The sequence below is a fragment of the Gymnogyps californianus genome, chromosome Z, assembly GCF_018139145.2.
Source record: "Gymnogyps californianus isolate 813 chromosome Z, ASM1813914v2, whole genome shotgun sequence".
Taxonomy (NCBI): Eukaryota; Metazoa; Chordata; class Aves; order Accipitriformes; family Cathartidae; genus Gymnogyps; species Gymnogyps californianus.
The window spans coordinates 78,220,273-78,292,361 of NC_059500.1; positions in this window are offsets into that span (position 1 = coordinate 78,220,273).

Below are 72,089 nucleotides of genomic sequence, written 5' to 3' on the forward strand. Positions count from 1 at the left end.
GCCTCGCCTCTCCGAATTAGGGTCAAAATATTTCACTTAGAGGATATTTCAGAACATCAGAGAACATTAACAATTACTCATAAATTATGTGGGAAGTTACGTCTCTGGCATACAGGACTGCGCACCTAACACAATCAAAACCCATCAAATCAGCCTCATACATCAACCCATCGGTTTAAAAAATAAGGTGTTTCTGCTGTTTCTGTATTTATATAAAAATAAAACTTGCAATAACACACTTTATATTTTGAATTTGTCTCGGTTTTTATCACATTTGAAAGAACTCTAGTTGCAGATTAATTTCTTTTATTTTTCTGTACAATCATAGGTGATCAGCTTATTTTTTAAAATGAAAATGGATATTGCCATACAGACAAATTCAAATGTTGGTTTTGAAGAAAAGAATGTTACATTAAATACAATAAGATCTGCCATACTAGATTTTTAATTTCTAGGTCCATACATTGATAAAAATATTAGGAAATATAGGAAAAAATATATTGACGTTGCCATGTTCCACTGTTAAAAACCAGCATGTTGGAACAGGAGAGAATCCAGTTTCACGAAGTGCTCTGATGATTTCCTCAGGCAGATATGCTACTGATCTTTTCTTGTGGAGACACTAAAAGTTTAAAAACATGACTGCACAAACAATTCTTTTTTAATATAACTGCAGAGGGATAACAGAAGAGGCTGAGCACAGGCAATAAATATGCTGTTTGGGTTATTCATACATTTCTGATTCCCATTCTACGATTATCTGCAGAGTCTCTCAAGTTGAACCTAGTATGTGCTTATGCTTTTTCCCTTGGAATAATTTGTCAGATGAGAGCCTTCCAGCTCTTGTCCTCCTCCTTGGTACCCTGCCTCAGTAGCCAGCCAGTGATCGGCAGCTGCTAGCGAAACCCTAGGCCACACAACCATCACGCTGCATTGCAAACACAGAGTCAGAGACTGCATGCCAGAGCGCAAGAACAGCCAAGTGGCAAGGTAACAAATAATGTTGCCCCCACTGAAAAGGATAAATTAGCAGAGTCTTATTCTTCTGTTTCCATCAGTTTCCAAGGGTGAAGCCAAGTGACAGCAAACTTGGCATGTATCTATCAACAGGAACATGTCTGCAGCAGTGCCAAGCTTTAGAGCCATCATGCCTGCCATTTCCTAGATGTTAAGAGTGGTGCAGAAATAAAGGCCAGGACTTGAGTCATAGTCTAGTACTGCACAAGTGCAGGGAGGAATCTAAAACATTGGAAAAATCTGTATTAAAATAAACATAACTGATAAAACCAATATATACTTTTAGTATAAGGCTGCTGAGCACCCTCAAGTAAAATAGAGGAAACTCAGGTCTGGATTTCATCCACCTAATTTTAGAACTAATTAAAGGAATTAAGAGACACCTGAAGATCTCTCTGCAATTAGGACAGAGAAACACATCAGAAAGGTGTCTCGGACCACCTGAATCATACTGCTCCCCTGTTCCTTTGCCCAAGTAACGTAGGGTACCGCTTCCAGTTGCTTTCCTGTCAGAAAACAACATGCTAACATTACTCTGTTGACTACATACCCAGTTGTAACAGGCAGTTTGCTGCAGTTCACTTGACATATTTAACTTTGGTCTTTAACTCTCAATAGTATTTGTATAGTTAATTCCATTGACTTCAAGAGACTTGTCCAAAGTTACCTAAAGACCCCATGGCATATCCACTAAAGTGCTGAGTTTGTACCTCTCCTGTTTGTCTGATCCCCAAATATGTGCTTCTAGTATGCTCCTTTTTAAGTTTCCAGAGATATTTTCAAGTATCATCACATTTGGTCAGAACACAGAACCAGCCTCCAACAGGACTTTGTATCACTGATCATTGGCAGTTCAGCCAGTTCTCAATCCACCTCTCTGTCCTCTTATCTAGCCCATACTTCATCAGTTTGTCTATGAGGAAGTTACATAAGACAGTGTCAAAAGCCTTGCTAAAGTCAAGATAAAGAATATCCACTGGACTTGTGTGTGTCCAGTTTGTTTATATGTTCCTTGATCTCATCCTCCTCCATGGAGGGTAAGTTTTCCTTGCTCCAGACTTTTTCTCTGGTTTCAGGGGTCTGGGACTCCTGAGAGCAAATTTTAATAGTAAAAAATAAAGTGAAGAGGGCATTAAGTTTCTCAGCCTTTACCATGTCCTTCTTTACTTCTTCCCCTGCCCCATTCAGCAGTGGGCCCCTGTTTTGCCTAGTCTTCCCTTTGTGACTGATGTACCTGTAGTAGCCTTCGTGGTTGTTGTTCATGTCCTTTACCAGATTCTACTCCAGATGGGCTTTGGCTTTTCTAACCCTATCCCTGCACACTTGGACAGTGTCTCAGTATTTCTCTTGTGTGACTTGACCTTGCTTCCAACTTCTACGCTTTTTACTTTTGAGGTTTGTCAGGAACTCCTTGTTCATCCGCATGGGTCTCTTGTCACCTTTCCTTGATTTCATGCTAGATGGGATGGAGCATTCTTAAGCTTGGAGGGGGTGATCTTTGAAAACCAGGTAGCTCTCCTGGGCCCCTCTTCTCTCTAGGGCCATATCCCATGGGTTTCTTCCAAGCATATCCCTAAAAAGACTGAAGTCTGCCATCCTGAAGTCCAGGGCTGTTACGTTACTATTTGGCTTGTTAGCTCTTCTCAGGATGCTGAAAGCCACCATCTTATGGTCACTGCAGTTAAGGTTGTCCCTGACTTTCACATCCCCTGTAAGCTTTTCCTTGTTTATATGCATGAGGTCCAGCAGATCATCTCACATCATCAGCTCCTCAGTCACCTGTGTTTGAAAGTTGTCATCGAAGCAGTCCAGAAAGCTTGTAGATTGCTTGTGTCCTTCTGTTGTGCCATCCCTCCAGCAGGTATTGGGGTAGTTGAAATTCTTCATGAGGATCATGTCCTGCAAACATGAACATTCTTCTACTTATCTGAAGAAGGCCTCATCTAGTTCTTCCTGACCAGGCAGTCTGTAGCAGGCACCCACAATGTCGCGCATGTTGGTCTGCTTGCTAATCATAACTTACACGCCCTCAGATGTCTTGTTATCTGCTCCTAGGCAATGCTCCAGGCATTTCCACTGCTCTTTCACATCAAGGGCAACTCCCCCTCTTCGTCATCCCAGCCTGTCCTTCCTAAAGAGCCTGTGTCCATCCCTGGCAGCACTCCAGGCACGTGAGCTCTCCCACCACATCTCTATGATCCTAATGAGACTGTAGCCCTGCAAGAGCATGCAGCCCTCTAATTCCTCCTGTTTGTTCCCCATGCTGTGTGCTTTAGTGTACAGACATTTCAGAGAGGCACCCAGACATGCTGATTTCCCAGAAAAAATATGAGGAGCTTTCCCCATAATGTTGTCCTGCTGGCACTTCCTTACTTGTGTGCATATGATTGAGGTACACCATGTACAGCCTTGTTTTGTTCATTAGGAGGTGTGCTGTCCGAATCACCCTGCACGCTCTCCTTGCCAAGCCAGCCCACCACTGCCTCACTTTGATTGTGGGTCATTATCCTCCCTTGTCAAGTCTCCTTAATATGTCCCTCATGTACATCTCCCTCCAAGCTCCATGGAGATCAGAGCGTATGCATGAAAACCTCTAAGAGGTTATAGGAAATAAAAGAGCCGGGTTGTTTAGCAATCATAATTATTCAGAAGTTGGGTTAATTGGGTTAATATTCTCAATGAAAGCAAGTGCTCTTTCTTGAAGATGTGACATCTTCCTATTTCTGTCAGCCGCTACTCCCTCACTACACTCTCTATGGACTGGCATAGAAATTCAGCTGCCCTTCCATTTACCTGTTAAATGTCTGGCATTTTCCTCTGCTGAACTCCCTACCTGCTGTGTGCCTGGTGTTGTTTCCTGCTGTCTACTCCACCTGTCCACTTTACTCTTTTATTTCCTCCTTAAATGTTAACATGGCACAGATGGACTCTTACTGCCTGTGACTTTCTAATGGAGTTGTTGAATGTTAATGATACTTTGGAATTTAAAAAGAAAAAGAGATGGACAGCCACTAAAACACCAAAGAAAATAAAGATATGCATCCAATGTATCCATCTGTCTGTATGCAACACAATGAAATAGCTCACTAGAATGTTTATTGTTGCAATATAGAAGCGTTGAGAGTCCTCAGCCAACACAAAGAGTTCCCTGTGGACAATGAAAAAAATTGCAAATTATTACTTTCTCATATCTGAGAGTGAGTATAAATTTGCCACGCACACAAATCCATAGCATAAAAATGAGGGTGAAAAGTAAAGATTCTTCAGGGGTAAAAGAAGTCTGTTCTTTTGCTTTGAAGTCCCTAACCCATCTTAGAAGGAAGATAGCCAAGGCATTAACAATCAGACATTCCCAAATTTTCGCTCCTTTGGAGGGCCCTGTCATTTTCATGTTATCATCTATTCAGAGAGCAGATGCAGCTGCTGGCATACTCGCAGCTGCCTCATTTCTCTTGATGTGTCCCTGTTCTTGCTTAATAAAAAACTTCTGTCTGGTTCGGCACCACCTCCTGTTCTCCTTTTCTTTCCTCATCTGAAACTGCCGTATGCCAAAGGGGGCCAAGAGACATCCACCAGGATATTTTTAGGCAGCTGAATGGCTGTAGTTGGTCTAGTTCACAACTGTAAGATCCCTGTGAGACAATGCAGCTGCTACCCTGAATAAGCTGCTACTGGAAGGTCAGTTCTACCCTCCAACCTTAAACAATCCAGAAAATTAAAGGTCTGAAAAAAAATCACTTGTCTCATTATGCTGAAGTGGTTGAGGAGTCTCACCTCATGGTTTTATACCAAGACATAACTGAGTGTGTGAAAGCAGACTATCATTCCAGATTTGTTCATAGTACCATATATTTATCTTCATTCTGTTGAACAGAATCCTGAGCACCTTGGCATGGCCAATATACCTGCACCTTCATCTCACCCGACACTTTGATGATCTAGATGCAGGAAACTGGAACATGGCTGCCTCTACTTTTGTGTTTGGGAGTCAGAAAAGAAGAGAAAGAAGAATGCAGTATTGCCAATACAAAGCATTCGATCAGACAGAATTAAAAATCATGTTATTTGAAAATAAAATCAATACATTCTGGGCCCTTTTGTTTGCTAGCTCATGTTTGAGATGTGACAATTGGCTTTTCACATCTATTTCCTGCTTCTGTAACAGCTAAAAGCAACCCTCTCTTCCTCCTTCTCCTCCCCCTCCCTCCCTTCCTCCATTCCTTCCTGCCTCCTTTCCCGCTTCCTTTTCTCTCTGAAAATTTAAGAATGAGGACAGCCCAGCAGTATGCTGCTAATCTGCAGCTTTCAGGAGTTCATGAGTGCCCTGCTTTGCTCTAGTATTTCTACACAACTTTGGGTAAATTGTTTCAGTTCTTATTTGGTCATCTACAAAATGTGAACAATGTACAGACAGCCTTTATAGAAGTGTTGTGGAAATTCATAAATTCAATAAATAAAGGTAGCTCAACTGTAAAAACAGAGGACTGAAAATATCTGAAATTAACGGTCAAGCTCCCTTTAATACAGCCATTTCATGCAGCCCTGCTTGTAAATACACCATTTCACATCTTAAAACTATTTTTTACCCACTGTGTTTCTACCAAGAGGTTATTCTGCAACTTCAAAACTCAGAAAACTTGCATCTGTGTTTTAATTTTAAGCTGATTGAATTCTATTAAATCCATTTTAATGTTATCTATTAGTTTATTTTCTTTAAATTCCATTCTCATATTTACCACTATTTATCACTGGATTTATAAACCAAAATCATATTCCCCTCTCAGCCTTCATACGGTTAAGCCAAATTCTTTTAGTGTAAAACTGCCTTTTTCTTTTTTTTTGTCAACCATTTTCTTGTGATGTTTCTGAACTTTTCTTGAAAAAGGGTGACCAGCATGGGATGCCAACATCCAAATAAAACTACTCAAGCACATAGTACTTAAAATCTTTTGCCTGACAAATAGGAGCCTAAGATTACATTAATCTCTTTCACAGATGCATCATGCTGGTTATTCATAGATATTTTATGATCTGTTAATATATTAAGTCTTCCCCTTTTTCTGTCATTTCTAATTGATAGCCTCCCAGCTTATAGAATAATTATCAGTTCTAATCCCCAAGTACATTTTGTAGACCTAAATTTCACAGTACTTTTCATTTAGTTCTCAATATCATTGACTTGTTTTTATCACAGTCCTTCCTTCATGTTTATGGTGCCTCAAATTTTGCTTCATCAGGAATGCCAAGAGACATTCATCCCATTTAACTTGAGTCATCCAAAAATCAAGCATGTGTTCTTAGCCACTCTTCCTATCCAACATGGGCTTTAAATTATATTAAAGGACATATGTGTGATATACACAAGTAGTCTAAAGCTTGGGAGTGAAGATGACCAACATGAATGTAAATAACTCTGCTCCTCAACTCTTCATTGACTGTAAGGGGGAAGACTAGGTAATTACACTAAATTTGCAGATGACTTCTGAATGTTTAAAGTGAGATGAACTGAACTTTAACCTCCGTTATCAAACTCACACTTCTGAGGTAAAAATCACAAATATAACTATTGTTAGTATTAGGCAACAGACTGGTCCTTGAGGAACTGATAAAATACGAGTTCCCTTACAAAACAATTTCTTGTTGCCTTCCTTTATTGTGGTTACCTTTCCAGTGAAGACTGTGCTCTTTTGAATATCTGTTCAAATTCTTCAGCGTCATTTAGCTGAAAACTCAACTACTTAAATTAGCTTTACCTGAAGAAATCTATAATAAGCATGCAACACGGACAATGATTTTCACTTCGTTGTTTCTACAGACAAGAGGGTTTTTATGTTTTATTTGTTCAGTACTTAGCTCATTGACTTCTATGCCCAAGTCCTCTAAACATTTGTGCAATCCTAATCCTAATTTGATGCTTTTACTGACTTATAGTTCACTACTCATACAGAGGAGATGCAAGACGTAGTCAGCATCTAGAATTATGGAAGTTCACTTTATATAGAGAGTTGCAAATCATCCTGGTTGCACTAAGGGATTTGGTTCAAAACATATTGTTTGTTGCAAAGAGCAATTCCACTGAATAATTTATTCAAGTGCCTTGTAGGTGAATTCATCTCACTTGACTTAAGGCACTTACCTGATGTGTCTGAGAAGTGAATATTACTCCATACTCATGAAGAGAAAGATAGGCAACTCATAAAATAATTCAGACCACTTTAGACTTTAATTACTTACTTGAGTACTTACAGGCCTTTTCTTGCATCATTAACTTTAGGGATAGCTTAGAGTGATTTGACTTCTAACTTAGGTGCTGCTATTAAGTTTCTAAAGTTTTCTAAGGTGAATTGAAGCTTGTAGAGAGAGGAAAATCACACTTTTATACAATTAGTAGTGCAATCAGGGTAATTTGGGGACAGATATGCTCTTCCTATCTGGAGTATATCCTTCATGCTTCAAAATGCATATCCCATGCCCCAATTCATTAAATATAGAGGGTTGGGACAAGATTTTCACAGGGGAAAGTCTGACTATGTCTATGGAAGGGTTATTGTACCTTTCTCTGAAACATCTGGCGCTGGCCAATATTAGCAACAGAAGACTGGACTAGATGGACTGCAGGTCTGATCTGGTGTGGCAGTTCCTATGTTCCTGTGTTCTTCCTCCACCTGGTGCAAGGGCAAAACTGTCAGGTGTAATGAGGAAATCTTTATTCAGGTCCCCGGGTAAGACTGTAGAGTTGGCAATTAAAAAATCGTCTTCTGAAAAACTCAGAGAATTTTGCCTCTTTTACTGAGAAAATGTACATTATCTATACTGAAATTTTCCCAATTCTTTCCCCATTTGTCATTGAGTAATATTGCTACAGATAAATGAAGAGGACATTTCCAGAGAACTTATGGCTACTATTATTCTATATTATTTTTGTTATTGTCATGTAGTCATGAAATAGACTTCATCGTCTCCGTGCTATATTGGTATAGGAAAAAGATGTTTTTGTCTCTAAAAGCTTACACCCAGATTAACTTCCTCTAGTCTTGGATCCCTAACTGTAATTCCTAAATGAAGTGCCCAGTTGTCTTGGGAGCACTGTTGCTGATGCAGAGAAATAAGGTCTTCCAGACGAAGGTTCAGGTTTGAACACTGCTCCTCCCCACCCCCGATGGTATATTTTTCTCTTCATTGACAACAAATGTACCCATGTATCACTACAAACCAAAGTTAAGTGCCTTTTTTAAGTGAATGCTATTAAAAAGGATGAATTCAGGTTTCATAATGTAAGTATAACGGAAGACACAAAACCTTGAAACCAATAGACAAAGTAATACAAAGAGTCAACAAGGAAATATTGCCCGTCATTTGGCAGGTAGTGATCTCAGTACACCAGCAGCATAACTATTCTGCAGTTTTTAGTTTTCAAAAAGTGCAGCATAGTTTTAAGAATACTGTGAAGGTTTTCCCCCTGCCCCTTTGGATTGTACTTGTAATTACTTGTAATTTGGTGAAGAATGGCACAGGAAAATGTGACATTTTGTGTGTAAAAAAAATTCTGTTGCCTAATTATAGGTATTTATTACTGTTTGAGAAGTCCTAGAGTATCCGTTGATGTTCCAAAAGGTGCAATGCTCCTGCAGTTGCTTTATCATATCCACCGTGCCCATGGAGATGTCTCAGAAACCCTGGATCATGACTTTGCCAACTCTGCCTGAAGTTCTTGTAGTTCCAATTTTCACTGTTTGCAATCTCTTATCATAGCTATGTCTGCTGCAATTTTAGTGAACTGGTTACCGATTAAAGGCTAGATGAAGGTATTCTGACTTTGTCACTTAACGGAGTTATCTAATTGAGGCATACAGTCATCCTAGCTTCCCATTACATTCAGTGGAGAGAAAAAAGGCACTTGCAGATGCTGTGTCAGATCTAAAATAAGCTGAATTGTCTTTTAGAGGTGCTTATTTCTTCCTTCCATTGACAGGAGAAAGAACACAGCTGAACAGGAGCCTAAATTTAGTGCTCCCAGGAAGCGAATGGGATATTAGGAAGGATTAATCTGGCTATAACAGTTGGATTGTAAGGTCAAGTGCTAAAACTCATCACCCTGCTGGAAACAGTGAAATGGAATTACACTTCTTCAGTACATTGTTCCCTTTTCCTCTCACCTTCCTCTGCACGAATCTGTGGCTGACCTTACTTGGTTTCCTTTCTTAGCTATTTGCATCCCTAACAGATACGCCTGAAAAGAAGTAAATTTTAGTGGTGACAGTCCAGTATCTCTCATTTGATCTTAAATACCAAAGCTGGAGTGCAATACAGGCTAGGCAAGGGTCTGTGGTATGCAGGAAAAGAAAAAGCCTTAGTGATAGTAGTGAAACGGATTATTCATACAAAAATCTAAACTTAGGTTTTGAAATAGACAATGAAACAACCAAAATACTCCAGACCAAACTCAACTGAATTTCAAGTAATAACAGTGTAGTCATATTGCCTTGGGTTCTGTCCAGACAGAAGGAAAAGGAAGCTCAGAATGACATAGTGTTTAGTCGATATCACTGTTTCAAAAGTAGACACAATACAGGGAATAGAAATATAAGGTCATTAGCAAACGGAGGACTATAATAACTGAATTGTGATTCTTGATCAAAACTGAAGTCTTTTTATTATCACTGCTGTTGTTTCTTTGATTCACAATGGGAATGAGACTGTGTTTTCTGTGTATCAAATTAAAAAAAAAGATAAAGAGCTAATAAAATAAGAGGTAACATATGGAGTGTGGCACTGGCTGCATAAAGATTATGGATTTTATTATTTGTTGAAATGGAAATGTCAATGTAATCTCATGGGCTGATGCCATGGAAATTCCATTGGATTTTCCATATTCGTGATGTATTTATACAAGTCCTTTGGATTATAAATGTGAGATACAGCATTAACCCATTAGATTGTCTGCCTGATATCTACTAGCTTTCAATATTATGCCAACATTAAAGCACAGTGTTTGTATACACACCTGGATTATTGAGAGAAAAAAGCAGTCTCAGTCAGTCATTCCTTTTATAATTATTTAGTGTTTTCTAAAAATGCAGAGACTTCTCTGAGAGGAGAACATAGCCCCTGACCCACTAAAGTCGAAAATGCACTTTTCCTCTTCTCAGTCCCATTATCAGGGAGTCTCAGGTACACTGCAACTTCCAGTAAAACACTTTTTCTTTCTTTTTTTTTGAGGGAGGGTGCCTTTCTGCTTACAGTTATTTACATATTTATTGATCAAATCATACCGCATACAAGGTTTATGAAAGAAACCTGCTTACAGATGCACGTGAATACAGATGGGGGCATATGTTTCCAGGTTGCCTTTAGAGAGAAGAAATGTTGCAGATGTTGAAGCAGCACGGTGTTCTCACATAACAGTTCAATACTGCAGAATAAATCCCTTTAGTTTCCCATTCAGGAGTTGCACTCATCTCTCATAACTTTTATAATCTTATTCAAATTTGGTGTGCATTCTCCCTTGATAGTCAATAGAAAAAGTTAGAAACCACCATAAAGAGATTCAACTCATAAGGTTAGATCCCTGTTTTAAACTGACAGAAGTCTTCCTGCAGACATTCCTTTCTTCTGTCATTGACTATAAAGGGACTATTGATCACTACTTCAGTCTTGGCAACTGATATTTAGATAGGTAATCCTAAAAATTAAGGGATGAACTCCAAATCAATTTATGCCTTTAATGTAAAATATACTAAAAACCCCAACCAAACCATCTAAAAGAAACACAGATTGTTTGGTAAAACCTCACTAAAATGTTCCATGTCACTAATGGAATGGTTGACTTTGGTGAGATACACAGTAGACACAAGTCATATTATTTATGCCAGACTGAAGTGTGTTCAGATGTATTATTTGATTATCATATTATAAGAACAGGATAGAATTGGAAAGAGAAGAGGTGAAGTGAGGAGAGGAGAGGAGTAAAAGTAATCTAGTAAAAGAAAGTGCACATTGAAGTTAAAAGATTGGAGCCAAATAAGTATGTCAAACCTTAAGAGAATGTGAGGAACAGGAGAAGAAACAGAAGAACAAGAGAACTGAATTGCTAAGATGGACTTCTATACTGTCTTGAAGACAGGACCTGAGAGTGTCAATATAAATAAAGAAGATACACCTAGTTTTGTAAGAACAGAGCATTGATGAGATGGAAATGGCATAAGCTGGGCTGTAAAGCAAGAGAACAAGTTTAGCCTCAGCCTTTCATGTGACTCATGGAAGTAGGCAAGCAGGTCACAAAAAAACCTAAGGCACCAGAGGGGAGGGAGTTTCACTAGCAAGTATCTGGGATGACCACACACTCTGGTAAGAGGTTTGCAAAGGAAAGGGTGTTTTTCAAGGTGTTGTAACCCACAGCAGAAACAGAAAGGGTGGGCTGTAAATATTTATGAAGATTAAAGGGAACCGAAGAGAAGTTACTGAATCATAAGTAACAGCATTAAGGTTTCTGGTTTCACTGCTGAAGAAAATAATGGAACTCCCCTCCTCTCTCCTCCCCATTTGGACAGTTTTAAAGCAAAAAGATGAAAGGCTGAAGAATTCTTACAGCCCTGCTTCATAAGGGGTATGCCAGTTTTCCCTAGGAACTGTCAAAGAGAGACAGCTTTTACCATACCAGGGCTTTTCTAGTCCACAGAATGCCTGATATGGCAATATTCACTCTACCCACCCCCTCAGATGCACTAATAACATCTACCTTTTCAAATTATTGTCTAACCACCTCGACAGAGCCAAAATGTCTTCCAAGATTGCCCAACTTTGGTGCTTAGCTTACAATTAAATTTTAGGCAACAAAAAAGGAACCTTTTAAAATAAATGCCTAAGTAAACTGTTCAAGGGAAAATGGAAGGGGGTTTTGAAGACATCCAGACAGAAATGTCTTCCATCTGTGTTTAGGCATGTGAGTCAGTTCTTAATGATATACATTCATGAACAACTTATACACCAGTGTTAGGTAAATGAGACCCATTTTAATTTTTTTAACTGGCTCATCTGAGGGACAAGTACTACATTTCAACACTTTTGTGGACTTTACAGTCAACTATACTGTCTAAAAAGCATTACTAGCATTATTTAGGTAATTAAATTGCTGCTGTAACTATTGATATTATTGGTTATGTCTGAAAATGCCATTTAGACAGATACCTCTGGAAATACAGAAGCAGCTACAGAGAGGCAAGGTGATCTTTTTAATTCCGCAAAGTACTGTAGTGTTACCATCGGAATACACACGAGCCTTGGGCTCTAATCACTTAACAGCATTCCCTGACTTAGATCATTTGCACCTTAAAATTGGTAGATTTTGTTTCATCCAATACCGTTGCAAAAGATTTCACTCTAATTATATTTGAAACTTCTTTTTGTTTTTCCATTCCAAGCCTGTTTCTGACTGTGTGATAGACTAGAACATTGGATGGAAAATTCAGCATTTGCAATTCAAATTCCAAGTGAAGGTTTTAATGCTGAATACTTGTGGATATCATTTAAAAGGCCTGTAGATTTAAACAATGTAGATTTTTTCCCATACGTGGTGAACCGACTTTACAGATATTATTCAGTTAAGATCTGGAGATGATATTAATGTGGTGCTTATGCATAAAACTCACAACAGCCAAATATTTTGTAAATTCAGCATTTAGTTATCTCTTATCCATTAACAAGAAGCAAAGCAAACGTCTCCCCCTTATATTCATGCCCCGAGCTAAGCAAGGGGAATGGAAAAGGTTTTTAGAATTACAAATAGAACCTTTAAATTGTAGAAACTTGCTAATTTCGTTTATGAAAAGCATTGCAGAACTTCTGCTTTCTCTCCCAGTTGTTATTCAAATCACAGTCCCAAGCTAAAAAAAAAAAAAAAAAAAAAAAAAGACAGACAGAAAGAAAGAAAAAAAGAAGGGGAAAAAAAACCCAACAGGGAAAGAGAAAGGAAATAATCCTGCCAGGAATTTAGTGAGTTTTTCTTTTCAGAGATCAGGCAGAAATACTGCATATTTAAATATGCAAATTGAAGCAAAACTTAGGTTGCTAAAAAAGAGGAAAAGAAAAGGGGGGCGGGAAGAATTGGAGAAAATATAGAAAGAGTTATGAACTAAGTTTTCAAAAATAGATACATGGAAAATATGTGAATTCACCCATATAATTTTGAAAGTAGAATATGCATTTCAGTGTGCAAATTGTGAATGTACATTTTCAAATATCGAGGATTTACCTTTCTTATAGGACTTTACAGTTTTTGAAACCCTAAATATAAATTAAGAATAAAATTCTTTCTTGTGTAAGAATCCAGAACAAGGGGTTTGCACCTCCTAAATCCCACTAAAGCCCTCAAACTAGGATTTAAGAGGGACTCATAGGCAATATGTAGCTAGGAGAATTTCACCCAAAGAGTTAAAGCATATTAACATTACTTCTGCAACTAGTTTCACTACAGTCTCTTGGACTAATTACCTAAGATGAGAGTCCTTGCTTCATATAGTCTTTTAGTCTGGCAAGACAGATCATTTAGAAATACTAAATATTATAACAAGGCAAGGGATTGGATATGCCATTATGGATTTGTACAGTCAGATCTACAAGTAAAGCTGGATACAAGAATACTTCTTGCAAAATTTGGGACTAATGAGTTAAGCAATCTTCTGAACACCTCTAAGAGATAAGCAAGTATTCCTCCCCCCATTTATAGACAGGAATACTGAAACAGAGAAGTCATAAATTGTTCAATACCAAATTCTGAGTGTGTCTAGACTATTGACTGAGTCTGAGTGAGGTGCTTCCCCACAGATGAATACTTTTGAATTAAAGGAAGAAATAAGAACAGTGCTCACATTTTGTTTTCACTTAGCATGATAAATCAGTTGAAAATATTACTGCAAAGAAAGATGATAAGAAGTTTGAAGCTTCAACTGGACAACCTCCAAATTAGTGGACTGGCCTGGAACTTGAAAGAAAAATAAATTGTATTATTTATTCCCCGATTTCAGTAAAAAAATTTTCCGACTTTCCATGTCCTAAGTTGCAGGGCTGGAAATGAAACTATTGCTGATGTTTCAGGAGGAAAACAAGATGTAGCCCCGATTTCTGCATCAAAAACCAGGGATCATAGTGTGAATGCTTAAAGGATTTTTAACGTTGCCCCAAGCCTTTTTGTCAGGTTATACAGCATTAGGCAAGGAGCAGAACACTTCTCACAGGACCCACAATATTAATGTACATAAAAAGTATATATTTAATTGCAAGAAGCCATATTGTTCTGCGCTGCCTCTGGGGAGCTCACGCAAAATTCAGAAACACAGGGAAACATGTAAGTCTGAAAGAGTATGTGAATTCTCAATAGTGCACTTAGTGGTTCAGGGTCTTCAAGTCAGAAAGGTTTTATTTTATATTTCCCCGTTCCAGATCTGTTCAAAGACTAATATCTGTGTAAGGAAAGTGAGATAATGATTCCTGCTCAGGACAGGTGACATCTGAAACTTCTGTTGTACCACTGGCTTACGGTGAAGCTAATCTCAGATCAGAATTTGCAGTTTTTCCAATTTCACAGGAAGCTACGTCTTTCACATCCTCACTTCATTCTCCTTTTCATCTGTGGTAATCTTCAAAACTTCATCAATCTAATTCATGTTATCCCTAGATTAAGTTCCAGGTAAGTTCTTTGCCATGAGGCAGGTATTTGTCATTTCTTCCCTTCTAATCTTCCCTGACCAGAGATTTTGGTGGACCTTCAACAGCATCTGGGTAACAACGCACCCATGGAACTGCAGCGTATGATGTACTGCAAGAGCCTGTAGGCATCTTCACGTACAGTATACCAAATTAATAAACTAATGCCCTAAACCCACCAGTTTTCTCTGTAGATCATCTATACTCTGAGTTCTTTAATCACAACTCTTTTACTTTTGCTTCCTGAAACAATCCCCAGCTACTGAGACTTGTGTTTCATCCTACTTGCTCAGCTCCATATGTATTATTTTCTGAATGCTGTAGGCAACATCCTAGCATTTTACAGTTTGGTAGTGTTCAACTAATGGAAGGTGTAGTTTTATCACACAGATGTTTTAAAGTCCTGAAGGAAATAGCTTTCACAAGGGCATCAAGACCGGAGTGTAGAGACTAGTTCAAAAGTAAAGAAGATTTGGGTTTGTTAATTTTTTGTAAGAAAGCAAGCCCATTAAGTATTTGACAGGGATGAGAAATTGAACACTGGTTGCTCTTTTGGACATAGAGTAATTACACCGGCAGATTGTCAATATCCATGCTCAGCATACGTAGCTCTTCTATACAGCACTCTGTATAACAGAAAATAACGCGGCTCCTGGCAAGGAAAGAAGTTGAACCACTCTGGAGAAAAAACTGAAGATTTTTTAGGGAAATGTAAATAGCTAAGAAATTGGGTTCAGTTAAACCTGTGTGTCTGTTTGCTGTGAAGAGTGCAACTAGTTTCTTTGAAATGCAGTGCATGTTCCTGCACTGCTGTGAAAGGGGAGATGAGGTACCTGGTTTGATATGCTAGTAAAAAGCAATTTGAGCATGTGAAGCCAGAACCTGGTCATCTTCTGAAAACAGTAACTTCATGAATTTGCAGCAATTTTTCTCTGAAATCCTAAATTTGCTACATTTGTGTTTAACTATTAGCATGTAAATAGTGTTAAAAGAGTTAGTGAACCTTGTCATGAATTTATAGTTAGGGAGCACATGTAGGTACATCAGTGAATTGAGTCCCTGTGGCCAAATCCAATGTCCAGTGAAGCTAAATAGACAACTACCTCAAGCATGAGATCAAGCCCTAATCTAAGATGTAAACATAATTAAGACCAGACTGTATTATGTCTAGAGCTATTGTGCCTGGCTGCACCTAAGAAAAACAAATTACATGCAAAGAAATGGGAACAGAAGGAAATTCAGAAAACCTATGTTTTCAAGTTCATTATTAGATTAGGAATTGGTATAAAGTCCAGTTTTATATGTCTCAGCTCGTCTGAATCTTTCAAACATTAGTAGCCATTTTTCCAGCTCCTACAAGACTTTTTACAACTTCACCTTCACAAGCAGATAACATTGCTGTGAATTCTTAGTGTACGGTACATTATGCACACAGTGGTAATTGTAATTAATTCCAAAGGCATTTATAAAGAATCGAATGATGTGTCCTGCATTCTCAGAGCAATATGCCCTGTTTCCATTCTAAACACCACTTTGGGTTATGTTCTTTTTTTCCAAGCTGCTTTTGAAAAAGTCAAGGGCAATTTTCCAGGCACAAGAAAAAATGTTTTGCCTCATCATTCTTGTCTCTATTACAGAATGAACTAGCACCAGAGCCCATAGCGGTGAAACAAAAACTGATCTAAGGGATCCTTCTAATAAAGCAGCATGTCTCCACCCAAACATTGCTGTAAGTCAGCATGTAAAGGTAAGCACATAAAGGACAAGGATTTTAATAGTCTAGATGGAATTGTCTGACACTAAGTATTCTGATTTTAAAATGTTGACCTGTAATTTTCTTTTTCTCCTTCACCTGCTGGAACCAGTGCTCTTTCCTAGTTTGAACTTCAAGTCACCTACAGAAACAGAAGACTCAATCAAGTATTACATAAATTGATTTTATAAACTGAAATACTTACTAAATGTGGAAATAGAAGGCTTTCTCATATAATGGTCCATGAATATTTAACAGAGGCCCTTAGCTGTTATGCATTTATGGATATTTCCATATACTACTTCTCCAGCTATGTTGCTGGGGTATTGAAGAGAAAAAAGACCTAATTAAAAGTAATCTAAATTGGTTAAGAAATGCAAGAGAAAATCTAAATAAATCCCAGGATTGCCTGTACTAGCTAGTGAATAAAAATAGTTATTTTTCATAGACACATAAGAGGTTAATAGAAATGTCTCAAGTGGTTTTTGGGTTTGCAGTCATGGAGGCTAGTGATGATGTAGTCTAACAGCTTGTCTCAGGAGCTAATGCCCATGTGAGCTCAGTATACATACATTAATTTGCATGTCTGTGTTAATGTGTATCATCCCACACAAAATCCTCCACTTTAAGAAAAAAATGTAGAAGAGAAAGCAAGGAAGCACTATTCATTTTCATCCAGTCAACAAACAGACATGGCGGAGCATGAATTCGCAGAATAACTACAGCGACATGGTAGCTGGATGTCAAGTAACAAGTACTTCCCAAGGACAGATCACAGTTGGTCCACGATGGATAGATACATTTTATACACCCTTGCCCATATCAAAGTTAGACACTTGATCTAAACTAGTTATCCAAGTCTGAGGTAGGCTCTCCTACAAAGAGCTAGAACTTAAGACGGTGACTTGTGCTAGACACTGAACTTTCTGGCGCCTGAAACTCAATGAGCTGGATACCACCCAAAATGACTAAAAAAGGTTGTTGATTAAATGTGTATTGTGAGTAAAAGTATTAAAATTGATGTAGGTATTCCACGAGAAAAAGAAGCACACCAAAATTTATTAGTCATATAATTTATTAGTTTTTAATTACTTGCTTCTCTTTATTAACATATTACACCTCAGAGAATAACTCTGAGGTAGGTAAATTGAACTAGACTTCCTTTGTTGACGTGTAATTTGCAACACAAAGAATGTAAATAATGAGCGGAGATGGGAATGGAAGTTAGTGCCCTGACAATGATAATTTTATCCAAGTATTGCTTTTGGGGCTTAAATATGTGCAACAGAAATCACAGCAGGAAAGCAGAAGCTGGAGGGAATAGAAACGAGAAGGCACAAATGAGCTCCAGGTCTAAACAGAGCAAGATACGGTCATAAAGAAATAGGAAGGCTTCCCTATGTCTTTGAAGAAGGAAGGGGAAATGATCTGGCAAACCCTCTTTAGGAATGTCCCACAGCTATCAACAAGAACATGAGAGAAAGATGCACACTAGTAGCCTGGCACTGTGGCAGAAGCATATTCCCACTTACATTACATGCCTAAATTAGAAGGCAACTTTTTCTGGTCAACAGAGAGAGAAACAATCTCTCTCAAAGAATGATTCTGAGTGCTAGGGAAGTAAAGTCTGGTTTCGTCTCACCTCTTTTCAGATGTTTCACTGCAGTACCTGGATTGAAGGCTACCATAGCTGCTGTCCTTCATAAAAGGAGAATGGGAGCTGTAGAGGCTACTGTGAAGCCCAGAGGAAACTGAAAGTTCTGTGTGATGATGTACCCAGTCTGCCTGTCGGAGAGCAGGTGAAAAGATGGCTACAGGTTTAAGACAGAGCCCATCAGACCTTATTTACCAGATACCTGGGCTCTGGTTCTCCTCTCATGTCAACAAGTAGAAATAAGAAATAACTGATCTCTTCTCCCTGGGATCCAGTGATAGGACGCATGGGAATGGTTCAAAGCTGCACCAGGGGAGGTTTAAACTGGACATTAGGAAGCATTTCTTTACCGAGAGGGTGGTCAAGCACTGGAAGAGCCTTCCTAGAGAGGTGGTTGATGCCCCAAGCCTGTCAGTGTTGAAGAGGCATTTGGACAATGCCCTTAACAACATGCTTTAACTTTTGGTCAGCCCTGAATTGCTCAGGCAGTTGGACTAGATGATCGCTGTAGGTCCCTTCCAACTGAAATAGTCTATTCTATTCTATTCTATTCTATTCTATTCTAATTACTGTCACTAGAGCTGCACCAATGTAAAAATCAATATGAGAGGAAACATAGGTCCTGGGTATCTCCATAAGAAAAAAAACAGTTTTATAGAAGTATATACTTGATACTTATTCCTGTTAACACCGGTGCTTCTGCAGAGTGTGGGTCATGGTGTGCCCAGTGTCATCCTGACACTGCCCTCAACGTGAAGGAGAGCATTCATGGATTAAGATGACCATAGTAATAATGAAGAGTTTGCCAGAGATTTGATATTTGACAGAAATGTAGTAAAATTGACACGTTATCATGATTCAGGATGGAACCAATCCAGGCCCATTCAATCTATGAAAAGTATTCTATTGACTTCAGTGAGCATTGAAGTGAGTCCTGTGACCTCAAATACTTGTCTACCTTATGCGTCAAGGCACAAATGTTAGAAGCTTTATTCTGCAGTTCTTGAATTTTATACTAGGGGAGTAGTCAGTGAGAAAGGAGTAACTTAGATAATGTAGGTGCAACCTCGACATGGCTGAAGTGGTGAAAGTTATTAATATTGTTCCAGTTTTGCATTATTTTAAATAAGAGCATAGGTCTTTGTGTCAAGAAAGACTTTTTTTCTTCAGATTTTTGCCTATAAATAAGAATAAAAGGGGAAAAAAAAAGATATTTAAATAGCAAATAAATGCATAGCCAAACTCATTGCCCAGATTCCCAGAAAAAAAAGACAAAAAAATACAGATTTTCTGTTGCCCAAATGCTTGTTATTTACTTAATGAGCTGAAATAAAATGTTTGTGGACCTTTTACTTGAATAGGTGAGGCATAGGCTAAGATCACTGATTAAAAAATGGAGTAATGGTGGAAAACCATCTCACAAAACTAATTTGCTTGGCACTGAGTAATGTATGACTGTCGAGAAAATCTCAAACTTAAATTACAAAAGTGGTATGTGTTTGTGTGTTTCCTGGATAATAACGAGGATGCTCAAATATGAAGGAAGAATCTTTGCCAGCTATAATTAACATAAGACAGAGTGATAAAGGCACAAAGAAAGATATAACAGCCATACCTGAATGAACAGAATACAGCATGATGCACATGATACCTCACTTTTAAACTTTTATAACGTAGTCACTTAATAAATAGATGCACATGGTGCTCTTTTGAAGAGAAGACATTTGTACTTTGGGGGAAGTACACACACTAATTTGGGATTAAGATTCTTTCCAAGTTATCAGGATTGTCTATAGTGTTTGGCATTGACAGAAAGAGTCCACTGAGTCCACTGATTTACTCCAGCACAATATAATTTAGTTTTGTAGAAACTCTTGTGTACAACATAGCTACAGAAGTTAAATAATGAATAACAGTAGAGAGAGAAAGGAGAACACGGAGAGTAATATATAAGAAAAATATAACTCAATTTTATTTGAAATCTGAGAAGCAAAATACTTGATAAGAAAGAAAAATGTAAAAAAGCTGATTCAAAAATCCAAGACCTGTCCATGTACTTGCTAATGAATCATTTAGACATTTATCTAGTAAATTTCATGGTTTAACTAGAGGAATAGTTCAGCGATGTTCAGAACACGTTTCAGTGCTTCTTTGGATTGGGACCAGAGTCTGCAAAATTGGTTTTTTTAAGGAATAGCTGAGCTTGGGACAAAAACCTTCAGAAAAACTAGTTGGGAGACCCTGTGAAGAGAAATTGTGAAAAGAAGAAGGGAGCAGGAGGGAAAAAAAAAAGGCTAAGAGAAACAATCAGGTCAGATGGAACCTCAAGAGGTCAGAGGTTAGACCTGGAGGAGTTATTTTAAACATATATTTTTGAAGATGGCAGATATCAGGATGTAATTTATACAGCTCCTGAAATACACCTGAGACACATGATGCCTGAGAACAGTGTCTACACTTAGGACACAAGTAGGCTGCTAAGAAAAGTCTTCAGCCCAACACCAGACATCTATACAGGTATAGTTGTAATTTACCAGATATAAAAGGATCACAGAGTTCACTGGCCTACAAAAGGAAGACCCCTTCACTGACAGTTCCAGACACAGGCTGTAATTTTACACATCCTCTAAAACATAGCATATAGCCCAGTGTTAAAGAAAAGAAATATTTAAAACCTGAGGAAATTACCTGTGAACTGGTCATTTTTTAAACATTCGTCCTGGTTTCGGCTGGGACAGAGTTAACTCTCTTCTTAGTAGCTGGTACAGTGCTGTGTTTTGGATTTAGTGTGAGAATAATGTTAATAACACGCTGATGTTTTAGTTGTTGCTAAGTAGCGCTTATCTTAAGCCAAGGACTTTTCATTTTCCCATGCTCTGCCAGCAAGCAGGTGTGCAAGAAGCTGGGAGGGAGCATGGCTGGGGCAGCTGACCTGAACTAGCCAAAGGGATATTCCATACCATGGAATGTCATGCCCAGTATATAAACTGGGGCGAGTTGGCCGGGAGGTGTGGATCGCGGCTCCGGCATCGGTCAGTGGGTGGTGAGCAGTCGCATTGTGCATCACTGTTTTTTTTTTCCTTCCTTCTTTTTTAGTTATATTCCTTTTTATTACTACTATTATTATTATTATGACATTTCATTATTATTATTGTTAGTATTATATTTTACTTTAGTTATTAAACCATTCTTATCTCAACCCACGAGTTTTACCTTTTTTCCCCGATTCTCCTCCCCATCCCACTGGGAGCAGGGAGGGGAGTGAGGGAGCGGCTGCATGGTGCTTAGCTCCTGGCTGGGGCTAAACCACAACAACATTCTATTTTTTTGCTTATTTCTCAACAAGTCACATGAAATACCTGCTGTACCCCAAAAGAGATATGTCAAGCTGCTTGACAGTGTTAAAAATTTAGAGAGGAACTGCTCTGGAGGAGCGGAGAAAAATGTAAATTTGAAATGCATATATTTAGACAGAATAAGAACTAAACTACCTACAAAGAACAAGGAAATCCGCCATAAAAAATGCAGGTGCGGGAGTTCAGGATGAAGACATAAAAATAATGAAGAATGGAAAACCAATGAAATAGGAACTGACATCTGTTTCAGGAAACCACCTGATTCACAAACCACAAACTAAGTCATAAGCAAGATCCTTAGTAAAGTATCCTTAGTAAATTAGTAATGGTCTCTTGTAGTCAGTAGAAGTATTGTGATGAATTCAGAAGATGACTCACAAAAGTTAACTTCTTAAAAGTTAGTGCATTAACATCAATCTGATGGAAATTCTTGGGATATTTACCATGACCCTTGATGAGAACAAAGTCCAAACTGATGCCAATAACTTCTGAAAAGCCCAGCTAGAGATCTGAGAGAAGCAAGGAAGTCTATCAATTCATCTCATCTAACTCCTCTGTATATTCTCTATTGCACTTGTACTCATTCTATCTGCATGTCTGTTTATCTGTTTCCCAGTCTGAAAAACAGGAAAATAAAACTGTAGAAAATATGCAAGTAAAACCACATTTTCTTTTCCAGAAGATATTCCTCCATTTTCTTCCCTAACTTTCCTTTTGGAAGAAAAAGAAAGACCAGTCCTTTGATCTTATATAATGTTCACCTCCACAATGAATTCTCACTATATTGTTTTCTGTAATTCATCTATCCTTGATTTGAGAAGTGTGCTATTTCCCTAAAGAAAAAGTTGCATAGCCTCATAAATCTCACTGTTTGGCAGATTCCCAGAACTGACACTAATTCTGCTTTAGCCCATTTTAACAATAATAAAAATTTAGAGGTAAAAGGGATAAAGTTTGACCGAGAGTTATTTTTTCTTTCATATTTCAATATGTTGGCACAATGGGAATCTGACATTTTCAGAGTTGAGAAAATACTGGGGAAAAGTATTTAAGAAATTGTCATGACTTATTTTGATTAATTAACCAACAAATCAAAAAAAATCAAAGTTTGACAAAAGCAGGAAAACATTAAAAAAGAAAATGTAATCACCCACTCCTTTTTTTAACCAACTGCAGAAATAAATTACTGACACAGAGCAATTAATCATAGCAACATGACTGCAAGGACTGTTCTCTGTCACTAAGTCCAGTCTTCTGCCATCAACGGCAGTGTATTAATTTCTTGATTCCTGTGGAATTGTTTTTCTTTGTTATTTTATATCTTTTGCTGTTCTGTGAATAGATACAGTCCTTGTTTCTCCATCTGTAAGTCACAACTTCCCCGTGCACATTTTCAAAAGCATCCGTAGGAAACCATTGGAAACATTTCATCTATGCAGCAAGGTGAATAATACTTTTGGAAATATGAGGTTGGTAAAGTCTTTTTAGCCTTTTTTTGGTTTTTGTTTGTTTGTTTTTGCAAATAAGAATGTCTGAGAATATAATCTCATGTGAAGCAGAGAACAGAGTCTTTTAAGATGAGATTCATTTCAATTCACTTTTCCTGCAAACGCTGACTTATCTAATGTTAGTTGGAGTCCTCTCTAGTGATGCAAAGGCTCAGTAGGCAATGGAGACATCAGGCATTTCCATATCACTGCACTAATATAGGCAGAAATCTGTAGTTGGATTTGTTAACACTCTGACCTTACCTGCACAACACAGAACAGCCAAGAAGCTGGACCATTCCTTCCTTTTTGTACTTCCAGATTATTGTACACAGCCACCTCAGTGCACTGCCCGAATGGCTGATGTGCTCCTTTCTGCAAGAAGCTGCATAGTAGAAAGAACTTTCCCTCTGTGCAGTAGAGAGGGGTTTAAACTCAGTCTCCAGAATCAAAGGCATCTGAATTCTGGTATAATGCAGATCCCTATTGAAATGTCGTGATTTACACCAGTCTGTAGTTCATTTGTTTGGTATAATCTGCAAGGTTGTCTGAGAAAATAGAGGCTATTGGATACATGTTTAGTATTTCCACTTTTTTCCCCCCATTTTTCTCTACTCTGCCTCTGTTGTCTTCCTGTATCCATTTGTACACATATGTTCATATGAATTCATACACGTTTACTTATATACTTAGGTATTTTATGTATTCTTACAAGAAGTCTGTTTTTTATTAAAAATAAATCCTAAGCCAATATTTTGTTGCTCTCAGCCTGAAAAAGGTTCAAGAACAGCTTTTACTCTGCCTGTGATGGTAGCATACCTTCTCCTGCTTGTGGCTGTTTATTCACTTAAAGGTGTCTTTGAAATATTGTCTTAATTCCTTGCTCTGTACCACAGTGTTCTTTGCTGCTTTATGGAATGAGTAACAGACTCGATAGAATAAAAAGAATTAGAATTAAAATCAATTGGCTTTATTCTTCTTTGTCTTTATGGAAAATAATGACATAGAACATGCAATATTGTATCATTATCTCTTTAACAATTCTCATAAATTATGAACATATATTTCATTTATTCCTACCTATCTGGCGCCCTTATTATACATTTGCTTGCTTCATTAATGCAATATTCTTCCTTCTTTTCCTCCTGGAAAAGAACTACTTATGCCACTAAAGAAGAAAGTTTGCTAGTCGATTAAACTTAAATTGGTGAGTAGTTGGGATCCAGACAAAAAATAAGAAAAAGTATTCCTTTAAAAAAAGAAAAGAGAAAGAAAAATGTAGAAAGTGCAAGAGGGTCAAAGAGTGAAGGGCAGAATACGTATATACATATATGTGTGTTTATATTTGAAATTAAATTTAAGGAGGAGAGAAACAGCCTGAGAGGATAACAGCAAGAGAAGTTAATGCACATTCAGCTTTTGAATTGGAGAATCTGTAAGACCAATTGATTTCAGAGCCTAAAACATATATTATTATTACGGATTTCTGGATGACGAACATGTAAGTGATATATTCACCTACCGCATTTATGATCTTTTAATGGTATCTGGGGATTCTTTCTCTCGATAAGACAGCCTGAGACTTTGGATTCAACAGAGACTGCACTACGATACAAAGACAAAGGCCCTACTGTAATAGCCTTGGAAGGGCTATGTTTGTTGCTTGTTTTTATTCTTAAAGATAAGTGAGCATCAGTTAATAAAATTTCATCAGTCATGCCCAGGCTGCCTTGTCCTTGTGTAAGATGCAGCCCTTCTTAATGAGCGAGTTGTGCAATATTTAAAGAATAAAGAACTGACCCTAAGCACACTGAGGCATTGGAAATATTCCTATTACTCTGAGGGACTTTGCACAAACCCTTAAGATCGCAAAGGACTGTGGTTCGCAAGGCAGGCAGTCTATCCTGTTGATGAATATTGCACTAAAACAGAATAGCTTGAGAAAGACAAATTAAAACATAATATAAAGTATGCAGCTCCATGTATTTTGAACTCTTCTGGTCAGAACTGCTAAAGTAGATATCCATTGCAAGTATTGCTATCTTATAAATACCTTCCTTCATCCCAGACCACACAGGCACTAAACAGTTGGTCCAGAGTCCCAGGGAATTATTGGGCAAGCCTGAAAACAGTCCTGTAACCTAAGGCAAACAGTGAGGGAGGAAATCATGCCTAGAAATGATGATTCTCCATCAGATGTAACTGTCATACTGGCAGAAAGCTCAAGTCTTTGCATTTCTAGCTATTGAAATGAGTTGACCTCCAAGTAGTCAAGGCAAAACTCACTTCAGTCCAGAGTTCTTTAAACAGTTCATGAAGGCAGCACTTAAGCACATTCAAAAAATTTATTTTGAAGACATAAATGGACTTTAACTAGTTCAATAACAGGTGAATTTTGCCCCAGCTGCAGTCCTTAGGTTTCCAGTAGACCTTACCACAGTGAAGTTATGTCTCATTTTAAATAAGCAAGTTGTATGTGGAGATGTATCACACCTCCAAGTGAGATGTAGGTGAGCAAGTATGTGGAGGCATATCACATAGTCACTGACTGTGACAGTCAGTACAGCAGAAGCCTCCTTGAAAAAGAAAGACATGGAAAAAAACCTCTGACACTGCAGACAATGAGGAGAGGAAGTCTTTTATGGAGTATGTTGACTCTCAGGATCCGCCTAACTTCAGCAGACAGCATTTCTCCATTGAGGAGCCAGTGAGTGCCGTGTACAAAAAAAAAGACAACGCATACCTTAAGAAGCAGTCGTTAGATGTATGGAGGCTGCATGCCCAATGACCTGCTCATGGCATCAATATTGCTGTGCCTGCAGTCCAGCTGTGCAGGACACAAGTAAGGATGTCTTCAATAAATCCCAGAGCTCAATGTGAGCATCATGGTTCACCTGATTTGAACTCAGCAATTGTTCATACTCATAGGTAACTACTTAAAAGGATAGTGATGAATGTTGCACCAGAACAAGTATTTAACTTTACCTACCTTTTCTGTTGCCAGCAGAAATTGTCAACATGGGAAAAAAGTGAATGAGATGATTGAAAATGAAAGGGGTTCAAGACAGGATGCTTAACAGAAAAACTTGTTGCTGAAATTATTTAGAATAGAATGTATATTGGGATAACAATCTCTCTCTGAATCTTCTGAGTAAATGGACTTTCTATTTTGATATCCAGATTTTAAAATTTTAAAAATTACTGTTCCTTTTGTCTTCTGTAGTTGACACAGATAGTGTTCAGCTGAGTTTAAGAAGACAGAAAACACGCAGAAAGATGAAATAGGAATTTAAAGTGATGACTTGTTTTAAGAACCAAGGAGTTGGTGATTGCTCCAGAAGTAACATGCGCTAACTTTGTCCCTCCAGGAGGAAACGTGCAACACCGCACCACTATGAATATTTAAGATGGAGTAGATGTAGAAACAGAGTGCTACTGCTGGCTTCTTTGCTGGAAAACAGCAACAACTGGCGAGCATTTTACATTAAATATTTTTAAGATTTTTTTTTAACTGAGCATTTTAAATACTTTTGACTGATTTTTCTCTATTTTCTAAAATCAAAAGAACATTATTTTCCCCTGTGTATCTGTATTTCTCCTTTTTTGTTTCCTTGTTTCACATTTAAGGAAGAAAATGAGGAGGCTAGGAAGGAAAACCAATATATGAGCCTTTTTTCAATGAAAAAGTTAAGATTTGTGTAAAATATCTAACACAAATGGAAATACTTATCTTAATTTGGACCGAAAACTTTTACAGAACTTTCCAGCCAGCGTGAATTGTATAGTTCATGGGCTATCCAGCATAAGAGCAGGAAAGGTTTGGGTCTGGCTTTTCAGTTCATAAATATTACCTCCCTGCAATGATAGATCTATACGCTCACACTGAACAACGGTAGTTCCAGAACCGGATACAGACAGCACTGCTTGTGCCAGTTGTACTACAAACCGTCTAAAGACATGTGTTTTCTACTTTAGAGACATATTGCACAGCCAAATAAACTTCACTGTGAAGAAACATTTCTAAGATTTCTGATTTCTGAAACTCATCAAAACTTGTCCCTTCCCCATTTATATCTCATTACTTGAGATAGTGTTCTTCCCCATCATGCTCATTCATATAGCAAAACAGTCCAATGAGAGACTATATTAATTGATCTTTACAGTTTACATTATGATACTGAAGGGGAAAAATAAAACAAAATGGATATTTTACTAGTGTATTAAAAAAGAAAAATCCTTTCCCACAGCAAATGACTGATTAACTCCTCCTCTTCTCTCAGATCTTCAAATATTTGTACAGAGCTATCATTTTGGTTTTAGATAGAAGTGAGATTATAAATATGAAAATATGCACCACAGAAAGAATTTTTTTTAAATACATTCCTCCAGAAAGCCTAGGCCACTTGATATCATGGATCTCAAAACTAGAATTTCAATAAGAAAAGTCACAATAATGACAAATAATATGATGACTTTCGTATTATTATTATTTTAAGAACTTGTCTGAATCAAACGCTTGCAGATACTTTTGAAAAACAACACAATTTACCATAGGTAAACTAAACTGGAAATGAAATATTTCATACCAGTTTTTCCAAAAGGAAAACAAAAAAGGTTCTTCTTTTTTTCCCTTACTAAGAGCTCTGGAAAAATAGCTTTTCTGCAGAGCTCAGTTACTGCATTTTCTTTGCTAATGAGTTCATCACAGTTGCTGCTAGAAATTAAAGTAGATTTAACCTTTCCTATTCTAGTTAATCCTCTTAGCTAAGATTTTCTGAAACTGGAGCCTAATGTACAGTTCCTTAACACATGTTAAGGTGGCAGTTATGTTTTTCTAGGGGATCAGCCCTTCTGAACGTCGGGCCATTTATTTAGAATCCTAAATTTTGGGTCTGTTTTGGACTTGTTACGTGTTCCACTTGAAGGTTTCACTGTCTGCCGAAGTGTTAAGGTGGGAGAGAGTGCTGATGAGCCCGTGTGGTTTTAAAGAGAGAAGAAGGAGTTTGTTCAGAATTGTCCGCATCCATCATTCAGGGAACTGAAATGAATTGATTTACTTCATCACAGAAGGACAATTAAGATAAAGGCAGGACTTTTTACTGGCTGAAATCTCCCATATCTACATTGTTATCCGTTGGCTAAGAAGCCCATGTGAGAGACCGTTGCCAAGGCCAGCTCTCAAACCAGAACCTGCTTAGTCCTTAGGAGGTTGCTGTACCTGGTATGGACATAATAGACCCTCTGCTGACGTGGGGCCTCCTGCCAGCAGAGCCAGCAGGAGACTTGCTGAACTTGTCGCAGCTGGAAGTCACCCGTTCTGTATGGTGCACTCATATTATTCATTAAGTCACTTTCTATCTCCGTATGAAACTGTATCAGCACATCTGTAACAGCACTAATTTCTGGAAGGAGAGAAAAGATTCTTTGCCTTGGAAATGTGTTGAAAACAGAAGCAGCAGTGCAAAGAGCACAGCCACACAGCAGACAACAGTTTGATTTCAGAAACTGGTACATGAGGGAGATTTGTCCTCTGTCAGTACAGTTTTATGGTCTTTTAGCAGAGCATAAAACAGAAGATGCTGCGAAAGTATCAGACCAATATTATGCTATTAATATTCAGATCTGGTTCAAACAGCAAAAAAGAATGTTTCCCTTAACATGAGATAAAAGGCACTGTTCTTGGAGGATCTGTGTTTCTAAACAAAGGCAAAGTGGGATGGAAGGTTATTAATTTCTTTTCTCAATTAAATAAAAATGTTTTCCCATGATAACAAACCTGGGAAGAAGCTGTACTACTTGGTAAACAAGTCTGTATGCTGTGTACCATTTTTTGACAATATTTATACTCTGCTCTGGACAGGGGATACTTGCCCTTTGGAGGAGCAAGATAGATAAAGACAAATATATGGGCCAGACTTTTTGTTCAGAACCTAATTTCTCTAAACTCTTTATTATGCAGCAAGACTGGCTAAAGTAATTTAGAGGAATGCCAACAGCTCTTATCACCGTTTCTTTATTTTTCCTTACCTGAACATACCACAATTAGGAAGTAAAGCTCAGTCATCCCCATGCTTATCTTTCAATACCCTTTTCTCTCTCTGCATGCTTGCGTCAACCACTGAGCCCAGCCCAGGAAAGTATCCTGCTCACCACTATCTGCTTTCCAAGTGCAAAACATTTTGTGACACTTTAAATGAACCATAATTCAGAAGAATAGATGGTGGTGAGTCATTTATCTGCCTGGTTCTTAGCTGTGATGTCTCCTGACAAGGAGATAGAAAACAACTTCCCTGATATCTGTGCCTTTTGCATCTGCATGCAAGCAGGCTTTGGCATGTCACCCAGACAGAGTTGGAAGGCGATGCAGGTTCAACGCACCAGTCTGCCAGGAAGTCCCCACATTCATATCCCAAGGTGGATATGTCCTCAAAGTCTCTGGGTAAAGATGTTGCAGGATATAAAGGAGCTTAGTCCAACATATCACATGTCATTTGGAGATAAAGTCCAGCAAAGAGCCTTACTTAGCAGCAGGGTGTTGCCCTGTAAACGAGCATGATGTCCATGACTTGTTCATTCACTTTCAATCACAGAATATGCATAAGTGAAATTGGATGCACTGAGCAGGGAGCTGGGCTGATTCTTTTATACTTCTCTAGCTTTAAAATTACCGTGATAGCCAGATAGAGACCAGAGTTAAACCAAAAAGAAACTGGTTGAGTATCTTGTCTGAGGCATAGAGTCTATTCCACTTAGATCTTCCTGAAAAAGATTAAAGCAGATGTTAAACACACACAAAAAAATCACCTTCCATAACAAACATGAGGCATCTTCCAAGCACAGCACATTAACTCCCACAGAGGTTAGGAACTGGTAAGAGGTTTTTGCATCATCAGGTTTGTAACACATAGGAAAAAACAGTCCCCTGTGTGAAACAGCTGCTTTCACACAGTTTGTTCAATGTTACTTTCCATATATGCTGAACAGCCTTGGAATCAAAAGGTCCTGTCCAGAGGGAAAGATCACAGGTGGTGAGCTAAGGTACTCTTTTGATGTTCAAGCTCACATGTTTCTGAAGTCGATAGAGTATACAGCTTTTTCAGACAGTTACTTCCAGTTGTGAAGACAAATGCTCCTCAGAACAACATCCAGTGAGCTGTGACTGGAACCCTACAAAATATTTTGCTCATAAACTGAATCTTCACACATGAAAAATAAAAATCTTTAGGGACCAGCGTTGTTTGATGGTTATTTTAAAAAGCTGAAAATTTGGAAGCCAGATTTCGTCTGCATCTTTTTCTCAATCAAGTGTTGCTCAGTACATGCGTCAGGCTTTGAAACAGGTTTATTTTTAATTTTTAGCCCAATGTCCCATGAGTAGTTACCATATGTAAAAAACAGCTTTTGCCAGCAGGATAAAAGCAGAGAAGCAACAAGGTGCTAAATATGAAACTTCTGTACAGCATCAAATATTATACAGAAACCAAAGAACAGTTTTCACAAAAGCTGACAAAACTGAAGTGAGGTTTACTTATTTATTCAGTGTGGGGTTTTTTTGTGGGTTTTTTTTTTCCTTTTTCTCTTGTGAAATTCTATACAGACTTTCAGGAAATCCTTTTCTCATTCAGTTTAGGGATTATTTTATTTCATTTTAAAAGTAATCCTTAAAAACTGCATTCACATCTAAAAAGTGGCCCTGGATTTTCCATAACTGTAGTAGTGGTTAGAATGAAATCAAATAGAGTGACTTGTCCTGCTTAAGTCCATACATCTTTCTTTCAGTATGAAAAAGCAAAAAGAAAATAAGTACTGAAGACAAAAATAATTTTACTACTTGTTTGTAAATTAAGTTCAAAGTTATTTTCAGTTCTCAATGATACCTGTGTAATATGTAGCACTTCTTTCTGCATGGTTTCCAGATTTATGTGGGAGTTCCTGATTTTGGAAGTATCCTCTCATTTCTAGTGCATTATTTCAGCTAGTTCCAGCCAGCTGATTTATTCCAGGACCACAAACTTCCTGAGGTTTTTTACCCACTCAGGTGGGTGGCATCCTTCATGTTCCATCTTGTTTTTATACAGTTCTCTGGCATCGGATTATATATTGCTCAGATCTCTGCTTCTAAAATTGAATTATCAAAACCTCAAAGTTTCAAAAGCTACCGTAGGCTTCAGGACGTTGGCAGGAAGGTACCTGCTGAGACACAGAGTCCAGACCCGCTTCGGTGCAGGCAAATCTGACATATGGACAACACTGAAAACTCAGCCATTTTAACTTTGTTTTGCTCCTGTGACTACACTAGCAAGTCAGTTCCAGAGCCTCGTTCTTCTGTTCTTGTAAAATATCTTTTTAATCTTTAGCTTATTTTCTTCCCAGCCATTACATATCTATTTTCTCTTCCACCAGCATTGCTGTTTAGCTTACGTAGCCTGTCTTACTTCCTGACGTTTACCCTCTCAAAATGTTTATTTGCTGCAGTCATATTCTGTCACCTTTCATTTTGCCAGGCTAAAAACACCCAGCTGCTTTCATCTCTGGTAGTTCGATGGATTCTCCATTTTCCGGTCTCTGTAGCAGTCCTTCTTTGTGCTTTCTCCCATTCAATTTTGTTCCCATAATCATTCCCGGTATTTCAGATCGAGTCAAAGTAGTACACTGTACAAATGACATTTGTTCTTCCTTGTATCACCCAGATCTTAGAACTATCCACATTAAACTGATAATAATAATTGGTGAAAGATTGATGCACCCTAGATTATTATCTTCATCCCTATCAGTCCTGATTCTAAAAGCAAAAATTCTTACTATCCTTCTCGGAGCAAATAGCATGGCAATTCACTCTGTTAAATTAATTTGATTTCAATTCCTCCTGTCCTCAAGATCATGCAGTTATTCCTGTATGATATTCTCATCTTGCTCTGTAATGATAGTGCCTCCTATAATAAGTTAAACTAGCACATTTCATCTCAAATATGCAGCCTTGGTTTACAAAACTTTCTGTCATTTTCCTATTTGTGGCAAATTCAGGTTTTACTGTGATATCTTTAGTAGCACTGAACTGTGGAAGCTCTTTAGCTGGTGGAAAGAAATTAGTTTTTAAAGGGAAATGGTGATTTGTACATGTTGAAAAATTTGCTTTTTGAGCATATAGAGTTGTTGTTTAGACATACGAATATGTTTAATCCAGACTTTACAGTAAATTGTCTTAAATCAAGAGATTCTTAACCTACAGTTTCTTCAAGAGAAGCTGGGAGAAAACCAATCTCATTCTCTTTTTTTCTCTTTTTTAAAAGAAACAAGTATTTTCTCTTTCACGTCCACACACACACACAACCACCCTCTTAGCTATTCATTACATCCTTAAAAGAGAACTAAAGTTAAGCTATCCTTTGAGGATAACAAAATGCAAAATTAACTCTGGACTGAATGAAGTGCATATGGCCATGGAGAATTATTTGTGAGCTATTCCCAGTGAAATGTGCATATCTAATTTGATTCCAATGGTGTTTCTTGAAGAAATAGTCTTTAGTGTCATATCCCTGTTGCACTTTTTCACTAAAACTTAAGCACCACACAGCACCAAAATTTTCACATTGAACTCTCTATTCCCCTCCCTCCTCTTCTGTTTCTCCCTCACACATGCTAATAGCACACACTAGGAATATTCAAGAAGACATTTTTCAGTTTGAGGTAGTCTTTGCATCGCAATCTCACTGGTTGTGCTATGTTTAGGGGTTCAGTATGATTATGCCTTTCCGGACACCCGTGTTAGTATTTTCAAGCCCTCTGAGACCGCAGGGCTGTCATTTATGGCATCTATTTCAGACTCACGTTTCTTTGTAAGCCTGAAATCTGGTGAATTGGGAGTGTCTATTAAGTCTTTCAAGAAGACCTGATTTTTCTGGTCTTTTAATCTGCTTAAATTACAAGATGCATCTCAGGGTCATGGATTACCCTGAACATCATCAGTGTTCCTGCACTGGAAGATACCTCTTGTCATGCTCCTTTTTCTAGCTAAATTGGCTTACTTTGCGGCTAGAATTAGCATCACCAAGTTAATGATAATTGCCCATGTTTGTTTGCAATGCTAAGGTTTTCATGAAGAGGACGCAGTTCATTGAACAGGCAACTATTTTCTCTAACATCCCAGGTGACACAGAAGTCTCTTGTGAGAAAACAAGTCAATACAAAGCCTGTGTCCTAGTATAACCTTTCTCAAGGTGACTCAGATTTGAGAAAAATAATAAAATTAACCAAGACCTTTCAATGTTGGCTTCAGAGTCTGAGCTTAGACCATACCATGAGGAATAAGTAGTTATATACATGTGGGTATGGTGACTGTGAAAGTGTCAGTGTGCAGAGGAAATACCCTTACTTAGAGTGGCAAAAGAAGAATTCTGATTTAACGGTGTTTACCACACATTTTTATATCAGCTTAAGAGGCTGTAAATTAATTTAGTCAATGAAAAGTGGGATCTTATGTGGGAACATTGATATTAACAGAGGTAGTGAATTCTTGTTTTACACTAGAGGATCATATAGGGGAAGAAAGACAGAATGATCAGGATCCATCCATGCCACAATGACTCTGAGTGACTCTGACGGTTGAGACACAATAGAGTATGTCCATCCCTGCACACCCACCTGGACGGCTGCATAATCTAAAGGTCCATAATGGGGTCTTAAAGGTGTCTTTTCATCTCTGCCCTCCTGAGAAATATTAAAGACAGTTGAGATGCAGCTTAGGAGATATAAGGCAGGTCCTTCTAATGTCAGAAGACATGTCAGAAGATCTTTTTCAATATTGGAAAACCTTTTGCAAAAACAAAAGGGACTTTTTGGTCAGTTGTCCAGAATTTGAATAAAAAGGTAGAAAATTATTACAGTCAGAAAATTATTGCAGTTAACAACAGCAGACTAGTCCCCATAATGATGGATGCTCCAGTCAGAAAAAAGCAATTGTAGAAATTTGGCCCTCTTTTTCTTATCTCTAAGACAATCTTTGCCTATTATTTTGACCTCTTCAGAAGCTTTTGTCACACCCCACAGCCAATGGTTGCAAAATCCTTTGAAGACAGAAAACTCTGCAAAAATTGTAAATATTATTAAGCATAAGTTCTGTTGGCTTTCAACCCCATGACTCAATGATAAAATAATGAAAAAGGAATAGAATCTGATTATGGTGATGCATTCCAGGGGGAAGTATCATGATTTTCTGGAACTGGATAGAAAAATACAATTTAAGAGGAAAATACATGTTTCAGAATATTGTTACTTTCTAGGAGCTGTAACATACGATCTGGGGCTGCAGCTCCTTTTCCTCCTACCAAGCAGCCAGAGTTCAGATGTGAATGGCGCAGACTTCTTTGAGTAATCGCTGAACAAAACCTAACCAGAATGAATTGAATGTCAGCATAAGTCTCATGACCACCTTATCCTAATATCAGCTGTAAGAATAAAAACTGTTTTTATTCAGGTAATGATAACCTGTCTAAAGTCACTTCCTCTGCCACTTTGTGACTTACTCATTCTTTCCAGAAATACCTTTCAGGAAAGGTATTATTGACAGGGTATATTGCTATATATGTAAATGGACAAGAAGAAACAGCCTAGCAAATGGCACTCCGTATTATGAGGAAATTGAACTTCAAGAATTTTTTCATCTTCAGAATTAACTTTACTGGAGACTGTCATGCGTTGATCATTTCTCACTTGTGGCAAACAAGGCTGTAATATATCATAAGTGAAAAAATAACCCAATAATGCAGCATAGCAGCAAGACAATCAAACTAAAAGGGTAAGATTCATTTCATCTGCATGAGCTCTGTGTACCTAAGATAGGCATCTTCCATTCTTGTATAATCAGCAGACAGAAACAAGCGGTTTTGGGACACAGTTTTAGACATCTATTTTATGATGAGATGATTCTCATACAGAAGTGCCCCTTTCTCTCCTCTAAATATAAAGGCAGCCTACAGTGACCAGTTTGGAAGCAGATGTCAGTGCTGTAATAATAGTTACATTTACTTACATGAACCCCAGCATAGATGTTTGGCAAGTGCTTGCTATCTACTCTGAGGTGTGTATGAAGCCATTGCCCTTCACCTTTCACTTACTGCCTTCAGGCGTTTATGGTTGCTCCACAGTAAAGATATAACATGGAGCCATTTGAGCACTTCTCATCCATTTCAGAGCAAAATCAAATGAGTCCTTAAATCATCTTCAGTGCCAATCACTTTCACAACTTCAGTCTCCTGGACGTGGAGTCAGATGAAGATTTTGCAAATAATTCATGTGGAAGAGTCACATGTACAGCAGGGTGTGCATGGCTGAACAATGCAAATGGGCAGAGGGAGGAGAGACCCTGAGCGCTGCAAAGGTGTGAGTATCCCACGAGCCAGAGGAGAGGAGAGGAGAGGAGAGGAGAGGAGAGGAGAGGAGAGGAGAGGAGAGGAGAGGAGAGGAGAGGAGAGGAGAGGAGAGGAGAGGAGAGGAGAGGAGAGGAGAGGAGAGGAGAGGAGGAGGGAAAGAGGGAAGGAGGGAAGGAAGGAGGGATTTCATAAATCTGTCTCTGGTTCCAAGGTTTTAGAAAACTAATCTCATTTTAATACATCTTTGTGTGATTTTAAAAGCTGCTAGATCATAAGACAACACCATCCATCATAAAAATGTACTAGTCTGTCTTTATCAGCTGAACTAGTATAACTGACCACATGCATGTAATCCTGTTGTCCCTGCTGCATGGTCAAATAAGGACAGCATTTAATAAATAATTCTAATGATTGATTAATGTTTATCTAAATATAGTGAACTTGAGATTGTTCCATACTTGCTTTTATCTGCCTAGATCCATTCAGTAATTTAGTCCGCATTTAACAGTGAATTTATTGTGGAATGACCTAAGGTCTCTGTTTGGACACTTACTCAAAATTCAAGTGGCCTTAATTCAGTGTAACTTTGGAAGTGAATCAAGCAAAATCAAAATAAGACCACTTTAATTCTCAGTCAGAGATCCACATGACAGCTTAATGAGATTGAAATAATCCACTTTAAAAATTAATTCAGGATAGTTTTGCAAGTGTCTCACCTCTGTATAGACAAACCCCTAATACTTCTGCAATACTACAGCTCAGATAAAAGCCACAGCTTCAGTCTATATGAAACAATGCGGAAATTAACTCAAGCATCGACTGTGTCTGATCACATATCTGTGCAGGACCTGCCATACTGGAGTCTTGCTCTTCCTTGACCACAAAAATAAGTGATTAATTAATATATTGGTTGCATGAATACTGAAGTCAGTTATTTAAAATATATGAAGCCATGTACTCAAAATGCATACTTTTCCATAACTAATGTTCCACATTTGCTGTCTGAGCAGTGTCTTCTTCTCATAGGTCCACAGTTTGAAGATAGGCTGCTGGCCGCATTATTTGTGGATGACTCTCCTGACATTTCTTGTGAGTCAGGATGTCTTTGTACTCTATTTCTCAAATGGTATAAATGATCTTGAAATTCTCATGTCTCTCTTTGCACTGGTTAACAGATAGGCATTCACATATCATTTGATTCTAATCATACTCTTCCTCATTTATCTTTGGTTTGTACAAGTTGTTAAGGATTTTCCACCCCCACCCCACCCCCAACTACTGTAACTCAATCTCAAGTTCTGGAACTGCATTTGTATAACTACCTGAAGAGAAAGTAAAGGGTGGATTTGTCCAGTCTATCTCAATTTAGCAATATTATTCAACAGTCTCCTAGGTCACCATAAGCCAGTGATGTTACTTGCAAGGTAAGATTGCAAGGTAAGATTGCAAGTTCTGAGCTCAAAGTTAAAATCCCTTCTGCAGCCAAAAAAAAGAACTGGATATTCTCCTTGTCTTCTTTTGTCCTTCTAGGGCTGTAATGAGAACAAATGGAAGTGACCTTACATTGCGGGACACTCCTTATAGTATTTTAATACAAATTTCATTACACTGAAAGTCTTGCAAGGTATTCATTAGAACATTCATAAAGTCTTTGTGGAGGGCTTAATAGCTAAAACAAGCTATTGAAATTAGCCAATCATTCTATAATTGAACTCCCTATGAATCTTTTACTGCAGTAAGGTGAAGTAAGTTGCCTGAGGTACTGGATGTATGTTTTAGTGCTTGGTTACATGCAAAATAAATAAATGAAACTGATAAAAGTAATGTGTAAGAGTTCACAACTGCTCTTTGGTGTACTTCTTACAGCCTTGAACCTTTGAGTTCAATCCATATTGGATTCTTGACTGGCATTTTCTCATTCTTCATGGAGATTTTCATTGAGTCTTCTACCATATGCCACACAACCAAATTAACCATCTGATACCATGGAAAATATGGAAGTTGTGCTTTTGTATTCTTATCCTTAAGCTATAGGTTTCCTTCTCCTACCAGAAAAGATTATTCACCTCTGGAATAGGTGTATTCATATTAGGGCCAGTCTTTAAGCTGCTTCTGTAATGAAGATGTCATTTGTGCTGGATGCTATGCAAACACACACATACAAAAAATACAGTCTCTTTCTCAGAGAATTTATAGCTAAATCAAATAAATAACATCAGTTCTTACAAAATTGTGTGCTTGAATGCCTAAACTTTACACCCTTGATCCCCAAAAGGAAATTCACGCTAAGATGGATTTTGTTATGTGCACTGGGATAATTAGGTATCTCAGAAAGGTGATCCAGGAAAAGCTAGATGCTTAACAGAAATCTGTCTTAAATTCACCAATGAATAGTTCTCAGACTTCATGCCTTCTCTGAAGCACATCTTCTTTACAGGAAGTTTATTTCTTTTTCAGGTAAGTATGCACAGTGAGTGGGATGCAACACCCTTGAAGGTGTCTGTCCCTGTTTGTTGACTAGAGAGGAAGCCTAGACAACCATTAAATCAGATATCTGCTACGATATGTCTGCCTTAGCAAGTAGTGAAGATCAACAGAAGTGGATCTGTAGAGGTGCTGAGGAGTTAGTGTCCATAACATGCGTGTTTTTTTCACCTCAGATCAGCTCTGTTACAGCCCAGTGGGCCGAATGTCCACTTGTGGTTGGATTACACTGGATGTAATCCAGTGTAATCCAGTGTAAAATGTATTACACCAGAAGCACATTTTACAAAGTAGTTTCATCTGTGGACAATCTAGTTTACGTATTCCACAACGTGAACCAAAGCACAGCCAGTGAGGAAGAACAGGGAATTTGTTTGAGAAATGCACTCCTGATCCAAATTCAAACAAACACACACACCCCCCCAATGTAAATACACCCTTAATTAAGGCTAGAAATAAGATAAATCTTATCCACATATTCATGGTTATTTTTGATTGCAAGGTGCTGTATGTCTTGATGTTAGTGGTCTCTTCCAGACCTTTGCTTACAAATTCAATACTTCATTGTAGAGATGTTTTGATAACTTTCAAAAATGTAAATACTGTCACATCTAGTTTTTCATATAAATTTTGGCTTGTTTTAATAACTTTGGATTTGTGTATATACATGTATGTGTTTTTGTGTTAGTGTGGGCGTACATACATACATATATACACACACATACATATGTGCATATACACACACACATAATTATATATATGTAAGGAAAAGATCCTGTAATTACAAATAAAATATATTTCTCTGTAAGTATAATGAAGATGAAAGAGGAGAAAAGGGAAGCTCCAGAGAGTGCAAAATGGTTCAGGCAGACCACGTTCTGTATATTCTTCCAGCAGAAGAATCAGAGCTGGCATTTGTCTAGCAGAGTGATTTGTACCCAGGATTGTTGATGGCCCTGCGAACAGAAAAGAGGCTCCTCTTCTGGCACGTGTCATCCTACTGTAGCATTAAGGACACTCCCAGCATTTCTTAGGGAGTCTGGAGGCCATCACAATGTCATGAGCTTGTCGTTCGCTCGGTGGAGGAAGAAGGTTGCTATGTGCCCAGCTATTCAAAAGAGGCAGATGCACTGCCTTTTCAAGGGATACAAAACAATGATACCATGCTTCTTCCTAGCACAAAGCACCTTCTACTTAATACTAGGCAAATATTTAACAGCTCATTAGAACATCACAATTGGAGAAGGACATCCTTATCCAAACATGTACTTACATGTTTGGCAGCTTTGACTGAAGTTGCTGTGAATCCAGCCAGTAGATAGCTTGGCCTAGTTAATTAGTCATGCCTTCTCTAGTGTCTTGTCAGTCCTTGGCAATCATGGAAGTCTGGACATAGGCTAAGGCACAGCACAGTGGGAAGGAGTACTGAAAAAAAAAAGGATCTTCCATCACAGGTGAAATGATAATTAGTCAGACGTGTATTTCAAGTGGCAGCAGCATCAGAGCAGATTGTGTGTGGTATCCTGTAATTTTCTATATACTTTTAATTATCTTTTAATTATTAACAGTTCTTGTCCACTCCAAATGCATTTGGCTAGCGCCAAGCTTCTTTTTGCTTTTTCCTTTTCCATTTTTTCCCCTACTTGTTCTAATCTAGACCCAGTTCCAACTGCTAACGCATCAATGTCAGAAACTGCAGTCAAGCACAGCCTGTCCCCAAATCCCAACCTCTATAAACACGATGGCTCATTAATAACTTAAAAAGGATGATGACACTGATACTATTTATAGGGTCCTGCCAGCCAGGACTGCCAAAGTTAAGGAAATTAACATGGAAAAATTGTCAACTGCAAAACATTAGTGTTTATCAACAGATCAATCAAACTTCAAATACTGCAAATTGTGCTTTTAGCTAAATAAAATGTATTCACAATGACAATTTATTGAATGCCTTATTTTGTTACTCTTGTGCCCTTGTATCGGTTTCAATGAGAGACAGAGAAACAAAAAAGAGCAAGACAGAAACTCCTACACTCCCCTTTCCCCCTTCTCTCTCCGACTCCCCTGACACCTGCCAAACCTCCCACAACTGCTGAGCTCTCAAAAGTTACAGCTACATGTTTCACGATGAGTGGCAAATCAGAACTGCTGAACAAAATTCTCATGAAGTCAATTAAGTGTTAATTAGCTTTGACTGAGGGCACACGAGTCTCCAGCAAGCTGAATAAACGTCAAGGTGACGAGGCTGTATACTAAGTACTGGGTTTACACGCATGGAGAGCTTATGATTTAAGGGGTTATTTTTTTCCCTTCTTTCATCATTGCCTTCTCTCTCTCTTTTATATCAGAAAGAGACAGAATGCTACAGCAGGAACAAAGCTTTCCTTCAGTTGTTCACAGCCTTATTTGCTACAAATTATTGGATGGGAAATTTGCTGCAAATTTTTGGGTAGTCCTGATGGGAAAGTGATTCATTGGCACAAAAGCAGGCTTTGGAGGGAAATAACAGAAAGAAAGCAGAGAGAGAGAGAAATTAGAAAAGTACGATGTCCAAAGCCAGCTCTGATCTTAATTCATTGTTTGCTGGATCTTCTATTCTGAATGGAATAATAAAATAGTTAATAATAACTAATAATAAAAAGAACCAATAAATAATAACTAATTATACAAATAAATATATAGGTAGGTGATACAAATTATAATTTGGTCAGTCTTTGCTAAGAATTTAGTCTGCTGAGGCTTGAGAAGATACACACAAAGATTAAAAACAAACAAACAAACAAACAAAAAAACTTTACTGAAAACTGTACTGTGGTCTGGAAGAGTCTCAGTAAGGAGAAGTGAAAAGTCAGACAGTATATCTGCTCCCATGACATGAATACTAGGTGTAATATTATTTTACTAGCTTAAACCTAGGTTGGGGTCTAGAGTGAAGATCAGGGCATCTGGTAGATGCTATAAAAAAGATCACAAGTCCTTCCCACCAGGATTTTACAATCTATAGCTGTGATCTTGCAATTAACTTACAGTAGGTCGTTTCCAACTCTGAGCCCATTACATGACTGAGGTTTCAAACAGACGAGCCAGAGGAAAGGTATGAGGAAGGAAACATTATTGCCACTTTTTACAGGTTCAGACGGAAAAATTAAGTGACTTGCCCAGGGTCACACAATATATGACACTGATAATGAAAAGGCTGGGAATTCAGGCTTGACTTCAAGAGTCCAGGCTGCTGTTTGCATTGCAACACTGTCCCCGCCAGGAAGATTTCTGTAGAGAGCTAACAATATCCCAGTTTGGGTGGCAGACAAGGAACTCTCTACCGTGACTAACATTTCCAAGGAGGTCTTTAAGCTGGAACAGTTAATATTAACAGACCAGAAAATAAAGTTATGGACATATTTTAGAGGATACAAGAAGTAGACTGACAGATTTCCATTTATTTCTGCTTTGTGAGAGTAAAATGAGCAGGTAAGACCTGCACCTAACTTGAACGTTCATTGGATATTCTTGCCTAAACTCATGGTTTTAACAGAAGGCTTGGTGTTTGGGAAAGACACTTTAAGTTCCTTGCCAAAACCTTTGCCTTTCCGCTGCCGTATCTAAGAAAAGGATAAACCACTTTCTGTAGGAAAAGGGAAAGTTTGATAACAACAGAGGAATCCTAGCTTCAGAACAGAGGAGAATTATTTAAGTGTCAGACTTGTGTCTTGGAGAATTTTTCTCTGGTCTTGCCCATGCACAGATGGACTCTAGTATTTCTGAAGGAGATCCTTTACTTGTCAGTTTTATAAGATAGTTTCAACTTCTCACAGGAGTTCCCAGTGTAAAGACACTGTGAAGTACCTGACTAGCTTCACAATCATCAGTCTTAGGTCTCATCAGCTTTGGAAAAAATTGAGAGAGCTTCCTACTGAAATTTTCTGAGATACAGGCTTACCAGCAATATCAGAAAATGAGAAAAGGGGACAGACCACCATTTCAGTGGCCTGTTTGATTCTGCCTTGTGATTTGGAAGAATTATGAGATATGTAAAAGAAGACAAAATAAAAATATGTCTCATTCTGGCTGGCAGAGAGAATAGGCTGCCTAGAAGAAGAAGTAGATATTCATTGAATCTGAAAGCCAGCACATTATTGACTAATCAACATGAAAAGATTATTCATAAATGATTGTGGAACTCCTTGACACAGGATATCACTGAGCCAAAAGATACCATCAATATCAAGAACGATTAAGAAAAGTCTATGGACACGAAGAGAAAATCTCAGTAAAATATCCTGAAAGAAATATTTAATTTTGTAGTCTGACTGTTGGTATAGATTTATAGGTAATTTGCTTTGTTGGTTTTTTTTTTGGTTTTTTTTTTGGTAGGTAACTAGGAAAGAATATTCAGCATCTGTTTCTATCGACCAGAGCTGGCGATAGGTTACTGGATGAGACAAACACATCTGTTACAAGATGGCAGTTATAATATTTCTCTGTAGATTTATTTCTTCTTTGTACATGTAGACACCAGAAATCTAAAAAAGTCTTCTTTATCTTTGTTTTGTAAAATATTTTTTACAGTTTGTGGTTTTCAGTTTGAAAATATCAGGCATGTGGATAAATGCTATGGTTATTGATTCTGATAGTAGAGTTGGTCAGCAAATTTGAATGGAGGGAAGTTGCCCACATAGTGCCTAATAACGAATCTGAATGACTCCAGCAGATAAGCGGAGGTAGCCTCCACCATGGTCCTTTAGATCAGCAATACGTCTTGATACAACAGCCTTCTCAGAGTGATGGCTGGGCATAGCTATACCTTGGCTGGTCCATGGTAGGCTTCCCTTTGGAACCAAGTGTACTGAAAAGTAAGATGATGCAGACTTATGACTCCAGCTCATGTCCAGTTACTGATTAGAAGTTGTCATGGCATCTTGTCATGGAGATGATTTTAATTGTTTGGGTGTATTTCTACTTCATTATCCCAGACACGAATGTTAATGAGGACGGAGTGTTTTCCAGGCATTCCAGATGTTGATTTTTATTTTTTCTCCCCTGCTCTTCCCTTGTTGTCACTGCCTTATAAACTAACATGAATGACCATTATAATTTTTTGGATTAGGAGTAGGAGACGCTTTATAGTATTGCTGTCAGGAACATCACAAAGAGAGCAGGTTGCCTACATCTTCTGGATTGTGCAGTTGAATATACAAGAAATGCTCCTACAGAAGAGATCAACATTTAGATTTCAAAGTGTATTAGAGCCTTTTTCTTCCTAGGATACATCTTTCTGGCAAGGCATAGGAGCTCTCAAGTAGGTGTAAATTACATTTATGGCCATGACTGTAAGGTTCATTGACATGGTTAGAGCAGTATAAAGTAGTCTCAGTGAAAATGACAATCAGGCCCTGAGGCTTAGACAGATGGATGGACAAAACAATATCTGTGTAGTTTTATGCTACCTTTGCAAAAAGAAGTCACTAGTTTAAAATAAAAATAAGAATAAAAGAATGCATTGCAAAATAAATTGATCTATTATGGAATAAATCCCAGAAACTGTGACACACACACAAAAAATAAAAACAAACAAGAAAAGGACTTACTGTTCTCCACCTGCATGTTGGTGAGTGAATATAAATCTGATAGAAATCAGATAGGATAGCTGTGTTCCAGCTTTGACTCAAAGAGGGCTCTCCTGTACGATACTGGCTAAATCACTTCTCATACACACATCCTCATTCCCTGAGCCTTGGTTTGCCCAGCTATAATATCGAGATGATGGCCTATATTTTTACTTTAAAACACTTTAACTCTATGCATAAAAAGTGCTATATGAAGGCTTTTGAATATTATAAGAACACTCATCTATTCATTCTCTTATAAAATATATGTCTGAACTGTTGGACTGATCTCGCTTCTATATCACAAATGTTAGAAAGGGTTCTGCATCTCACTATTTCACCTTACAAATTAATATACGTGCAATCTCTTCAGTATCTTCTGTTCCTAAATCACAACAGCTATGTCAACTACCTGCTTCTATTATGCAAGCTCTGAAATGAAGGAGCATAGCATTAATTCTTCTAACTTTGCTTCTATTTGAAAAAAGTGCACTCAGCTATATGTCCATGACTACAGTTGGAGGCATTGTAAGCTACGCATCCTGTTTTGAAGGCATATATTTATATGAATACATTAACATATACTTCAATAAGAGTTCATCTATCATTAGACTTCAGTCACAGTTTTTAACTACAGAATCTAGCAACTTAATAGCATTTAATTATCTACGTTCTAAAAATAACTTTTAAGGGTGTAAAAATGTAGTCTTTCTTTGAAAAGGATAGTGGAAATTCTAAAGCACAATGATTTTTTTCAAAAGAAGCACTGTAGTGTCACAACGATCACTGTGACTTGAAAATGAAACTCAGCACCCATTTATGAAAAGCAAAGAAGTTAAAATTACTATTTCTTTTGCTTTGTTTGGGACAATGACTTTGCTCTATGAAGCTAAAATGGCTGGACTGTCATCTAGTGACAATAAGTTCACAGCTACGTTGCTATAACACAGGGAAAGGTACAAGAGCATCTTCCTGGTGATACTTATAGTGATGCATAAATTTAATTTCAACAAGCTACATCCAGGCTCTGTATTTGAAAGTACTTAGAGCATTTCTTAAATCCTAGCATCCTTATACTCAGTCACCACTCAGCCAATTGAGATGCATCATTCTTACAGAAAACTCATCTCCTGGTGGATCCTGGTGCATTAAGTTTGTGCAGAAAGAATTCTGCTGCAGTGCACTGAGGGGAAGGAAAAAAAAAAAGAGCTCATTGGCACTAAGTGTTTGTCAGCACTCACAAAACTTTCAACTTGCTCTTTTGATAGCTGCACAGGCCTTGGTTGATTGCTTCAGCCATTAATTTGATCCCAAGAACAGTCTTTGCTTGTTATTCTACATCCTTCCTGGCTGCTATTTACTGATGTCACTTGTGCCAGTTGATGAAATTAGAATGTGATGAAGTCAGGAGTTTTTCATGGTGTAGAAAAATGTTGAACACTAGGAATTATTATGACGAACCTATTATACTTGCAACGATTTCTAAATTAGGACACTGGTGCAGGCCAAATCTTTTACCGTCCTTCAAGTTCTTGTCAACCAAATGCTTTCTGTGGTACTGAAATGAGTATGCTGAAGATACGCTGAATAACATGCTGAAAAAAGGCACTTAGCTTAAATACTTGTCACATTCTCTTTATTCAAATCTACAGACAAGTATTTCCTTGTCTTCTTGTCCTAGAAAGTTCCTGAAGGACTGGGAATGATATCAGTGTTTTTCCTCAGTGCATTACTGGAGGCTCTGCTGTGTCTTACTACTTACATTCTTCCAGCCAAAGGAAACAAGCTTTGGAGCTAGGAATTGTCATAGTCTCCTCCAGTCTGCCTCCATCCAAACTTCTTTGGCAGCCCAGTCTCTACTGCAGGTTGGCACAGACACACCTAAAATAACTCTAAGCAGCTTAGCTACCCAGGTGAAAGCTCCTGCGGTTATGCACTGCATGCAGTAGAACTTTCCAATTTCAGTGTTTTCCAACCCTAACCTACAGCAGCAGGTGATATAGGCAAGTGTCTCTTCCCTGGCACTATTACCTGGACTCTAAACCAGTATGGCAAATGGGTCCTTACTGACTGCTGTGGTGGGAGACAGGAGCTCCTCAAACGAGAGGAAGAGAATTCCCCTAGACAAGGAGAAGTAGACACCTGATGCAAGCAGACCTATGTTGCCTTAGAACAAAAATATGGCATAGTGGCATAAGTGCAGTAGGAGAAAGGCATATGTGGGTATTGCTGAGTGCTGAAGAAATACTGAGCCACTGGTGTTTCCTGAGGATGTAATTTGATGTTACATTTCTTCCAGTGGCAAAGCAAGTTAATAGACAGCCTTCCTGTTCTTTTCCATGATTACTTGTTTGCTCCTGCCTTCATACGAAAGGTCACGATGTGGCAATATAAAGAAATGTGAGGCAAACAAGAGAGAGACAGAATTAAAAAAATATGGCCTTCAAAAATTATTTTCCTTTTCACTGGTCTGGTGTACAGTAAAGCCCTAAAAGCACACATATATACATATATGTATATGGCCTCACAAATCTGAATATAGATATATTTTTATATACATACATGCATGTACATATCTATGTTTATATAGCAATCCCTTGCATGTGCACTGCAGAGAGAGTGAATGCATTAAAGCGACTTTTCTGCCAGGCGAAATGCTCAGAAACTCAAGAGGCTTCTATTGCTTTTTTAGCCATTGACCAGGGCTTGGTTCCAACCCATCCAAGAGCAACTGCACCATGCAGAAATACCTTAAAATTATTTTTGCAACAAATGGGTTACATTTGTAATGCTGTAGAGCTTATACTGTAGACCTTATACTGTGCCACGCTGTGTCCATTTTGGACCTTGTCCTTAGCAGTTCCTCCAGTCCTCAAGCATTACAGAAATTTGGTGGGACTTTAGCACACCCATAGGTCCAATAGTTTCTCTCTATTAAATAATTTTTTTAAAACCCCCAAAACCCATGAAAAATGCAGTCCCATAGTACAAAACAGGGGATGGGAAAGCTGATTCATTAAGTTTCTGCTTATGTCTCTTTTTCAGCCTATTTCCACAGTTTCAAAAGAAGTTACCACTTCTTCATTACAGTTCAGTTTTTACTTCTGTAAAAAGTGCTGGTTTAGAAAACAAGAACAACAAAAACTTACTTTAGAGGACAGACTGATACATTTTTTAAACCAGACCTCGTCACAGCACCAGATTAGAGCGTAGGAAAAAAACAGGTCAATAAGCAGAACCAGGGAACAAGTTTCTGGGGGAAGGCAGGGGCAGGAATCTTCTCAGCTGGATTTGCTGCTGTAACGTGGACCACACTGAAGGTAAGACTCAGAGCAGGTCGTCACCCCAACCTTAAACCCAAATACGTTGCCTTCCTCTTTTATATTCCTCTGTGACTGAAAATATTTTTATGTGTGTTGATTTTATAGTTGCAGATCACTTTATTATTTAGGATTACAAGATGCTATCTAAATAGAGTGAGAATGGCTATTTGGTAACAAGGACCAGTATACCAGAACAAACAAATGGCCCGTTCTACCCAGTATCTGGTCTCTGGAGTCTGCAGTGGGAGGCATAAAATCCCCATATTGTAACTAATTATGCAGTAATATACCATGGGAGATTGTCCCCAGCTGCCTGTATTACTAACTCATCTGAAACCTGGATGTACAGGAACTCTCAAGAGAAAACTTCATTCTCTCAAGGTTTCCCGTTTTAAGAAGTTTTACTAAAGTTCAGAGAAATAGAAAAAATTAGACTGCTTTTATTTTTACTCCAAAGACCATCCAAAAACATTGAGATTCTCTTCTTGCAAGCTCACACAGTTGTGATTCTCACAAGATTTCACTGGTGGGGTTTGGTTTTAAGACAGGTTTGATTTTTCCTGCAGAATGTATGAAAGTGATCAGCCACCCTTTTAGTTTTGTTCTCCGTGTGCCATTCATTGCACTGAAACTTATTGAAAAATTTGTCAACAATCAGCTTTATAAAAGCTTTGCACATTGTCTGCATAAAAGCTCTATTTTGATGAGAAAATGACTATTAATGAGAACATGTTCTTTTCTGGCATCAGACTTGAAAAGACACAGGTCATAAATCTCTTTGATCTTCTTGCAAAAAGCTAGAATCAAGGAAAAAAGCAAGTTCATTCTTCCCCCCCCCTTCTTTTTTTTTAAAGCTCCTGATTGAAACAATTCCATTTAGTAATCAGTAATTTATCATGCTTGCTTCCTCCCACCCCCTTTTCCTTCTCCCTGTGCTTTTGTTTGTTTTTGATTCTTTATTTCAACATACCAGAAAATCTTTCCGGATTGTCCTATCTATTTATTTCCCTTGGTTTCACAGGGGCAGAAGAGGAGAGTTTTTCAAGGGGGATGGTGGGGAGAGCATTGGGGTGGTTTTGGTTTGTGGCTTTGGGGTTTTTTTTAGAAAATATGTGTTGAGAGTGGGGTAAAAAACCACAAAAAAGAAACTATAAAAATGAAATGTGAAAAAGAAGAATCCTAATATTCTAGTTTAGTCAATGAACTGCTGCCTTGCATAGATGTGTCAATACTGCCATCTCTTGCCTCTTCAACAGCCTGGGCAGGAAACGGTAGTTTAATGAAAATTGGAGAATGAACATGCACTCTCACACACACACACACACATAAAACAGCTAAGTTTTCCAAGAGAGGTGAGTGAATTTTCCCTGGTACATTTTGCCGTATTTTAAGAGGAATTTTTTCTTAATGTTCTTCTTTTTGTTGCTGTCTAGCTTGATGTACACCTTGAATAGTATAGCTGCAGCACTAAGACCTCAGCTAGTGATTTAAGATTGCAATATGAGTTAACTCTAGCCATTCTGAAGAAGAGAAAGAATCTATATTATAAACAAATAATGATCAAATAAAGCTTGTATGTCTCCCCTGCTGTGATGACAACATGCAGGTATGTAAATACACGAAATATACAGTTGTATATATTTTTAATAAATGTCGACTACCATATGAGTATTTTAACAGTAAGCCTTAAGATAGGTAAATCTTCTACTGAAATAATTTCCAGAAATTGCAGGCATGCATGTATATCTATGGTTATGACTGATTTGGTTTGATAGGTCATGAAACATCATGTTGCATAAATGCAGTGGCCAATATTTTGGACCTTATGACTATGATCTATAGCAGAATTATTGTTTCATGGAGATAAACTCACAAGAACTGCATAGTCATTTGTCAGTGAGCAATGTTGTTTTCTAGGCTGGTGCAAACTACATACCAAGCTTAAATGCCCAGCTCTTCAATTTTAATACCTTCACAAAAAGGTGCTATTTTCTCTTTTTAATTGTTATGCAGTGGTAATAGTTATACCAGAAATATGTAGTCTTCTGAAATGAAAATCAATGAAAGTTTCATACTTAAAGTAAAAATTGATTTCTTAAGTTAGATGGGACAATTTCTGGGGTTTAAAAGCATATCACCATTCAGGTGATAAAAAGAAAGATTGACACTCGATTTTTTTGTATTATTGCAACTTACTGTTTGGTCCAGCACCCGGGTTTTGGTTGGGTCATTACAAGTCTTCCTGTGCTTACCTAAACATGAGGTGTTGTGCTCCTATACTTAGATGACAGGTTATTATTCAGTTTGTTCTGAAGCTTAAAATATATCCCAGTCAGAGGTGTGACTATGGAAAGGCATAAGATGATATTGTAGAGCTATGGGTCAAGGTTACAGTCCTCCATGTTTCTCACAGACCCACAAGGTTGCTTAGTGTGGACTGTCCATGAGTGGTGCATTAGTCTAGCCCTGTAGTGCTACACAGGCCAAACACAGGATCGGTATTTTATTATTCCCTTTCCTCATCATCGTTCGTTAATTTTTGTAATTCTATCTGAGCATATTTATGGAGTGTACATATGTGCACATGTGTATGAAGTGAGATGGTAATTAAGGGGCAAAAGCACTAAACCTGGCAGTTGTCTTCATTGCAGAGCAAATGCTTTATCAACAAACCACAGGTGTGCAGCACTAAAGCAGATAAAAACATATAGGACCTGAGATGACAGGTCTGTGTTCAAAATACATTAATCACCCAAGGTAAATTTGTGCATCTGTTATACACGGTAGGTGTTTCACTTGCTTTGTTCCAGAGATATTAAAACAGATGAAAATCTTTTCCCTTTTCAGTGTGGTTAGTCCAAGAAGTACACATGGCATTTTCCTACTTGGTGTGACTTCTCGATCTGTCACATCTGCTCGGCTTGCTCCTGTGTGGTCACACCACTCCTCTGCACAATGCACAGGTGTGGAGCGTACAACAGGGCTCTGTTGTGTGCCCGAGGGCCAAAGTCCATAGTGTCCAAAACAAGAAAAGTCTCAGTTTCATCAATAAGGTGTGTGGTTCAATTAGCATGATGGAAACTTTCCCATAATTATGTCTTTTAGTCAAAGGACTGCTGGTTCATTTACAGTCTATCAGTAATTTTGAGCCCTCAGAGATTAATTACAACCAGATAAGTTTCAGACAGATCTCCAAAGTCAAATAATTCCCACTGAAAATAATAGTCTTCTGATCCTTGTTGATCAATTTGGGTGAGTGCTAGAGGACAACTGTATTACCAGCCAGAGAAAACTGAACTCATATATAAGAATAATGATATCAGCTCCTGATTTCATCTATTGTGGGAGGAACAACCTTGATTCTGCTGTCTGTGCTCAGCAGATTTTGGCGGAAAAAAGAACGCAGGTCACTATTAAGCCAGGTGGTGACATTTGTGCTTCCTGATCAATGGGGAGGTGGTGAATTACCCACTGGACTCATGAGCCAAGCTAAGCCTTGTCCATCGGCTTAAAACTCTTTATAGCTAAAAGTATTTTTTCAAGGTTTTAGGTGCAAGATAAATAGTTGATGAAAGAATTTTCTATACAGCTTATCATCAGCAATAGGGAATGCTTTATTTTCTCTCTCCAGCACTTTGACCTCATCTATTCTTTTTGGCTCCACTGGCTTAACTATTTCACCTCCAGCAAGACATACATATAAAGAAGTCAAAAGCTCACACTTACGTATCATCTTGCCCATCAACAAAATGCAGCAGCTCCTTAAACACAACCAAGGCACCTCCCACCGCATGGTACATCCTGCTTCAGTATTTGGAGTTATACTGTGCATTCTTCAGTACAGTATTTTTATCTGAGAAAGCCCTTCTCTTATCTGACCCAGATTTGTTAATTTTCCTTTTTTTCCCTCCCCTTCCCCACCCTTCAGCATCCTCTATTGATTTTATGCCATGAACAATCTTATGGCAATGATACTGACTAATATCCTAAACTTACCCTGGATACTTACAAGCATTTTATCATAAATACATATAAGTACTCTTGAAAAAGTTTATGAGGGAAGATTCAGGTAAGATACACAGAAGTCAGATGGTCTGGGGCCAGAAGTTTTGGGAAACTCCTTACTTGGTACAAAGTAGATCATCAGAGTCAGCAAAGAATATCTTATTTTCATTAAGCAAATGTTGTCTCAACCTCATAACTGCTTCTTCCCAACCTGCTGCTTCTTCAGACAACCAAAATAGTTAAAAGGAGAGATTAAAGCAGGTGGAATGACCTTTTAAATCTCTGCGCTGACTTGTGGACCTGGGTGATTTGTTCAGAGGTACATCTACATGTTCTTACAGCATATAGAGGGTACTTACCTACAGAAGTGTTAGGAACAGGAAGTATCTCCTTGAGATGATTCTTTTAACAGCTCTTAGTGTGGTGAATATCCCAACTACCAACAACATAGGATGGCATGTACCAGATAGAAGCTATCCTTTGCATTTTGTGTGTGTGTGTGTCTGTGTCTGTGTGTGTAAACATATGCACTGTTAGGTGTTATGCACATATAACCTCAGGATCATAAGGAGATAAATCTCAGGTGGCCACTAAAACAATTAAAAAAAAATTCCTTTATAACAAGTAACAAATTTAACTTTCTTCCCCACGTTACTGTCTGATGTGCATTATCAGTATTTGGTTTGCTTTTAGAGAAATGTAGATTCAATTCAAGTCAGTGATTCACTAAAATTTCCTAATGTTCTTAAGGATGTTTCTCTATAAAACTTGAAAAAGGATCCTTAATCTTACCAAACTCCTCCATTTTATCTTCTACCCATAAATTACATTCCCATCTGAAGCAGCATTGGTAAGATATGTTACAAAATCTTTTCCAGGTAATTCATTCCTTTCTTTTCAGTGCCTTTGTATAATTTTTTTTAGGAGTCATTAGACTTCTGGCTACCCACTTGAGAAGTTTCTTAAGAATCTCTTTAAAATCAGAAGTTTCAGAGTGTATAATGACCAAATTACTTTTTTTTCTTCCCTCCTTTTCACTTTTCTTTCATGAGGGTTGCTCTTTCACCCCTGCATCTTTCAACTTCCCTTTACTCTCTGAACATATGCCTAGAGTCACACTGGACATCGCAACGGCTCCAGCACGTACCACTATCACTCAAGCCACGTGTGCCCTTACAGGCTAGTGCTGAGTATCCCAACCAGCAGCAATGTACAAATTGCATGGGAGATTTACTGCTTTGGAGGATTTGTAAATAAGATTTTGAAAGTTTGAAGAGAATTATTTTTTTCTAGTAAATTTGTTTCATTTCCAGTTGTTTTTGAAAGACTACTAGGTAAGGGCAGACAAGGGTTTTAGTAATATGGGTTACTTTTAATAGCATAGACTAAAAAAAAACTTTTATGGGAAGGAGATTATTTTTTATGTGTACTTAACACCAACATTCTTCACTCTTTTCTGAATGTAATGGCTAGAAACAGAAATTTTGGCTCAGTTGGTAATGGTTTTGAATAAAGTATGGTATTCCCTTCCTTCCCTAATTTCTCAAGATTGCAAGCAAAGCTCTCCACTATTAGGGAGGAGCAGGAGGGGTTTGTGTTACTAGCAGAGGAGACTGTTGAGTGTCCTCAAAAGGTCAGCTGGGCCAGATCCATAGGCCCACTCAAGCTAATGGGGCTTGTCACCCTGGTGATTTCAGGATTAAGATCCTTGGGTAAGATTTTATATCTATACTAGCCAGGTTCATCAGTGTCCTTATTTTCACTTTTTTTTCCCTTTTTGTTTTTGCTGATTTTTTTTTTTCCTTCAGACCACATGCTCGGGTCTGCTTCTCTGTGACACACGGAGTATATGGGGCATTCTTGAGATCTCTTCTAGCACACAGAAATAAGTTATTACTGCCTGATACCATCTAAAGTATGTTTCTCTTTCACAGGAGTTCCACGGTGTAGTTTTCTGTGGTTCCTGTAGCTCATGCTCTGGCATTTTAGTTTAGCACCCAATGTTTGTCACTCAACTTTGTTTTCCTTTCTGTTTCACCACTGCTCAGGAAAAACCTCCAGCTTTGTTTTCTTTTTTGTTTGGTCATTACAACTACACTAAGGTTGCTCTTCATGTGGCAACTGGAAAACATTTATTTCTTTCAAGTGGTAACACTGGATACACTATAAAGCTAAGCAGTCTCAAGAAGCTTTTCATATTTTCACACAGCTATACACAGAATTTTATAAATATAAATATATACATAGCTGTGTGTATATTTTTATATACGTATATACTCTGTCTCTTTAACAAGAGAGGTTTTGTAATGATTTAATGATGGATGTTGATGGTTAGAGGCTGCTTTTCTCTTCCTTAACGGTATGAATAAAGCAATAGGGCATCTGTGAAATACAGATCTGTAAATCTCAAAACAACAAGGGTAGTTTGTGTGTTTCCTTTTGCCCAGAATCTCCCATTTGTGTTAAGCAAATGTTTTATTTATTTGCTGGTTTATTGTTTCTGATTCTTTGGGATATTGGTAGGATTTCTTTGTGTGTCTCTTACTGTTTTGTTTAAGACAAGGCCTGAATGAATTCAGGTAAAATAAGAGCCTATTCCACTCTAACATGTATCCAAGGCATGACCTTGACCCAAACTGATCATTCATGGAGGTTCACAAAAATTGCACTCTTTACTACCTTCATTTTTTAATTCCTGTTGATTTAGGAAGCAGGAGGTAGTAGTGGGATTCTCAAGAGACAGCTCTGCTCCTGAGACATTTTCAGACCAAATTTTCAGACTCAAGAGATTCTATTAGCTCAGGTAAACTCTGAATAAACACCCTTTGGGTGATTATCAACATTTATCTGAACCAGAAGTGTATGAAAGTTCCCTTATCACTCGACTAATCATTGTGGCATACGAAATCAGCATCCTTTTCAAAGACTGGAGAAAGACATGACTTGAAACCCTCGCTATATTTAATTTTACTATTGAATAAAGTATACAAGGTAATATGGTATGAAAGAAAGGATACGTGTTTATGTGAGAGGGAAATACATACAGAGAGATTTCCAGGAGAATATCCAAGTTGATGTCATATGTATAAGTAAATAGAGGCACCAATCATTGCATTTTTTCCTTTCACCACCATAACAAAATGAAAATCTTATTCAGATCCCACAAGAATGGCTGGTTTGATAGCATGACAATCAACATGCTATAATAAGTGATCTTGGGCTAATAAGTAACAACTCCTACACTCTAACCTCAGCTTTTAAAGTCAGTAGCTCCCCACTGATATTAGCAAAATTACTTAACTGCCTTGCAGTTGGGACAGTTTAGGACAAAAATGTACTGGAAATTATTTACCTCCATTTTGATTTCTGCACAGCATTTCTGTAGCCACTGCAATGAGAGAGGCTGTGACAATAAATTCCTGCATCTTCTACGCAAACAGGGGAGCTTCAACCAAAAAATGAATCCGCTATCTAGGCTTATAGCCTTGTAAAAGATCAAGTAGCAGGGACTGAAGATGTCCTGGGTGTGAGAACCTGGACAGAGTGGTAGGTGCTTCACACAAAAAGCCAGAAGGGTCTTTCCCTCTCCTGCTAGGTCACCACTGAACTTGTGTGGGTGTGAGGAGGAAGGAGTCCCTACGGGTCTCATCAAATCTGTGGTAGGTGATAACTAGTCAAAGGGCCCCCATGGACTCCCAAAGAAGTGGGCAGGACAACATGGAGATATCTGCTCCTTCCTAAATGCTCAGTGCACTTCTTTTGTACTGCTAAGATGAGAGAACCGCATGTTTTGTACAGACTTGTTTTGCAAAGTGCTTCTTTGATACAATTTCTACGTGTTCCTGAAAAGATTAATCATAAATTTAAATGCCTGTGAGGCTGGAGTTCTGGTAAGGAGTGTAATTAATGTTCTGGACAAAGCAAAAGCTCAGGCCTGGTGCATTCAACAGAGGGTGTTTATTCTATAAAGTGGGGAGAATATTAAACTCTACATGTACCCTAAGTACCTTGAACTCATGTCCTATTTTTTTTTCCAGGTTAAAATCCTAAACCACCTGAATTCAGCATATAGAACCTCAAAATAACAGCTGGGTGAGTTTCTAGAAAACTTATTTTAATCAAAGATGTAGCAGATCCTTGCTTTAACTATTTGTCCACAGGGGACTTGGTGAAGCCTTAGCAATTCATTGGTAAACCAGAAGCAATAGTACTTGCCATCATCATAAGGAAGTATAATAATGAAGTCAGTGTCTGTTGCCAAATTTCACCAGTACGTAGCTATTACCAGTAGAGTGGCTAAGCTGGGGATCTTACCATTTTGACGGGAATGAAGCTCTGATCTGGCTGCAGCAATAGGGAAGTCAATTCTTCACTTCTGTTTCTGCCTGAAGAAGTTTGTGTAGAAAGAGGGTCACTCTGAGTTCATATTATCCTTTTTATTGTGCCAACAGCTGTCTCCCAAATCCACAGGGCCAAGGCCTGTGCATGGGGGTGTTACTGCAGTCATTGCAAAGGGGTGATGCTGACAGAGTAATGTGTTTTGTTGATCAGAGCATAGACTTCCTTTGGACAGAGGATTTTTTTTTCTCTGCAGTTTCCCTAGCCAAGGGGGTTAACAAGCCACAAATGATGAAATCTTTTGAATATGAAGTGCAAAACATCGTATTTAAATACAATGAATAACAAACACAGGAGCAAATATTCTTCCTCTCTCTTTCCACTTTCTGTGTGCTCAACTTGCAAATCATTAGGTCTGGTACCACAGCCCATTAAAACAAAAAAAGGAATCTACACTTAAAAAACCAAAAAAAAAAAAAATCCCCAAATAATTGCTTTCTATTCTGTGTCATGTTTTAATTAAAGATAGCAGCACCACAATCTACGATATATCTGGAAATTATTAGAAACCTTTTCCAGAGGCAAAAAGGATCAATACCTCTTTGTCTCAGTGGCATAAAACATCTCTGTGTTACTTCTTTCCTGCTGGCAAGAGAGAAAGTGGAAAGAGTCTAAGATGGGAATAATAGCAGCACCGAAGGGGAGAGCCATGTGCCAGGTCAAATGAGCATGCTTTTTCTTTTGTTTTTATTTTTAAAAATAAGCAGAGCGGTTTGCATTATCTGCTTCCATCCGTGCAGTAAGTTTTGCTCCCTTTGTGTCAGGGGCAGGAGAGCACATGGAGCTACTGAGTCAAGCCACTGAAGAAAGGGAGTGTGACTGAGGGTTAGATGAGGAGCCTGGGAGTCAAGTCCTGGCTTCCCTTCCTGACTTCACCATGGATCTGCTGCGTGATGCTGCTCAGCTTACTTGGAGCTGAGAAGATGCAGGTCTTGCACCTTGCACGATGGTGATCATGTCCTCCAGAGAGTAATTTCTTGTTGACTGTACTTGCCTGCACAGACTGACTTTGGCTTTCACCTTGTTGCTTTCTGAAGGACAGTCTGAAAGCGGTGGCACTCGAGGCTGGCTGTGCCTCATGTGACAGAGTTTACAGGCATGGTCCCTCTGCCTCTCGCAACCCAGATGTGCCACGGGCGGAGCTCATCTGAGTCACCTAGTTTTCTCCAGTTGTTAGTGGAGCAGAATAGGTACTTCTTGGCTAAGATTGCAAATAAACCATGACCTAAAAGTGCCTGATTTTTTTCTCCTTGTGTTAAAAGAAGCCAGAGATGATAAGCTCAGATGTCCACATTATAGAAATCTGGAGTTACGTAGCATTAAACTGGGCCTCAGTTTCCCGATGTATAAACTGGGATAATGGGACAACAATGAATAATATCATATCTAATCAGCTTGCTGTCACCCTCTTCTTTATGTGTGTGGGTTGTAGCCTGCTAGGGCAGGAGAACCCATGTCAACACACAGTAAAAGGGAAATGTTATCCCCATGTTGTCTGCTGCCCCTTTCCCTTTTCTTTACTGAAGTCATGGCATTTCTTGTCTCTGTCTAGGCTGCAAGGCAAGGAGCAGATGGGGCTGAACTAGCTGCGCTCCCTGGCATTGCTCCCAAAAACACGGGCGTATTTCTGAACTGAAATGCAATTGAAAACAAATGTTGTTTTGAAAGTCATTAACTTCTAGAAAGCCCCCACCAAATCCATGAGTGAGTGGCTTAAGGAGCACCAGATCATTCATTTATTCACAGATTTTAAGAGTAGAGGGGGCATTTTGACTGTCAAGTCTGGTGTCCTAAATAACACAATTTGCCTTCTTTCACATTGTTCCAGCTGTCCTTCAACTGAAACATATATTTCAGAAGAAATCAAACCAGACCCCCAAATGCTTGCCTTCAAGACTGCTCAGATGACATTGTTGAAGAGTTGCTATTATTAATTAACATTCCAATGAAAATTACAACACTAAAAGGTTTCGAAAAGATTTATCAACAAAGTAATTCACCGAAGCAGCTGACCTTGCTGTCATGGAGTTAGTTACCCTTCCCTCTGAATCACCCCTGGGCCTCAAGGTTTCAGGAAATTTCTCCCCCAGCCTCAGCTTCCTGGCGAATTTTCTATCCCCTCTCATTTGTGGGGTGTGATAGGATAATAGCAGCAATCCGGTCCTTATTGTCTGTATCTGCGGATGAACAGTGCTGTATAAGTGTAAAGTGTTATTATTATTGTAAGGAAATAATAATACTAATAAAACAAAATGAATCGAAGTCTTGTCTTCAGATGGTTATTTTAGCAATCCAGAAATCTAAAGCCCATGAAATAGACAATTAAGAGGGGTTAGATACTTAATATCAGTCGTTGTGTTTTGGTAGAATTTTGCAATAACGCAGCTGCTATAATAATACGGATTTTTATTTCTCCTTACAGAAAGGAAGCAGTTGTGTTTTCAGAGAAGCCTTGAAGTCCTGCTGCAGAATGCAGAACTTTGTGTGTGTGAGCGCGTGTGTGTGCCTGTGCGCTCAAACGGCCTCTCTTCTCCTATTGCAACAGCTCCATCTTTGGGAGAGAGAAGGGGAAACGTTTCTTTCCTTTAGCTGGCTTTGCAAACAAAAGAAGCCTTGGAAATCTTATTTTGCCCTGGAATATCTTTCTTCCTTCCCCTCTTCCCCCCATGCCTCCCCTCCACTGCTCCTCATCAGTTGGGGAATTAAAAAACCAAAAACAATACCCCCTTTCGCTCATTTCTAACATAACTAAGGGCCAGAGACTCATTTAATTAGTCTCTCTCGTGTGGCTTACAGCCCTGTTCAAGGCAAACATTTACCCCTGGGTTTCAGCACTGTTGCTTAGCCACTGAATTTAATTTTTTTGTCAGGAAAATGTGGTATCATGTTAATGGCTATTGGGGATCCTACGGCTAAATCATAATCATAATTGTCTACACTAATCATAATTGTCTTGCTGTTGCAGTGTGCATCCCTCCCCCCTGTCAGTTTGCAGTCTCATCCTGCTCCCTTGTACTGTGTGCTTAAGCTGTATATGAGCTCTTCCAGGCGGGGTTGACATTTCCATCACTTTTGTCTGTTGAGGAGCTGGGCCCAGGACACAGGGACTTCGAGACCCTGTAGGAGGGGTCACTCTGTCTTCTCAAAATCCTCATCCCAGAACCCTCCCATGAGGAGAGTTACTTCCATGTATTTAGTAAGGCTCACTTTTCCCTTCTAAAGTGAGGCTAGCTGGGGAAGAGGAGCTAGAGACCCAGAACAAAGAGCTTCTCTCATCCACAGGCTGCTTTTAATCACTGAGCTACCTTTGGCACTCTTGTTTTCTTGCCTCCTGAATGGACCTTTCACATGCCCATGCCTTTCCTTGCAGTGGTCCATCTCCAGCAGAAGAGATTACATCTCCCCCCTCACCCCTCATAAACCTGAGGGGTATGACATGATCCAGGACAACAGGAGCTGGAGGATGGAAAGCCTTTGCTTGACATAGACCCAGAACATGTTTCCCACATTCTAGATGAACTGTCTCACCACTAGACCAGTTTTCAAGGGGCAGTCAGTCATGAACATCTGTCTCTGTCCTGGCAGCAGTGATTATGAAACGGAGAGTCACGATACCACAGTTTTTGTGATGGACCTGATCTGGTCAGCATGTGGTGGCCAACCAGATGAGGTTCTTCAAGTGACATACATAAAGCAGTGCCTTAGATCCTGATTAGGCATTGATAGGCATTAAATGCCAAGGGCCTCTAAGAGGCCTCTAAAAAAGACAGAAGAGTACTGCAGAAACTACAGTTGCAAGTGAAAAAGGGATAGGGTTTGGTATGTTCAGTAATCGCTGGAGTTTAATTAGAAGTGAGTGGGGTAAAATTACAAGTAAATCTTGAATTGTCAAGCCCAGGGTCACTTTTTTCTGAAGACAGGGAGGAGAAAAGATGAAGAATATTGAAAGAAAAGGAAATTTAATTCCCAGCAACTATACAAAGGCATGGATAGAGATCCCAGAGTGCCCCAGTGTAACTTCTTCACGAACAAGACAGAGCTCAAGGAAAAAATCAAGAAGCCAAAGAAGTCATGGAAGCAGAGAGGGTCCATAATAACCTAGGAACAAGACTAGAAAGAGGTCAGGCAGATGCATCATGAGAAAAAGTAAAACCAGAGCTTTCAGAGGCAAGATCATAAATGACATGAAAAGCTAACAAACAAACAAACAAACAAATAGACACTGAATAATTTAATACAGCCCCAGAAGTCTGGCACTGGCACTCCTTTGCTGGCTGTTGGCTGCTGGATGTACATGGGGTGAGATTAACCTCTTGTGTCTAAAACAGGCCAGAGACCTTCCAAACAATTTAATGCTGTAGTTGATTAAGTTTCACTGTCCAGAAAACATTTCTGGTCTTCTTAACCTAGTAGTATGGATGTAACCATTATGTGGCTATTATGTATGTGATCTAGCCTGAAGTCACAAGGAAGTCTTTAAACCCAGATCTCCTAAAGGCCTAACTAGTGACTTCAGCATTCTTTGGTGTAATGAAAATCATTTGTATACAGAGTTCAATTCACCACATGGGTTTTTGTTCAGAGATGCCGGTTTTAATGTCACTGGAACAGAAACACATGTTGCCCTATCCCCACAGCTCTGCTGCATCCTAAGCACTCCAACTCCTCCAAATTCATGCTGATAAAACCTCATTACAGTTCTGTAATGTACTTCTGATACACATTCCCGCTTTCACTCTCATCTACAATCCCTGGCATTGGCTGGGGTTTGAAGAGAAAGTGTAAAAACAGCTGTGTGGAAAGATGGTATTTTTTTTTCTTGCAGTATTTTAGTCACAGCTAAAAGCAAAACTTACCAGAAATCTCCTGAGACAGCCTGTTCTTAAGAGAATTCATTGCTAAAACTAATTCACAGAAGGTTTATTTTCACTCATAGTATCCCACGACGTAAATGGTATGGAATAAGGGGTGGAGAATGTGCTGGTTTTGGCTGGGATAGAGTTAATTTTCTTCATAGTAGCTGGTATGGGGCTATGTTTTGGATTTGTGCTGGAAACAGTGTTGATAATACAGAGATGTTTTCATTACTGCTGAGCAGTGCTGACACAGAGTCAAGGCCTTTCTTGCTTCTCCCACCACCCCACCAGCCAGGAGGCTGGGGGTGCACAAAGAGTTGGGAGGGGACACAGCCGGGACAGCTGACCCCAACTGACCAAAGGGATATTCCAGACCATATGATGTCATGCTCAGCATATAAAGCTGGGGGAAGAAGAAGGAAGGGGGGACATTTGGAGTGATGGCATTTGTCTTCCCAAGTAACTATTACACGTGATGGAGCCCTGCTTTCCTGGAGATGGCTGAACAGCTGCCTGCCGATGGGAAGTGGTGAATGAATTCCTTGTTTTTCTTTGCTTGTGTGCACGGCTTTTGCTTTACCTGTTAAACTGTCTTTATATCAACCCACGAGTTTTCTCAGTTTTGCTCTTCCAATTCTCTCCCCCATCCCAACGCGGGGGGAGTGAGCAAGCGGCTGTGTGCTGCTTAGTTGCCTGCTGGGGTTAAACCATGACACCAGCAAATCTTGCCACCGCCGCCCCATAATTTCTCACATTATATAGCCCTGCCATGCAAACAATATTTGAACTCCTCAAGAGCTACATCTAAACTCTTAAATCTCACATAATTACATATATATATTCATTGTTATTTGCGCCTTTCATTGGAAAGCTTCAGAGTGAGTCCATGGATTTGACAAAAACCCCAAACAGAACAAAATGAAAGAACAAAATAACTTCCTAAAACTTTGTTCTGGGTCGAGAGAAAGTCCTGCATGTGAGGGTTCAGGAAAGTCTGTGTTCTTCAGTTGGTGGTACACCTCACACTTCAGTTAATGATGAGCTGAACAACGACCAGAGTTGGCTATCCCGCTTCTTGCACAGCCTCCTCCTCCCCTCAAGTGTTTTTACTTCCCGATATCTGTGTAGAAGTAGATAAGCATGTGTAATGCTCAGCACATCAGCTGGAACATAAGCTAGACATAGATTTGAGGTGACAATCCATAAGTAAAGCCCTCTGATATTGTGAGAGGGACAGTTAGTTATACCTGCTGCTTAATATAATAGAAATGATAGGGAAAGAGTGGAGCATAGATGCTGCCTGTTTCTGGAGAGGAATGGGGTATTTTGGGTATTTCTGTCTACTGAGGAGGCACACCTACGGATCTTCTTCAGGAATTGAATGACAGAGCTAGGTTTGTCCTTTCTCACAGAAAAGCACCAAAAGCAGATGAAAAGTTTTTTCCTGAAAGTCCTATTTTTGCCCAGTAACCTAACAATCTGAGCACTCCTCTGATTCATAGGAAACCCAGGGACCCTTCTCCAGTATTAGTCGCCCATCCTTCTAGCCATGGAGCTAAGTTTTATCCTGAAATAATACTTGGTCCTAAAATAATATCAGACTTCAGTCTCCTCTGCACATTAGTAAGTAAAAACAGTCTCATACATATTTGTAAAGGGTTTTAAAACAGATATGAGCCTTGCTCTACAGGTTTAGAATTTTTTTTTTTCAGCTGAACATATTCCTCTGAGTAAACTGTATCGAATAACATTGAGTTCCTGTAAAGCACACTTTCCCTTCCCTTTCAAAAGCCTTTCTGGGACTGTAAATATAAAACATGTTTACCTGAATATTGTTTGCATCCATCATTTCCTCATTCGCCATAACGTCCCTGAGAGAAAAGTAGAAAATATAAACTCTGGTCTTGTCATGACAGGGGCTGTCCTCATTTCAGCCACTGTTTTCCAGTGTCAATATGAGATATAGTTGAAGAAGTGCTATCAAAGTGCTACTCTGCTGGGTGGTTTAAGATTACCAAGAATGATGATGTTTTAAGTTAGCTGTTAACTTTGCACTGTATCAGCGTAGAAGAGATTCTGTTAGTAGTTATCATATTACTCCTGAAGGGGAGGCAAGGGCTGGCTGAGGTGCGGTAAGTTTTTAAACCCCTGAAATGGCTGGCATTTACATCCATGGGATCAGGCAGTGAACGTGAGGAAGGCTTCGGTTTACAACCGTGCACGGTGCTTCAGTGTGAAAGCAAGGTGGGCTACCCCTGTGCAAATCACACTGCTTCCTCCCTGTATCTCCTGGCATCAACCCAGTTATATGCTTGAATGATGGCCAGCACTTGAAAAAGCAAGAGGATACAGTACTATTTGGGGACAGTATTTGACTATTCGCTGCTCTCAGATGCGGTGTGGACAGGGATGAACTGCTCTGGCTGTCCAAACTGAATGTTTTCTTTTGCATTTCTGCCTGTTTTTGTCACAAACACTTTGAGGCAGTGCGCATTCCTCTTTCCCTCCATGTTTAAAGAGCCAAGAATATGCTTACCTCTGTTGCATTTGTTCTGTGGTACTTTAAAATGACGATAACTGGAATAAATCCTCACAGGAACAGACACTAGGATAAGAAATATTCTGAAGTCAGATTTGGTTCTGAAATATAGTCTGAAATTTATAATCAAATTATTTTGGGGGCTGGGGGAATATTGTTTGCAGCCAATGAAGTATTTTATTTAATTTCTATATATATCTAGATTTAACATGATGATTAAATATAGCAAATCTATTTCTAAACTAAAAATTTCTTAAAAAACCAAAAAAAGGCAAAATCCTCTCCAAGGTATAAACAGTTTCCATTTGATTTCACTTGCTTGCTTGTTTTTTTTATCAAAGTGAAATTTTATCATTATTGACGCATTGTCATGGAACTGACTTCCAGATATCAGCATTTCTAGTGGAAAAACATGTCCTCTTGTAAAATTTGTAATGAGTCTTAGAGGAGCATGTCTTCCCCAGTCCTGTCTCTAAACAAGCCCCACATTAAAGGTGCTCTGCCTTTGTACATGTCCCTGGTGTAATTTTGAAATACTTGTCAGCAGCACCCTTTATACCTTCCAGAGATACAATTACACCTGGACTTCCAACTTAATGCCTCTAAAATGCTTCTTCCAAGAGGTGACTAAGAGTTTAAGAACATAAAAGGCTGAGAAAGTATCATCAGCAAAACAGTCTGACTGGAGATGTGATGGCCCCCTGATGTTCACCTTACTGATTCAGATTGTGGGTAAGAAGGGAGAAAGGAAGTTTCTCATTTTTGGATAAACTGTTTATTTTATGACTGCTATTTCCCCAGTAGATACCTGACTCTGGCACAAGTTTAATGACCTAAGTCAAGCTAAGGACATGAAATGGTCTGCAGAGAGATCCAGCTCCACTCCTGCCTTCTCTCCTACCTGCTCTCTACCTGGCCCTGGCTTGTAAGACACCCTCCTTCGCTGCCCAGTGAAAGTTCAAGTAGGTTTACATGTACACAGCTTATTAGTAGGGGTCATAGCCCATGGCATACATAAACTTCAAAGTTGCCTTAACAACAGCAGATGAAACAAGGAGGAAAAAAGGGAGAGAAAAAGGAAACCCTCTCCCCCATGTCCAGGTGGGAAGAAAAGTGATGAGCTACAAACAAGCCTCCTCCTCTGGGCATCCTCTCCAGAGCAGCAGGTGGTGACAATGATCAAGTTGCAAATGACAAAGAAAATCTTTTTTTCTTGCTTTCTCCCCAGTACAATTATACTTCTCATCAAGACTTGCTCAATCTCCCCATTGGTAGTTACTGTTTATGACACTACTGGTGCTGGTTGGAGCATGCCTGATGAGGTGCAGGTGTTGCACACTCATTGGCCATTAAGTTTTGTCATGTATATTATTGATAATATTTACTGGATTTTAAAATTAGTATTATTCGTTATCTACTAAGCTGTGTTTGTTTTAATATGAAGCTACAAACTAAAACCTACAGGGTGAAGGGTCACTGGAACTACACATGGTGGTATAGCCTAGTAGCTACAAGGCAAAATGGTAAAAAGGCAGAGGAAGAACAAGATCATTTAAACGTCAAGGGCAATGACTTTGGAGAAGAAACTGGACATAACAGGTCAGAATCCCACAGTGCAAGGTGGATAAGGACACTTGGGGTGCCATGGTAAAGGCATTACCACAGAAGCCTTGGGGTGTGTTGATGAAAGGTTACTGCGTTGCAAGTGAAAGGCGGGTTACGGGTGGAAGGTCCTTAGCATTGCAAGGCTTAGAGTGGATAAGACACCATGCAATATTTTGTCTTCTAGGTTCCCTGATGTTTTCTCATGCCAAGGGATATTGTGGAGAGACACAACCATGAGAAGGATGAGTGTGCTGAGGGAAATGAGGCAGTGAGCATGATGCGTTTTGGCTGCTGGGCAGTATGGGAAGGTACAAGTGTTCTTCATTTTTTTAAAGGAAGAGGTGTAGGAAAGAAGGGGATCTTTAATATTATAGAAATTAGGGCCACTGTGTCTGAATTTGCTGAGCTTAGCTAAAGCCAGTGGAAATAGACACAGTCCACAAAATTTCAACAGGTTACTGAAGAACATTCAGTAAATATGGTGATCAAAGGATTGAATTATCCATGGAAGATGTCTCCGTCTCTCCACTCATGTTGTGGTTTAACCCCAGTCAGCAGCCAAGCACCACGCAGCCGCTCCCTCACTCCCCCCCTCCCCGCCCTGCTCCCAGTGGAATGGGGAGGAGAATCAGGAAAGAAGGTAGAACTTGTGCGTTGAGATAAGAACAGTTTAATAACTAAAGTAAAATATAATACTGACAATAATAATAATGAAATATAATAATAATAATAATAATAATAATAGTAATGAAAAGGGATATAACAAAAAAAGAAGAGGGGGAAAAAAAAGAAAAAAAAACAAGTGATGCACAATGCAATTGCTCACCACCCGCTGACCGATGCCCAAGCCACAATCCGCACCTCCCGGCCAACTCCCCCCAGTTTATATACTGGGCATGGCGTTCCATGGTATGGAATACCCCTTTGGCTAGTTTGGGTCAGCTGCCCCGGCTCTGCTCCCTCCCAGCTTCTTGCACACCTGCTTGCTGGCAGAGCATGGGAAGCTGAAAAAATCCTTGGCTTAAGATAAGTGCTACTTAGCAACAACTAAAACATCAGCGTGTTATCAACATCATTCTCACACTAAATCCAAAACACAGCACTGTACCAGCTACTAAGAAGAAAATTAACTCTATCCCAGCCAAAACCAGGACAGCTCACTATAACAATAGTCACTAAACTTCTAAATTTGGCACTGTAGTTAAATGTCCAAACTTATTTGGGATAATCCCAGGCATTTTAAAACAGAGAAACTGAGGCGACGTGGAAACAAATGACTCATGCAGAAGAAACTCATGGTCTAGCCTGCTAGACCAGGAGACATGAGCTGAAATCCTTCAAATGTTAAGATACACACAATGTGCTGAGCAAAACTTCCACCCTCTTTGCAGATCCCCAGATTTGGTGTGGTGGATCCTAGCGCAGGACTCTGTAGCCATAGGAAATCTAAGCTTTTACAAACCTCACATCTGATTTTTTTTTCCATTTTAAAAAATTTTTATTTGGTATATATCCCCACACACTAGCAATGATAATTTAAACCCCAGACAAATATGGAAAATAATATCATTTTCTTTACTACTCCTCATATATTTACAAGTTAAAAGGAAGACTTTTTTCTGTAGTACTAAATGCAGTATGAAGCACAGAACAACCCTCATCAGAATGGACATCTTGTGAAGTATACTTTTTTAGCACTGACCTTTCTCCTACCTTCCTCTCCTGCTTCCTTTTCTTAGAACACAGTTTATTCCTTTTTGACTGTTTTTGGTTTCTGTATGTTTTCATTTTATTCCTCGCCTCTTTCTCCTTCTACATCCTCTCCACAGAAATCTTTCACTATTGAAAAGGGAATCCCCAAAACCATAATATAAATGTCTAGATCCAACCAGAAAGTTCAGCATAAGTCTCTTTTAGTCTCCTTTTTCACTGTCCTAACTTGCAGGACATATTGTTTTTCTATGAGAGACAGTGTATGCTCAGAACTGAATACTGTCTTAATAGGCAAGAAAAACTTGTGTCGCACAGAAGTGGGATTTACAGGGCAATGTTCTATCACTAGTCCTCTTAGTCCAACAGCCCTCTTATGCTCACTGCCACCAGATGTTTGAGAATATAGCTATATAATATAGCTATTTCTTCAAGGTGCTGATTGATATTATGGGGACAAATGTGCAACCTGAAAGTTATGGAGCATGATGAGTTGTGCAGGAGATCCTGAAAGACCAGCATCCCTCTTCTAGTGAGATTTCTTTTAGCATGATGCCCATTAAGGCTGCTGGTCCCCTTGGCATCTCAGTTCCCCTGCTCAGGAAACAGGTCAGCAGTGCAAAGAGCTGTCAGCTGGTTATGGCGACCATCTCTGGTCTGTGAGCAGCAGCAGTTCTATCTCTGTTTTCCTCCAAAAGCACAGGGAAGTCAAGAAATATAAGGTGAGGAAGCATCTCAGGGGATTTGCGGACTTCTCAGGTCTGAATATACTATGTCTAGGTGGTCTTCTCTTTTTTTTTCTGCAAAAATGGGATTCTGTGGTTTAAATTCACTTATTAAAACATATTTAGGTACTCACTTAAGTGACACGTTTCTCTGCTGACCCACAATGGATCCAAGTCTCCTTTTCCTTCTGTCTCACATTGCCATGTCTACTGTTGCATACTGTGAGCAAAGTGTTATCTCTTCGATTTGATAATGCTGTCTTCATTGTACCCTAGATGTCCATTGCAGGATCAGGGCCTGTATTATTTTCCTTCTCAGTTTGTATCTGTATACTTTTGCTTAGCTTTGGGGAGCACTGTGGGGCCATTTGTGAAATGACAGTGCTTTCTGCTGGGAAAGATCATTATAGGCAGAATGCATTCCAATGTGCAAATTACAGTTCTGCTTATAGGGAATTTGTTCTGCTTAATACAGAAGAGCTTTACAAAAGGAAGGTCTCGCCGCACTTTCCCCTAATTTGGAGCTGCAAAGCTAACTTCCATGCTGTGCAGAAATGCACAAGGAGGTTTAAGTCAGTTTTAAAAGAGCATCAGTTGGGTGAAAATGTGTTTGACCTTCACAGGGTTCTTCAGTCATTCTTCAGCTTGAGTGGCTGAGTGAAGAGTGTGTCATTCTGTCATATTAAAAAAAAAAAGAGAGAGAGAAAAAAATTTAAAAATCGATCCTGTCTACCCCTGAAAGCCTTAGTTTTCATTGGCATCTAACTGACATAAATAATATTTGGTTGGGTTTTCATTGCTATTTTTATTTAAATGTTCTGGGGTATGCCAGCTAGCAGCAAGGTCCATTTTTATAGCACAGTGAATTCCCACAGTTCTGGTGAATATAATCAGATAAGGGGAAGTTGAACTTAAACCTTCTGTTGCAGTCAATAAAAGTAAACTTCATAACCCAAGACTATATCTCTATTTATAATTGCTAATTATAGAAATCTATTCAAGGACACTGTAAAAACAGGATTATAAATCCATCTAATAAAAAAAATAGAAGAACATAGAGACAGAAAAAGGAGACAGTCAGTGAGAGCTAAGAAATGAAAAAGAAACAGAATACAATGCAACGTATTTGCTTGAGTTTTTTACGAGGCAAAATATTCCCCAGATATGTTCCTGTTGTTCTTCAGTATTGCATTATCTCTATGACAGTGATCTTGCATTTCTGTAAAAGCTTGTTGACCAAATGGGTCTAGGTGTCATTGTACAGATCATAGAAATGATTGGAAGCATAAGGTCTTCCAAGGAAAAACATATAGGAGGAAAATTATGTGTTCCCTGCATTTAAGGTTTGAATTCAAGAACCTATGTCTCTTTTACCAGATCTGCTTTGGCAAGTTATGCAAAGGGTACAGATGCTGCCAAATGTTAGACATTCAAATTAAACTCCCAATGTGGTATGAGATAAAATCCCTGAGAGAGTAGTTCAGGAGAGGAACCTAAAGTTTGTATACTGAGTCACCCTCTGGATTAAATTATTGGAACCAATGTCCTAACTGGGACATCAGAGCTAAATGCTTAAAACAGGTCACATGGACAACTCCCACTGTCTTCTTGCATTTCTGCTTTCTTTTACCTATTTTCGACATAAACTTGTGGAAAGAAAAATTTGCATGTGCTAAGACAGTGCCGACTCCAGTACAGGGCGTCTACCTTCCACAATAAAAGGTAGAGAGGTGCCTCAAAGAGGACTAGGACAATCCTTGTCCCTGTGTTTTCTGGATCATAACCTTTTCCCAAACTTTTAAAAGACCAAGGTGTATTTTTCCTAGCTATGTAGCTTCAGAGCAGAGCACAAGATATCAGAAATGGTGTGGCCAGCAGGACTAGGGAAGTGATTGTTCCCCCTGTACTCAGCACTGGTGAGGCCGCACCTCGAACACTGTGTTCAGTTTTGGGCCCCTCACTACAAGAAAGACATGGGGGTGCTGGAGCGCATCCAAAGAAGAGCAACAAAGCTGGTGAAGGGTCTAGAGAACAAGTCTTATGAGGAGCAGCTGAGGGCACTGGGGTTTTTTTAGCCTGGAGGGGAGACTTCATTGCTCTCTACAACTACCTGAAAGGAGGTTGCAGAGAGGTGGGTGTTGGTCTCTTCTCCCAAGCAACAAGTGATAGGACAAGAGGAAATGGCCTCAAGTTGCGCCAGGGGAGGTTTAGATTGGATATTAGGAAAAATTTCTTCACCAAAAGGGTTGTGAAGCATTGGAACAGGCTGCCCAGGGAAGTGGTGGAGTCACCATCCCTGGAGGTATTTAAAAGATGTGTAGATGTGGTGCTTAGGGACATGGTTTAGTGGTGGACTTGGCAGTGTTAGGTTAATGATTAGACTCGATGATCTTAAGGGTCTTTTCCAACCTAAATGATTCTATGATTCTACGATTCTATATCTAGACAGCTACATGCTGGAGATGCCAACAAATTTAATTGATCACTAACAAAGTCCTTCCAAAGAAGCAGTGGTGTTAATGGTCCTCCTTACTTTCCTCTGCAGACAAAGACATGGATTTGAAAATGGAGAATTGTTAAATGTGTCCATCTTTGGTTGAAAAGAAGGAATATTTTTAGTTGGAAATATTTTAAATGGTCTAAAAGTGACAAAAATATGTATGTCATCCCTGTGGCACAACTCAGTATGTACAGGTCATGACCCTTTTTTAATTTTAGAATCAGAGTCATAGAATGGTTTGGGTTGGAAGGGACCTTTACAGATCATCTAGTTCCAAATCCCCTGCTACGGGCAGGGATATCTTTCACTGTATGACTGGCTTCGTCCCAGCCCCCAAAGGCAGTGCCACCCATGGCTTGGCCGTGCACCCAGGCTGTCCTCCACAGCCCTGCTCAGCTCTGTGGAGGTCCTGAGAGATGATGGGATCACAGCTGGAGGTGGCACAGCCATAGGCTGCATCACTTGCTGATAAGACACAGTATTGGTTAGTGATGTGACCCATTCGTTTTTTGGGTAGGCTTCAGGTCAAATTTTCAATGGCTTAAAAATTTCTTTAAATGTGTATAGTGTGTCTCTTCTTCTCTGACATCTGTGATGAAGGGTTGTAATCTGAGAGGGTTTCCTGGTTACACCACTGCTGTGCAGTGAACACTTACTCCTAGGGTGTCCTTTTATATCAGCCCTTAGTATATGTTATGGCTCTAAAAGAACTGAAAGGCAAGATATATTGTGTTCTCTTTGTAATTACTTAGTACTATTTTGACATCAAGTGAACCAATGGGTAATATTTGTGGTCTCCTTTTTTAAACTCACACCTTAATGATTTTTAGGGCAGTCAGACTGAAAGACCATAATGTTTTAAAAAATATATTCCTATTCTATTGGCTAAAAAAGAGGAAAGAATTCAGATAATGGCAGAACAAAAAGAATAGCTACATAAAATTAGAATCACTCATACTGTGTTTAAGATCACTTTTTTTTTTTCCTTTTCTTTTTTTAATGAATACAAGGGTTTTGCGAACAATTTTCGGGAGAAAGAAAAGAAGAAAGAAAGGAAAGTATATTTAAGACCTCCTTGAAGACATCCGGAGTTAATAATGATATACACTGTAGAAAGAACAATTGTGAGATGGGTGCAAAATGCCACAAACCCAGCTAATTAAAAATGAGGTTATTAGTTTTTAGTTACACTGCAGTTAGAGATAATGCTACACAGAGCCTGAGTGAAAGTACATTTTATATTGTAATAGGAATTGCATTTTATGTGGCATTTTATTTTATTTTAAGGGGTGCTTCTGTTTAGAGAGAGGACGATTTCAACTATGAGTTAAAATGGACTTACTGTGGCTTTTCTGTATCTTTTGGGGGGAGGGGGCAAGAAGGGTACAAACTTTCTTCCAAATTTGGCATTCCACCAAAAACGGCACTAAAAATTTGTGCCTCACCATAAAAGACAGCTGCCCAGATTCCCAAGACATGTGGGAATGCCTGACATCTATGGATTTTGTTTTCCAGGGCGATCAATAGAAATTATTCACTCGTTTTGAAAGTGTAGATCTAAATATCATTCTCAATGTGATGTTAACTGTTTTCCAGTAAATTAATAGCCAGATTTCAAAGCAACTCAGCTCCTACATACAAAGAGAAAAAAGGTTGCCTTTTAAAAAGTATTCCACATGTTAAATGTTTTTAGAAATATGGCTGTTATTTAAATTCTTAAATAGATGTTGAGACCTTTGAACAAGTTCATACTGATTCATATATACTGATCCATGAGTGTCTACATCTAAAGCACCTTGCTGGGTGTGGGTTTTGGACTGTGTGTGAGAATCACGAATGAAATCCTCCTACCACTCAGGTCACTGATTGAATCGTAGAATCATAGAATCATAGAACAGTTTGGGTTGGAAGGGACCTTTAAAGGTCATCTAGTCCAACCCCCCTGCAATGAACAGGGACATCTTCAACTAGATCAGGTTGAAAGCTTCCTCAGTTTTACTAGGGTCACTCTAAGCATCTTGTTGATTTGTAGAGCTTCTATCACACCAGTGGTCCTGTATTACCTATAATAAGATAAGACAATGTGAAAAGTTAAGTAATATTTGTAAATATTTCTTTGAAATATCTTTAGTTGAAACAGCAGTTTTCACTAGCTGAAGGAAGAAGGCCTCTAGAGCAGCAAAAGGAAGACTTGAAAAATTTAACCAATGATATCTGGGACTACTTGAAAAAAAATTGATAGCTCACCTTCTAAAAGAAAATTATTCAACAGAACAAAATCCATAAATTGTAATTTCTTTCTCCCCATTTATCTATTTATCCATCCACATCTGGGCTGAACTATAGTAATAGGTCATTTTCCCTGCTCCTACAAGAAGATCCAAACTAAAAATAAACTCTGATATAAATAATAATCTACTGAACCTAACCTTTTTTCTAAAAGCAAAGGTAAAGTGGTTTTACCTGTGCATAAAACCAAGCTGAGAGAGTCTTGATGCACGTGTCAGATATAAGGAGTCATTTGGGGAATTCACAAATGCATACTGCGTTTGACTTGTATTTCTTGACTATATATATTTTTTTCTTTTTCAAACTGGAAGCTTTGTTTACAGAGAAGCATGTAGGAGACACGTGCGGGTTCATTTTCCTATCACCCAGAGCTGTCAGCCAGCAGAGTGAATACAGTCTTTAGGCTAATCTGAGGATAAAGCCAGGGAGATATTCCTCAGAGTGAAACACAATAAGACCTGCTTCTTCTTTTGGTATTTGACCAAATGAAGCACAGTGCAGTCCAAAGGTTTTAATGACTGTGCTCGTACTTCTAAGCTAACCAGTGCCAGAAAATATTCCTGGGCTTTGGAAACAATTGCCTATAAAGTTAAATTGTTAGAGTTGTCCCTAGCACAGTTTTGGTGCCATGTAACCAGCTGTGCTGGTTTTGGCTGGGACAGAGTTAATTTTCTTCATAGTAGCTGGTATGGGGCTATGTTTTGGATTTGTGC